Genomic DNA, 72,089 nt, shown 5'->3' on the forward strand with positions numbered 1-72,089 from the left:
AAAAAAACTTGCGGGGAGAGGTTCTTGTGTATAGAATCATCATGCTTCTCAACAGTAACATGGTATATTCTTTCATCATGTGTGGACATTTTGTGGAGAGAAAATATGTGGGAGAAAACTTATTCTGATATGTTAAACTAGTTCTTGATATATATATATATTCTAACTGGTGCCATAATAATATGATTGAAGGGATTAATAAACAGATTTTTTTTTTCATTCAAAGTAATTCATGTTGAACAAACAAGGAAGAAAAATTACAAAAATATACCCGTTATAGCCGTTATGGATCATAGAACTGGCTATGGGACAGGAATAAGCAGTCAGAATGGTACGGGAGTGTTTTAGCTCGCTTGTACATTGTGGCTCCCTGGTCCAAGACTGTACAATATTGATAGTACCCTCTTTGATCATTGTCCTCCCAAAACAGCCAGGCCCTTTTTCCAAAAATAACTGAGCTGTACCCAGGTCTTTTTTTCTATGTGGATGCCTTTGCTGATAAACTTTGTGTGGTTTCCTGTGACTGTCAGCTTAGCTATGTGATGTGTTCTTGGGTAGTCTTAGTTCTGGCAAGAGGAGTTCCTTTTTTTGTAACTGTTTCTTTTGACAGTCAGCAAATGTTAGGCGTGTGTTCTGTTGGCTCTTCAGTCATTTAGCACTCGCTGCTATCACTGTTCGGGGTCAATGGCACACCGGAGAGACGTCTGCTTTTGTTCTCTTCTCTGTACTGAGATAATTATTGTTGTGCTGCAGTATCTAGTGGATGATAATGCTTTTGAAAGCTCTTTTTTACCCTTTCTTTTTCAGCCCATCGTCAGCTCCAGTGCTGAGCGGCCCTCGCTTGCTGTACTCACAAAAAAATAGGCTGATTTGTGAAATGTAAATATCAACCAATCGTTTAAATTTATACTTTGTTCATGAATGCCAGTATAGAGCCCGATGTTTCATCAGAGCTTTTTCAAGTGCCTAAAGAGCATACAGGTAACACGGCGCATTTAAACGGTCATAGCTAGGTATGCAATGTTCTAAATCATGTGACTGCAGTCATTCACACAATGAAGTATTTGATGTAATCATTGTAAAAATATTACGACAAATATAGAGAACATCATAAGATGAGCTTGAGTCTCTTGAGATGGTGGATAGTACCCATATCATAATTAATTGCTGAACAGAGTGGACAAGCTAGTGATACAGGAGCCAAGATTGACAATCAAAGGTCAAGTAATAAAATGCCATTGGAGGGCATAGCCTACACTTGTACATGTGTTACAGAGGACTCTAATGTGAGTGTTTAAAATAAGATGTATAGACGCTAAAATGGATTTAACTGGAGGAGAATCTTCCAGATTACAATATGTAAAATAATCCCTTTCCTTCCAACACAGACTGGTCACATGCAAATTTGTCTGACAATTCCGCAACAGTTCTGTGTTTTAATAAATAAATCAAATATCTTTTATACATTATTGCTATTACATCATAACACTGTTGCCTTGTAGGCTCTTGTCTTTACAATCACACACCAACATTGAAAAGAAAGGGAGAAGGGAATATCTCAGCAACATACAGCTCTCCAGACTCCACTTTTCAAGAAGACAAGCCAAAACAACCAACTCATGCAAACAAGGCTAGGAGCAGACTGTGAGAATTATTCAGACTCATACATTTTGACCCATAATGTGAGTTTACTTTCCTTAAATATATGCATTTAATTAGTATGTTTTTTTCTCTACAAATTTATACTGACCCATTGACCATACAGTATTTCCTGGAAATAATGGACAGCCAGTTTGCTTAATACACACTAAAATGTGTTATTTGAACCCTGGTTACTAGCATTCATCCAGGGCTGTGATAATTTAAATCACAGGAGTAGGAGAGAATGAGAGTATTATGGGCCCTGAGCATAGAGTCTGCTATTTATCAGATAATAGTAATATAGTATAAACTGTATTTAATATGTTGTGAACTTGGGATTTAAGTGCACATATATTTTTCTTCAAATTTTCTTTCAGTATTGAAGCAGTAATGCCTCCTAGCTCAGCCACTTCTGACAGCGTGAGCTCTGACATATTCTGTCTTTGACCTCTGAATTGTTGAGGAGTCAGCTGCTCCAAACAGTGACACCACTGTGGTTGCTATTATTTCCAACAGTACCATAGTAACAGAATACTAAAATCATATGTAAAGCATGCATTGGAATGTGACCCTTATCTAGGTCAGATCCTTGATTTTGGACGTGCAACCTCCTGGAACTAGATGGTTCAGTTCAGTTTCATATTTCCCAGATCATTCATTGGCATGCTACACCTTTGTATTCTTGTATGCAAGTTTCAGCATAACTGATTAACCCCAAAACACATCGGTTTTTATGTCTAATAAAAACTATGTATTCCTCTTATTACACCAAGTGTGACTGGAATTTTTATTTTTGTTTCTGCTTCTATTTTTCTATGCACCTCAGTATCAAAGTAAAGTAGCGCCACAGCACCCCATTACTACATGGTGACTCAACGCCCAAATTTTCACTTTCTAAGGCCATAATACATATCTGAGACACTTGGATTCAGGTGAGCCAAACACAATTCCCAAACACAGTCAGCCCGAATTATCTCAATCATTACTCATTTTAATATATGTGCATTGGCATATCACAGTTTATGATAATACTCATAGCTTATTCTCATGAAACATTCACAGGTTCAAATGCATAGCTAATTTCTGAATTGGACCAATGAACCCATGGGTTGGATAAAAACTATCATGCACAGTTCTGCAGTAATTCAGTTTGATAGCCTGAAATGGGCGCCATTTTTCTGTAACCTTTTAGCATGCGCTGTTTTTCACCAGGATGAGATCATTTTGAAACCATTCAGGGTGGTGCCATTGTTTCCAAATTTCTTGAAGGTGTAGTCTAGCACCTTTGGGAGGAGAAGTCTGTAGCTTAGCATGCAGACATGCAAATGGGTCTTTGCCTGCATGTGACACCAATTTGTGACATGTGATGCATACATTCTTGGAATGTAAAATGAAAATACAGAATCAGGGCACATTCAACAATAATGTGTCCATCATATTGCATCATTCATTTGTGATCCACTTCAGTTCAGAATGGTGCACAGCTTCTGCAAACCTTTGAGTAGAATGGAATGTTTAATCAGGTAATTTTTCACTACCCTTGTCAATTTAGTGGTAATGAGCTCACACTGTCTGTCTGCCTGTTCAGTGAATTCAAACATTTGCACTTGGGTGCATTCACAAAACATTTGCTAAAAGCTCTTAATATAACACACCATTTATCGTTTTTGTATTGTTAAAATAGTAGCCTTGTATTTAAGAACTCCCCTTGGGTTCAGCAGGGTGATTAGGTAGATACAATGTTACAGCCCAACATTACATTTTGCCTTTGTGACATACTTCTTCCCTGTCTTACAGTGACAGGTCATTAGTCAATGGGAGTTAAAGCTACATCTCCAAATAACAAAAGCATAACTGCAAACAGGTGTAAATACTTCTAATCAGGCAGACGTTGCGTTGAGACTAAAATAAGGACTTAGGCAATAGCTGACAACAGATATAGTTCTTGCCAGATGTTTCTGAATTTAATCCTCCTCAGGTATGTCTCAAACAGAGGAATGTCTGTACTGCTCTGACAAGGCTTGACCAAGTGAGCTGTTTGTTCAGCAGCACTTCCCGACCTGCGCGCTCATTCTTACCATGCCCTCGCTTGATCGATAGCTTTTCCTTGAGCAAGTGCAGACAACTGTGAATTCTGCACGTGTAAGCCTGACCCCATGCCATTCCATGAGCCGGGTGAAAAAGGCAGGAAGCAATGCACACACTAGAGTTACATCTGCTAAAGCTGAACTGGTTCTAAGGGTCCCCGATCCCCTCTAACCATTGTGTACTTTGTCCTTAAGTTTAAATAATGATTTTTCTAAAAATCATTATATTCATTAATGACAATACTTGGCAAAGTCATTGTAGTTGAACTTTTAACTCACTCAAAACTGGTTCCACTGAAACAATACCCCATTATGCATATTTATTGTTATTAAAATTATAATGTGCATATTTCTGTTTTACCATGAGTTCAAAGTCTGTTCTTCTGAAGTTCTGAAAAGCATTATGGAAAGTTTGAAGATGGATGATCTGTCCCCTCACCACACAATCAACAAAACTACACCAAAAAATGATTATATTCCTATGAGAATAATGATATCATGGATTGATGTATTGATGCTGGAGGAAGGATAATCAAAAGTGGATAAATTCTTCTAGATTTCTCTAGTTACACTCCAGGTTCTGAGTTATGCATGAGAAATTCAGGCTCGGTGAGCACAGAATGTAAAGAAACCACTGAGAAGCATTCTCAGTAATTACGTACACAGTAGTCTCAGGCTAGATGGAAGACGCACGGACATTACAACTCCCTAGGACTGACTATCAACGTGACTGCTGAGCATGAGCAGTTCTTTAAGTGACCATCTGAGTGTGACCCTGAAAACCCACTTCCCAAAGCTGTTTCAGACAGGATGTATTGCAGATTTGGCCCACCACACAAAAGGTACCACAAAGCATACACCCAGCTGAAGTGCAGTATATGGTTTCAGATCTTTGTTTTTATTCCCTTTAATTTTTTTCCCCTCTCGAACTGGCTTATTTTCCACTTCAGACTCCAGCAACTATGGGTTTTTCTTTAATCTGGGGACGATGGATTAGAAGGCCAATGCCTTGCCAGTGTACTTACTCGAAGCGTGCAGCAATGGCCATGTTTGAAAACTATTATGAAGTCTTCTGAGGGAAAGGAAACTCAGGCATCATATAAGTTCTGAAAACAAATAAGCTAGAAACAGAGACTGGGATGTTGTTTAGTGGCCTCTCGCCAAAATTGGCCACCACTGCCATTTGTCATTGTCACAGAGCTTGAGGAAACTGAAATCCCTCATTTCACCAACCAAGTGTTGTGATTAGAGGGAAGAAGTTTCTGGAGACTAGTTTTGCCTACTCCATTATTTTCACAATTCCGGGCTTGGGAATTCTGAAGTGTTGACTGGGCAGAATGCTGAATCAATTACATGTCTGTTAAAATTGTTTAACTGCTGATCTTTTTTTTTTGCCAGAAAAAAATGGACGCTTTATTTGTGATTTCAGTATGCGGACTTGTATGACTGGCTTGTTATGTTTACAATAGGAAGTGCCTTCCTGCACTGTATAAACTGTCATGTGAAAAGAAAGTTATGCTATGGTTTTCTCATGTTCATTTTTCACACTTGGACAATTCCCTATGGAGCCCTATAAAGTCTAAATGCCAAAGTCAGAGCCATGCCCTTTTCCAGGTGAACATTGTTGAGCACATGGGGAGTAAAAAGAATCTTATTTTAGTTTAGTTAGCATTTGTCAGACTAAAACGTTGGGCTGACGAAATTGATAATTCACCAGGCTTTTAAAATTTATTACCTTAACCTGGTGGAACTGATTACATTGCGTTGCCTGTTATTTGAACAGCTTTCTAAAGTGCTGTAATGCATTTAGGGAAAATGCAATGGTAACAGTAAGAAAGAACAGTTTTCATCCACACCCGTTTCAAGACATTTGTAATAGGCTTGGGGATAAAAGGTTATTAAGTAAGTCCGCCCTGTATGGGCCTACAGTAAAATTAAAGAATCTCTTTTATCAAAAAAAGTGAGTGTTTATTAAATGCTTAGCATTACCATTGTTGTAGATTTGATTTGTTGACTGACTAAATTATCAAATGTTTCTTTAAACAATCAGTTGACTGATATATTTTGGTTTTATCGATTTATTTCACAAAGCATTATAGGCTAACATTCATCATTTGATTTTAACTGTTTTATGATTATTATTTTTTTTTCACTGTACAGGATAAAAGTTTGGCAAGTTAATTTTAGCAACTGCTGATCTCGCCAAAATGTGCTTGTATAGGAAAAACAAACACTTGCAATTAGCCCGAAAACAAAGCCATGGGCAAATGTTTATTGTGTCCAGGTCATAATGTTCAATTCAAGTGGTAAATAAATTGGAGAATTTCATATTCAATTAAAATGCAACCCCCTAATTGTAATAACTAGATAAATCCCAATCATTTGCTGTCAGCTATCAGAGGTCAGGCAAGCGTCAGGTCTTGGTTTTATCAACAGATGAAAGCACACTGAAATTGGCTCAACATGCCTTTGGCATTAAGAGGTGACTTCAGAATGTAGAGGGAGGCTAGTGTCTCTGTTGTTCAGGAACAGACTGAAGATGTGCGTCTTCAGAAAGTTCTGGATTGATTCAACAGCATTACTCTATTGTAGTACTACAGCTGATGAGCACAAGGAACAAGCTTACCTGCAGAGGGAGAGAAGAAATGAGAGGCTGACCGTAAGGAAGTGTTATAAAGGACGAGAGATGAACATAGCAGTACCAGGATATTGCAAAAAATATAGGAGATGGATGGTCATTGAAAGAAGATTAGGAGAGGTGTGGCCAGGGAGTAGGTGGACACATACAATGCCAATTACCTGGCCCGTCCACCAGTTGTTTTATAGACAGCCAGACCCAGCAATTAACTTTCATCCCTTGTAGGGGACACGAGTCTCTGGTCTTAGTCTTAAGATCCATATATTGTACTAGGCTGAAACCTACACTACAAGGGGCATTCAATAAAAAATTAAATAAATGATATTTAAAATGTGTGTTTTCACTCACTGCAACATGCCGTTGTCTACCAAGTAGTATGTAAAAAAGTTAAAATAGTTCAGTTTTCTCAGGAGTTTATAGTTCACCAAGACAAACATAAAGAAAAAATCAATACAAAACATATTTCAGCAGATTTTGTTCTTCCAGATTGATTGTAAATGTATTAAAACATAATTAAGATCTTACATATGCTGCATAAAAGCTAACAGAATTTGCCTTTGAGTTTCACTTATTGCACCAGTCCACTAATAATGAGAAACCTTAAGATGTGAGGTTGCCTGTAGGTGTGCATTTCGCTCATTTTTCATGCAGACAGGTGTCAAAAAGGCATCACCACTGGGAATAGTGTAGACTAGGAAATGAGATGGCCCATGTCTGCTTGGGCACTCCTGAATCACCCAGGAAGGCCATTGCTGGGACAGATCAAAGTGGCATCCATGCCCCACAGAAAGAGATAAATACACGCTTCCTCTCCACTTTCTTAGTTTCCAACACCTCCTGTACCATTGATGTTCGCTGCTGCTGGCCAGCTCACAGGAAATGGCAGAGCACTTCAGGAGGATTACTGTTGCTTTGACACCAGTGGTTTTCCCTAACTCTGATATAAGGTGAGGGTGAAGACTCGTATTTAGCGCAAGGGTGTGCCATACACAGCGCGCGCGCATGTGTGTACGCACGTGTGTGTACACACATGGGTGTACATGCACATTTTAGCAATTATGTGTATATGTGTGTATGCGTGCTTGTGGTGGGGAAATTTTCTCTTTCATTTGCACACTGTATAAACCATGATTAATTCAACTATTTTTTTGTTCATTTAAAGCCCACCTAGAGTTGAAAAAAGATCTGTGGTTCACCACATTTGCAGTTTTTTGTAAATTGTTTAGACACATTTCCTGAAACAATATCTCCTCAAAACTATAGCAAAAATAATCACATGTTTGGCTAAACATCACACATATCTTGCAAACTGAAATCTTACATTCAAAACAGTTATTATCAAAATCTAATTTGGATCAAAATAGTGCACACAATTCCATGAATTGCAATTCTATTTCACAGTAGTATGATGAATAAAAAAATATGTCTATGGAAATGCTCATGTGTTTCCAATATGGTCATGTGGCTTCACAGATTCACAGATGAACTGTTATGTACTCAAATGCAAAAATACAAAATGAATACACAAATGCAACCAGCATATCAATCAAATAATTACTTTATTCAAATATTTATGCATTTTATTCAGACATGAAAAGCCACACACAGTACAATTTTTCTCAATTGTTTACACGCAGCTCTTGTGTTGGTGGCTTTTCACTAAGTAGAAATGACAGTTGGCTAAACTTGAGATTGATGTTAATTAAATGTTTATTAAATTTGAACTGTTACCACATGTAACTTTACCATATCTTTAGCAATCATACTGCTATCCTCTTTGTATTTACCTCTGAATGCTAAGGTCTGTTCAGAGGGGCAGTCCCTTGCCTATGCCTGTCTTATTGTACTCAAGTGACTCTTTTGGATGACTGGGCATCTACAATATTTTAGAAACAATCTGCCACAACTCATCTCAGCTGGTCATTTGTGGCTTTGGAAGACAGCTTATGCTTTCATGAGTTCTCCAGAATTGTGAGAGTATGTTTAAAATGACAAGGCAGATTTAAGTACAAATGGTGTTCCAAACAAAAAAATAGGAAATCAAGATTAGAACTACTGTAAAGACAGTAATCCTACAATATATTCTTTAAATGTCTACAATGAATTTTACATGCACAATGTGATATCTAATTCTAAATTTCATACGAATAACTCACATTGCCAACTACTGCAGTTTCCCACAAGCATACTGTGTAACTGGAACTACTGCCATTATACTGCAATATTCCTTACTCTGCCACGATCATGTGACCTTGGTAAACACATGACTCAAAAAGAAACTTAAAACATTCTATATTTCTCTCAAACAAATTCCATTTCACAGTACAACAGAAAAAGCAATTCAAAGGCCTATGCAGCCATGACCAGCAGATGCAGTTCTATCAGATGATTGTTAGGATATGAACGTGGGTAAATTTAACAAAATGCTATGTTGTGTTAACTGTGCTTACATAGGTAGACGATAGGCTGTGTATGCAGTTTAATAGTATGCATTGACTGCGTAGTTGATGTGGACTATGGGGTGAAAAGAGATAGTTGCTCTCTTTGGTTTATAAATGTTGTGCCGAAACATGGGGTACTGAGTTTCAACTCTGTAGTTTTTAACAGCTCAATAAGAAAACACAAACATGAAAGCAAAATTTGAAAGATGAACTCAAGGAAAGAAAGTCTCCCACTACACGTTTCCCTGACAGTACTTTACACTGATGAATGCCCTTGATGGCCATTTATACCTTCATTCATCAGGCAGAAGGTCCTGCAGGTGTGTCTTGTCAGTTTCAGAATCCCATATAAGGCTCACAGGTGTAGCCAGTGTGCCCCAGATTTATCGTCCACCGATGACCAGCCCCGGACCACCTCCAGCCGTCTGTCACAACATTTAGTACATTTAAACACTTTATCTGAGTCTTTTTTTTTCTCACAGAGGTTCCCTAGACTTCCCAATTTGTTTCATTGCTGCACAACCCCCTGCCCCTGAGGCCCCATCCCCCTATGTAGCCTAAACAGAAATGAGCACACAGTATGAACCGATAAACAGTGGCAAACTAGGAACACAGTAATAATGTATAAATTTGGCAAACAAAACAAGGAAAGGGAAATTTAACCATATATACTTCCAGATTTCATGTTTGTTTTGTTTTTTTGGCATGAACTTGAAATACTTTAGACTTGAATGAAAACAGTCAAAAGTGTATCGATGCCTGTGATTCTTTGCCTCTGCCAGTGTAAGTTTGTCTTGTAAGATTAATTGTTTTGCCAGTTCACCAGCTTTGTTATAATATATCCAATTTATTGTTTTAGATATGTTCAAATATGCCATGTGTGCATGTTGTCCCTGTTCTAATTATCTCCACACACAGATAATTAGTATATTGTTACAAGTTAGACAAATCTGTTACAGTCCAGAAGTAGAGCAGTAACTCTAGTGAACCCCACACACAGCTTGCTCCTTTGTTAAAACTGTACCAGTCTACCCCTGATAGCCTCTTAAGTCAAACTTTCTGTTCAGATTTTTGCATAGATTACCTTCCAGTCTTATGAATGGCTACTATGCTGATGGTGAACTGAGGAGTTGCTGTAGACTTCTGTTCAGGTACTTTATTATTTTTACTGACAAGAAGCTAAGTCAATCAAAGGTCACAGATGTGCAATTAAAAAACGATATCAAACAAATCATAACGATTGGTTTAAAAAAAATAAAAATATTACACATTGTGTACATAAGAATTTACATTTATGTAGCATACAACAGTGCACATGGAAATTAATTATATTAAGAGTGAGGTTGTATTTGTCAGCTTATGTCAAATAACATAAAACTCATACTTTTATTGGTAAATGTTATGACAGTAACATCTGTCATAATATTTCTGATCAAATTGATGACAGTTTTATGTCATTTGACACAAACTGACATCCTCTGTTAAGCCATCATGTGACAGCTGTTATGTTATGTGTATGACAGTGTTATGTCAGCCTTAGGTCAAAGGGTTCAAGTTAAGTGTTACCTCAGGTTTTTATATCCACCATTCCTGAATGTGAATAGCCTACTGTGAGTAGTGGAAGTGGTGTGGTTTGTGTGTTTGGGGGAGCTGGCCGATAGATCTCTCCGGACCACTGCGAGAGGGAAGGCGCTATGAACTGTGTCATGATCCCAGTGAGCAGCAGTCACCCATAGCGACAAAGGCTAGGCCTATTTTATATCACTCATCGGCTCCACGGGACTTTCGCCTCAGGAAGCCTTCACTTTCCTCAGCGCGATAGCTCACCGGCATTCAGACCGGCTACGCTGCCTTCAGCCTGAAAAGGGCGGAAAAAAGGCACGTCGATTTGACAAACATAAGGTGTAAATCACCGGGCCTCCTTGGCTGTCCCCTCTGCTACGAGCTAGCCGAGACACAGGCGCTGCACAAACCTTGGCTGCTGGGAAGAACCCTTCTAGGGTGATTAATTAGACCGGGGAGGAGGGCTGAGCAGGGGCTACGTATTCTCGAAAACTCCGGTTGTGTCTTTTGGGCAATGTAAGGCCACCAAAACAATAATAAATTAAAGAATAAAACAGCTGCTGTTTGGTTGCTCCTCTGCGTGCCTGCAGCCCTCCGGAGTTCTGCCGCCTTTCAGCCCCCTTCAAAAGACTCCACAAGAGTGAGTGCGTTTCCCTGACCTTTTGTCTCAAACGTTCCGGTCCCGCTGAAATATCACGAGTGAGTCGCTTAATGAGCTGGGCGTTGTGGCCGAGCACCATTAGCGCAGGACGGAGACGATGAATCATTCCACAGATGCATCGCCGCTTACGCCTAATTTTGAACTGTAATTCCTGTTTGCATATGAAAATCTAATCACTGGGAAGAATTCTGAGTGTGAAAACACAGGAAAAAACATGTGAGTAACTGTATGAAACTGAGGGGAACTACAGAAACCTGACAAGTGAAGTCTCTGGAATGAAAGTGGTGTGGAGAAGGTGTGCAAAATCTAGGATATGCACACATAATGATCATGTAAAATACACAAAAAAAGCATAACTGCAGAACTGAAATTAGAGCAAAAATGGATTATACAGGATAGGAATACATTTTAATCCTTTACAAGATCCACAATTATATCCTGAATCTTACAATTTTCCTTTTTGAAAATAGGGACCTGAGTTTGAACCTGTCTTTCCATTCATATTGCACTATTTTAATTGAATTATTAATTAATTTGCAGGACCCATGATTATTATATTTTTCAGTCATATCAACAAGCAGTAAGCTCACTGAAAATATTGGCTGAAGTCGCAGAGCAGTCACAGCAAAGGTGCACTACTTTTTAAGGAACCATTAGAGGTCAAAGCTTCAGAATAAGTTTATTATATTTTGCTTGGTACTCTCAGTACAGGTAGCTCATTGCTTGTCTTTGTCCCAATTCCCTCTCCACTCCAGGGTGCATTAATATATAGTATATCCCTGGAAAAAGGTGACATCATGCCTGCAAGAGTAGTGAGCCACTAAGCTCAGAGCGACATCATGGATTGGGCGAGCAGGAAAACCCAGGAACACTTCACACCAGGGGCTGTAAATAAATTGCGCAGTTAGAACCAAATCATTCTGGGTGGTATAACAGTACAGGTCCGAGGGCCAGTGAGATTTCACAATTAAAAAAGTTACACTGGAGCCAAGCATTTTGGCAGCAGGCTGGGGGCTTTCACGTAGACCGTTTCTGCTGGAAACCTCTGTTCTCTTCCTTATTGTAGGCCTGTCTTTTCATAGCAATGTCATCCATCAATACAGTGGATCGCAGACCTGCACACTCGTTTGAAGAAGGTTTAGGAAGAATACAATTAATTTCAACAGAGTCACTCCTGTAAAATGAAATGAGAATGGTCCTGCTTATTTAAACCCTCCCTCCTTTGGGTGATGCTATTGCCAGTTATAATCTGCTATGTCCCCACAAACTCCCTCAGGATTTCATCCAAGATCACAGGGAACATCCACACACTCAGACCCGGTGTCTTAGCAGGACCTAAAAGTTTCAAAAGCAGAATACATGCAAGATATTTTAACAGACCGTTGGAGATCCAACCTGTGGTCAAAGAGGTCTGTGAAAGACATGCCAAAATGTTTTATGGACTGGTAAAGAATGACACGAGGTTAACAGGACAGTGCACTGACATCTCCTGTAGTGCTCTGAAAAGCACTGCTCTCCCCAACACTAGCCTGAACCTCTGTGCACACTTCCGATTTTCCTCAAGGACCATTGGTTGGAATCACTATTATGCAGCCCAGAACAATTTGGATTCTCTGTCTAAAGACAAGGATCCACCTGTTCCAAGGAACTTTTTCTATGCCTTTCTTCAGTGAAAAACACTGGCTATACTTCATAGCCTAATATTACACCTCTGTGGGATCTGGCTTAAGTGGACGGAAATTTAATTTAAAAGAGAGTTAACTTTGTCTGCTCCATCCTGGTGTGGTGCCAGAAGGAAACCACAAACGGTATACAACTCTCACAACATTGCTCCAAGTAATGTTCAACCCACTGACCTCCCTCTGTCCCCAGGGGCCAGAAGGACCCCACAGGGGAGTTTTCTAGGGCAGACCTGAGCCAGCAGTGTAAATCTTTGTTACTGAGGTCAAGCTCACATACAATTAATTGGATTGTCAATGGAAAAAGGACATGTGGAATGATTGCGAAACCACAATATGTTTCATAATTTCAGCTGGATTCTGACCGTAACAAAAATGTTCTGAGCACAGAACAGAGAGCCTACAGGGGATTGAAGAGCCCTTGGGACATTTACCAAATATAACCAAGGGTGTTTTCTTTTTTTTCCGCTCCCTCCCCCCATTGTCTTGAGGGAACAAAAGGTTCCGTTTGCGCAATGCAGAGCTTCTTCCTGGCGTGCGGCGAAGCTGGAGTCAGCCGCAGTCTCCCAAAAGGTATTCCTGTGCGTCTGCAAAAATAAAATAATGCTCCCGTCAAAGGAAATGGCTCTGACCTGGGCCATTTCTTAGGCCTGTCTAGTTAAACACGCACATAAAAGTAATACATTTTATATTTATATATTTTATATATTTATTTATTTATTTATTTTGGAGGGAGGGGGGGTATTTTAATGACCTAAAGCGGATGCTTATTGGAATGCTGACCTGGATTGAACATATCTGCAGGTGTAATAATACCTTGTTTCACTTTTTTTTGTGATTTGTCTCACAAAAACAAACTGGGAGATTAACTGAATACATGTGACCGTGCCATTTATTTGGACAAAGTAATGGTGACTGAGTTCCCACACCACGATTCATTTTCAATTAGTGTTCAGCTGTTTGGATTTATTTGTGATCCAGTTACTTGGCTGGGTAAACTATGAAATTTTAAACTCAAAATGCTGTATTTGGCTTATTTTGACACTTTGTGGTCCATAATGTGGAGGCCAAACTCTGTTGCATTACACACATCGGGTCATTTGTTAGTCTTTCATACATAGTCTTGATAAATAAATAAATGTCATAAAAAAGAACAAAGCACTTGTGTGAGTGGATTATTTCTGGTTTCAGCCAAGTAATGATGCAGTTAATTTTAATATGATTGTAACTTTACAATACGTGTCAATAGACAGACAGACAGACAGACAGACAGACAGACAGACAGACAGACAGACAGACAGACAGACAGACAGACAGACAGACAGACAGACAGACAGACAGATAGATAGATAGATAGATAGATAGATAGACAGACAGACAGATAGATAGATAGATAGATAGATAGATAGATAGCTGCTCTGTAAGTACTTTTCAATTGTATTGTTATAATCTAAACATGATCATTGGCATGCTTTTTATCAGTCCAATGTAACTGTTGTAGTGCAATTGGTTTTCTCCCTCCTATAGAGCAAATCACAAAGCACTAAAAACATGATTAAATTGTATATTTACTTTTTATTCAATGCATTGATGATCATGTACTGTTTAGTGTTGCCACTGTACAAATACCTGTCTTGTAGCCCATAGCAGACTCTCAAGAACAGATTTCAGAATGTATTCCTTAAATTTATTTCTTTTAAATGAGTGCCACAAAAACAATATCGCCAAAAAATGAAAGAAGAGGCAAAAATGCAGAGGGCTGAGCGTATTTCTGTGCCATGTCATCTGTGGCTGATTCTTCCAAAGTAACTTTAACCAAAATTGTTTCTTCCTTCCAGCCTGAAACCTTCTGTTCACAGCCTTCCATTCTAAGGAAAACAACAGAATACCAGAACATCGTTTAATTTTCCATTTATCATCCTTTCCTACTCAACCTACTCCAAAGCCATATGAAAATTCCCCATCTTTCAGGTATTTCTATGAGCCCCCCAAAAAAGCCCCTTTGTTTTGGGTGTGGGCAGGGGATGAATAGCAGTCCGGAGTAATCGGTTAAATCATAAATTATAGCACGCAGTCCAGCATGATTAACAACTTTGCAATCCACTATCTCCAGGCAGCCAAATCATTAACTTCTTGCTTACTTTCACCACATCAACAAATACATGAGATTTGGAATGTTGTCTATTGCGAAACTCACTGATGCAACTTGCTCAGAGGACTTGCTTATGTGTACTATAAACATGCCCGTGTACACAAATAAGTGTAGCACAGGGGACGGGGGACATATTTGTTTGTGTTGTTTATGTGACAATATGTGAGTAACGGTTTATTGGGCCTTACAGATTTCAGGTCATCTTATATATATCCTGCCTTGTAACTCACCCAGCAGATGGAAGGAAGGCAAAGGGTCCATGTATTCTCCTTTGTATCAAATTTTATGATGGGTGGAGTGTGCAATTGCAATGTGAGGCCATTTTTATCAATGTTACTGAAGGTTTTGTCTGACATGAAGCTTTGACCTCAAGTTAACACAGTAATAAGGCCTCCCAGCATTTTGACAAAAACTTCCATTTAGGCAGAACTATTGAACAGGGGACGAGTCGCATGACACCGCTTTTAAATCCATTCGGTGGTATTTATTACCAGTGGCAATATCTATTTATCTGTTGTTCTTCAGATATGCTAAGAATGTGGAATGAAGTCCAAATAAGACCCTCAACCAGTGGCAGTTGGTGAGCTGAAAATTGGTGGGGCCAGAAATGTCTTAAACTGATTATTGACCTCAACCTTTTTTTCATTTAATTTTCCTTTATTATCAATACAGTGATTAATTCACAAAATACTCAATACCATCAGATACTGCCAGCTCTCCTCAATTAGGTCATTTAGCGAGTAATAACATTATTTTTTTATTTGCATTGCAAAATTGTGCACATTTCATCAACACTTTTTGTAGCACTCTTCCTTCTCCACATTCACACTCAGTTTTAATGATTAAAACTGATTTCTTTTTTTACAAAATTTAATTTATCATTTAATTTCCCCAATGTGATGTGAAGAATCTGTGTTTTACTTGCCAATCGATTAGTCAGATCATTGGCATGCTTTTTAATCAAGGACAATTAATGAATGCAGGTTGAGACCAATGATCAGTTTATAGGAAAGTTTTCAGCTTCACCAACTTCCAGCTCACCAACCACCATTGCCAAATCTACTAGGAGGTGGAAATTCAAGCCCATCTGTCAGGAAGCCCAGAGAAGTGATGTCTGGGTCAGCTGGTTAGGAAGCAGACCTATTTGATATGCACACAATCCAGTGGGTTGTGGAATAAATCAGACATACGAATCCTTCATGGTTCTTGCATTCCCATAGTTCTTCATACTTCTGAATGACAGACTCATTATGAAGCCAGACCTGGAGGAGTTAGGGGACAGGGGAAGCCAATGGCAATCTTGCTTTTCCCACAATAAAAAAAAAATGGACTGGATGTCTGCCGGGGGAAAAAATGAAATGACTAAACATTCTCTGCCGTTCCTAGCCAGTGTGTTGGTTTCAGGGAATTGTCGCCTCCAGTAAAGGGGAAATGGAAGGACATGGTGGACCTGGCCGAAAAGCCGCTTCAGGAAAACACAGGACGTTTGCGATTAGGCCTGACACGGAGCGGTTGAGGCATTTGCATAGAGACAATTAGTCCCTCTCCCCCTTCCCGGCTCCAGACTGGGAGAAGCAACCCATGATGACGTCATCTCACAGCTCCTTCCAGTTCCTCTACACCTCATTGTGACGGGCCCACCCGATCGTTAGCACCTCTTCAGGAATTCCTGCCAGGGCCCTTAACGCAAGAGGCTGAAACATCATGGCTCCTTCGCTCTGCTCCACGTTCTCAAATATGCACTCATAGGAATGGCTTCAGCTTATCCATCAAAATATATACTTTCATATATTCCTATGCATGCATATAGGCTATGGAATATTTAAAAAATATATAGCATGTTCTTGATTATATTGTGCATGAGAAAAGGACAGAGATGCTACAAAGTATTCGAATTTCTCATAAATGTAGATTAAGAGCTTATATGTATGTAGTTGGAAAACACAGCCTGATATGTATTAAGTATCTTAATTAATCTTCAAGTTCCAATAAAAGAACATAATTTGTCTTGATCACAGAAAACAATTACACACAAAAAAGACATTGTCATTACTTCTAAGAATATTAAGGAGTGAGAAATGGTTAGAGAAACAATATTAGCATAAATAATTAATTTTGCATTGTAGCAGTAATGTAATTGTCAGAGGACATGAAATTATTATTGTTAAGCAGGCCAAGAAAGCATCAGAAACTCCATTAGAGTGTTTTTATTTCTGCTTTGTTTTTGCAAATGTAATGTAATGTAAACAATAATAAGAGAAAAAACTTTCTCAGTTCAGTGACTAAATGTAGACTGTAGCTGTTTCAAGTTAGCTCCTTATTAATTCACATTTCTGACATGATGATACATTGCTTGGATTCACTTGAAAGTGCCAGTGGTCCAGGGTAAATTCAGTACGGTAGCCATTTGTTAAATAAATCATAACGAATTGAAGAACACATGCATATTATCATATAAAGAGCAAAGTTCTGATTGAATAAATCACTCCCAAAGCAATACCCTTAATATGCTATTGATTCGGCCTTAGTGTCTTTGTTTATAACTGTCATACTCTATATGTTTCACATATGCAGTATCTGGCATAGAACAGACATAGGCACTGAGTTTTTGTGCAAGGCACTGAGGAGAATAGCGTCACCACTGTAAAGGATATGAAATACCTCATAAATGATATAAAGGTTCTATTCCTCGACACATAACAAAAAGGACAAATAAATATATGATTTAAAAACAATGTATGTACACATGATCGCAAGTAAGCACAGCATCATTTCAACCATTCATTTCAACCAGTTGAGTAGATTTCATTTTCATTCAGTTCATTTTACTATTCTATGATATTTTAATGGAAACAAAACAAGGCCCAGGGACAAATCTGATAAATTAGGACAATTAGAGAACATGTTTAACTAAGAGATGAGAATGAACACCAGAGCTCTATCCAGCTAAAGAGAAACAGGTGCCTGGCCAGCTATGAATGAATTTCAAGGACAAGGTGCAACCAGTGACTGCCAATGGCTAAGAGAGTTAATAACTGGCATTAGTTTTGTTCTGATTCAGGGAAGGGAAAGAGCATTTAAAACAGCAGCAAGCAATAGGACCTAGACCTGAGTGGGAAGATGGCAGATAGTCAGACACTGGATTTAGGCAATGGAAGTAAACCATGGCAGGTTTTAAAAAAATTGTAAATACTGTAATCCAGGGCATTGTAAAAAGATGTGTTAAAAGATGCCCTTTATGTGTAAAAAAACAAAGATGACTATCACGCAGAACCAATAACCATCCATCTATCTATTATCTATCCTGCTTATTCCTGGTCAGGGTGACGGGGGGTGCTGGAGCCTATCCCAGCATGCTTCGGGGAGAGAGGCAGGAGTACACCCTGGCCAGGTTGGCAGTCCATCACAGAGGACCAGTAACATAAGACACAATTTGACCCACAAGTACAGACAGCGCTGAGAAATATTTTTGTATTTTGTGACAAGTGGCCTCCATCCTGTACAGACATACAAATAAAAATACAAACACACGTGCACACACACACACACACACACGCAGGTACATATATATATATATATATATATATAATGCTTCTACTGCCAGGGCATTCCAGCAGGGGTATCGCTAAAAGCTAGCAGAATGCCGCATCTTAACCCAAAATCACCATGTTTATTTTGGTGTTTTCATTTCCTTTGTGGATCCTTTAAAGGGCTTGGCAGGAGAAGATTCCACCTGGCAATGCCCACCAAAACCCACCTCCCATGCCCCCGTACACCCCTTATCCGTCCATCCACCCCCCCCCCCTCCCCACTGCTACCCCATGGCCCCCCCCTTGCTGTCTGTAATTACCGCACTGGCTGGGCCCAGCTCTCTCCAGAAGCCACTGCAGGTCTGATTTGTTTTGGCTCGGAGGCTCACTGACATGCCTGGGAAGGGCACGGAAAGGAAATGGGTGGAGCAGCTGCTCTCTGCTCCTCCAGAGCGGGCCGGGGAGCAGCCAGCGAGCGTTTTTTTTTTTTGACTCCGCGGAGCTCGCAAGGGAGTAGGGTCCAGCTGTTTTTAATAAGCCGTCCGTGCGTCTTGCTCAAAAAAAAAAAAATCTGTTGTCTGGCCTGCTCAGGGATACTGAACCGCAGTCTAGGGAGATGGAGGTGGAAGCCGTACACACTTCGGATTTATGGCCCCTGGATGTTTTGCACCCTCCCAGCAACAACATTCATGTGGAATATATCTTGCTCTGAAGGAGGGCCCCTGATGACGCAGTGTGGTATGCTCTCCATAGAAGGCCTGTGTACCCCCCCCCTCCCCCCCCCCCAACCAACTGGCTTTCTTTTCAGGGTAGTGTTACCTGGAAACGAGGGCTGAGGACGCTTTGCTGGAGGTCTTCTGACAAGCGCTGACCCCAGTTCACTGTGGAATCAGGCACTGCGGTGGGTAGGCATAGATACGCATCACTCAGCAAATCCCAAGTCACTTAAGAGGTCTTTATCTTGAAGACCATCTCTGGTGACATGGTTTAGGATCAGAAACACTGAGTTATGGCCCTAAATGTGAGAGACCAAAGCGCAAGGCAAAAAAAAACAAACTAGAAAAAATATAATAGTTCACAATACATTACAATCACTTGGCAGACATTCTTATCCACAGGAGCTTACAAAAGTGGAGAACACAAGTGGTTTGTCTCAGGAATACAAAAGCGCAATAACGAATAGCACAATTACTAAACGATACTTATACTCAATGGCATACAAAATAATAGGCGCTAAGACTCAATAGGCATTAGCTCGAGGTAAGACCGATTTGCTCGAGTCGGTTCAAACCGCTGGCATGCGAAGTTCCTAGCAAGAACTAACCTACCTACTGCTCTGGAATGATAGACAAATGTAGCGCTTGGTAAACGCTAAAATCAGTCTACAATTAAGGTTCTCTATTTGATATGTGTCAATATCAGTAGCCAGTGCAGTGAGATGAGAGGGAGGCAGTGAGACCTGTGAGGAGGGAATTGGATTAGTCCAGGCAGAAAATCACCAGCGCCTGGTCTAGGAGTTTCCAGGAGCTGGATTGAGTAGGTGGTGAGGAAGGTGCAATCTCCGGATTTTCTACCGGAAGAATCTGTACACCAGGCACACCACTGTGATGCTCTCAGAAAGGGACAGTTTATTATCCGGTAGCACTTTGTGATTCATAGCAGATGAAGAGGTTGGCACTGTGGTGTCCATCTAGCTGAGAGAAAGGTCAATCAGGGGTACCTGGTGGGAGAGCACGGCATCTCAGTTTTAGCGAAGTTCAGCTTTAGGTGATAGTTCGCCATCCGGGTCAAAGGGGTCTTGTAGGCAAGCTGTGATGGATGCTGAGACCAGTGTTTCAGAAGGAAAGAAGGAGAGGAAAATTGTCTATCAGCATAGCAGTGAGGAGACTGGTCATGGAAGGAGATGACAGAACCAAAAGTGACTTTCAGAGAGGAAGAGAGGATCAATACATTACATAATTCTTCAGAAACTGGGCTTGGGACTGAATGGTCATAGGTTTGATTCCTGGGTAGGCCACTACCGTTATACCCTTGAGCAAGGTACTTAACCTGCATTGCTTCAGTATATATCCAGCTGTATAAATGGATACAATGTAAAAAATGCTATGTAAATGTTGTGTAAGTCGCTCTGGATAAGAGTGTCTGCTAAATGCCAGTAATGTAATGTAATGTAATGCTTTCATATAGGGAGCAGGTAAAATGGATGGTGGGACAGAAGATGTTGAAAGGTCACCATCAATAATAAAAGTGATGGCAGAGAGAGAGAGAAGGGGCAATGAGTGGGGAAAAGGGGAGGGTTGTCTGGGGAAAGAATTAAGTCAGTTGACTGAGGACTTTCAGGAGTAAGTACAAGAGGGGTACATGTCAATTCCGCAGAGAAGATTACAGAAGGGGAGAGCAAGGTCAAATGTATATGTCATGCTAACTTGGTGGGATTGGTAGCCAGGCAAAAGTGCAGACACCCTTCCTGTGGGGTTAAACGTAACGGGGTGCTTCGTTCATGCAAACAATCAAAAATGATCTGTATTTGTTTGCAGAAAATTAGAAATAGAAAGAGAACCACTGACAGAGGTTTTAAAAAATTCTAATTAAGTCTGTTGTCAGAAGAGTATTGATTAACCAATCGACTGGATTTGTATGACTCAGACCTGATCTTCATCACTATATTTAACTCAACTTTAACTTTAGGCTACGTGGTGACATATGACATACGGCGCGACAAGTTTTAATTAACTCACGATACTTTCCATCAGATTGCTAGTGAATGGTCCCATAAATTTCATTATGGAGTGTAATCATAGCCAAGGGAAGTAAGCTGTTTGTATTAAAAATTATTAATCTAATACAAATACAATGGGATGAACTCCACAAATTTACTTGCTTTATACCAAAGTGAAATATCGCTTTAAGTTTAATTCATATATCATGTTCTTTGACCTTTTTAATGCACCCTGGTAGAAGTGAAATCAGAACAGAATATGACTTTAAATACGTGACACACTCTCCTCTTACTCCATATTCTGATCCGAGTAAACAATGCCCCACCCTGGCACAGCCGGCTCCTTCACTGTATGTTATTCCTGCCAAACCTGGGGTTTGGACGGGAGGGGGGCATGGAGAGCCTGCTGTTTACTTTCTCCTGTGGTCACAGGTCCCACTGAGCTACTTTGTGCCGCTCTCTGCTCAGTGGCTTGGGGGCTGTGCCCACTTCTGCCAATCGCCGTGCCAGGACCTGCCGAAATCCCGCCGATCCAAATCTCAGGGAGCCGCCACGGAACGTCATCTGCTGCAGAAACAGTTGCCATCGTTACTGTGCACATTTCTTTGAATTTGCCTATAGCTGATTGGGTCGTGTGAGGCTTAGATCTGTTCATACCTCAGCCTTACATTTGCTTTAATAATTACTGCTAATTGGTATCCATTAGGAAACAATATAAATGCAGAGCAGATGAGCAGACATACAAATAATTTTAGAGTGAAAACTACTACTGACATTGACACTAAATGTATCCCAAAGATATCGATGTATTATTTGCTCCATCCGTCTTCTGTATTATTATTATTATTATTATTATTATGATAATAATAAGCCTCATGGGTCTGAATTGAACAATGTTCCCCTTTCATGAATCATTTGGTAATATATAATGCATTACATATTAATAAACTGAGAATCCCATTGCAAGTTATTACATATTTATTTGTCCTAAATGCAATCCCTACAAAAATGCTCACCGTGTACATATACAGTCTGATATACAGTAGATACAACAATGTCCCATTTGAGGCAAGCTTTCATGGTAAACAGCTACTGCATTGTAGCCTGTGGTTGACGGTGGATAATTGTGTCAAACATTTACCATTTTATTGAGGTGAGTGGGTGGCATGTTTGGGGGGGTCCTCACCCTTAGGGTGATGAATTTAGCACCAAGGCCAGGCAGCTGAGGTCACTCTGCCCTGCGGGTAATGTCTTCCTGCCTGTGCCTTATTTACAGCCTGCTCGACCCTGCTGCCCCCCCACCCCCCCTCCCTCTGTGAGGTCAGGCACCGTCCACTAAGAAGTCTGGGTGGCATCACCCTGGAAGACAAACTGAAGCATCTTTCTGCACATTTCTCACCTGCAGCTCCTAAATCTTGTCTTACCCCCTCCGTCCTCCTCATATGTTTATACTCTCATTTATTCAATGAGTTTCTGTTCTGTTTGCCTGATAAGTGTATGAGATCACTGGATATAGAAACAGTGCTACAGTATTTTATGTCTATGGATATGGGCATGCAACAGGCAACTTGGTTTCGTGACTGCAGAACTCTTATTTATCATTGATGTAAGACTAGTAAAAGGCTTTTACGTCCCTGCTGGCTTATATTATCCTGGGTCAATACGTGTCTTTAAAACAACTATGTATTTGACCCTTATGTGTATATATATATATATATATATATATACATACCACATATACAATCAGATTTTTATCATTGATTGTTACTTGTTCTGCCAATATGGAAAACTGCTGAGATGCACAGTCACAGTGTTAAAGAATTATACTTAAAGCTCAGAAGACACGGGATATCTACATTATGCACACTACCTCACTTACCCCCATGAAGCCCTCCCTTCCCCCCGCACTAAAGACATTGAAGGTACCAAATATACTAAAAATACATTGTGGTATGAACAAGAACTGGATACAGCGCTGTTGTGTGCTATTACAGACCCCAATGAGGATCGCCAGGCCATAACGAATGATGGAAAAGTGGTAGCTCCGAGGTCAGACTGTAATACTCAGTAATGTCAAATCTATGCCCACAGGGCTGCCAACTCCTCAATGAGACACTTCACTATAGATTGGGGATCTACATCATTGAGACTGAAGTTTAAACCACAGTCCTCTTTACCAGCTATTTACAGCCACATCTGACTTCAGTTTGACTTCCCACAAGGACTGTTTCCAAAAAGCATCTCCTGGGCAGTGAGCAGCGAAGTCATGTGCCCTTTCTGCGCATTATAGTGATATGACATTATTAACGGTACATTATCCCACAGGTATTATCCTAAAATCAAAATGTGGAATAATAGGATTGGGGGCAGGGGCGGGATAGCAGACCACACGTGGGATAAGCTTGCATTGTGCATATTTAATCTGATTAAGGCCTTTAATGTGATTATGGGAAGAGAATGACACAAACTTCACTGGAATGTTGACATCCGCAGGGTCCAGGGCTCTGTTTGTGTTCTTTCCTGAGCAAGCAGACCCAGTTATTCTCCACTAATTATTTCACGGTCTGCATATTCACTAGAATTTATGTGCATCTCCTTTGTATGGCAACGCAAGTGTCTTTGACATAATCCATAAGAGCTGCTGCAACTTCTTAGATGAAGAACATGCAAAGAATCTGGGGCATATCTCAATACTGTTGAATGAAGATACGATGAAAGTTTAGAAAAGAAAAAGTGAAAATTCAGCTTAGTATGCCTTTAAATCAGGGCATAAGCAGAATTGGACATTCGTGCTCTTGGAGCAGGATGACTCTGCAATGCAGACATGCTACCTCAACTGTGCGTTCAAGCCCCTGATCACACTAGTATCCTAGTGAGATGATAAACCAGAGCTAATAAGACAGCCTAATCTTTATTTTAACCTTTTCAAAAAGGAGTCACCGGACCGCGGTGTTTGAAGCTCGCCACAGTTTCCGACAATCATGCCTTTTTTTGGTGTTCATCAGTATGACCATAGCTTCTTGTCTCTGCTGCTTCCCAGGATGTTTTCCTGGAAGTGGGTGGCGATGGTGGCGTCCACCCAGGAAGTAGGGCCCAGGCTAAAGGTGCTGTATCATAAGAAAACAGGCCACGGGCAAACTGGGAGTGGCCGTCACTGGGAGGGAGACCCACCCACGTTCCCATGGATAAGGCAGTGGGGTCAGGACATGGTGCTTTCACCCACGCTCCTCCATTGTGCCTGCTCTGTTTGAAGTGACATCACAGATCATTGCCATTCCAAGCCAAAAGATGGTGCTGAAAATAGTGGAGTTCCCATTGTGCAACCTGAGGCCCCATTCAACCTACCACCAAACCGTTAGATGTGAAGGCAACATACTCATTATAATATATAAGAACCACAATTGCTGTTTGCACAATATAGGAGATTTACAGCGTAAATTAACATTATACAAAGTGTCATTTTCTTGAGAAATGTAACAGTATTTATGTTATTTATGCTTTTATGCATTTATGCTTCAAGTCAATTATTCAGAACAATAGAATCTAATGTATGTGTATGCTCTTATTGCACGCATAAATAATGAAACATACAAAACAGAAACATAGAAGTCTAAACAAATCAAACATAGTATATGAATGTAGTGTTGTTGCGTTATTAAATTCAGCAAGGCATTACATAACATTTCATTCATTTTGAGGATGCTCTTATCCAGATCCAAAATATAGGAGTTCATAAACGATTTATATAATCAATAGTGTCAGACCAGTGATGTAATATCACTAAAGAAATATTGCACATTAACATGGCAGCATCAGTAATTGTTTTAAGTTAAATATGACACATTTCATATTTCCATTTTAACATTTTAAATGTATTTTGCTTGTGTGCAATACAACATTACATGACAGACTAACTTGACAAGGAAGTAAAATAGAATCCAGCACTCTGCAAACAGCGGCACTTCAAGACAACCACACGTTCTCCATGGCGTCTGTGTCAAGAACATTAAGCCTCAGCTGGTAGCATTTGCCACCCCCTCAACCCCCCTATGTGCTCCTGGAAGTTTTATGAGTCCCTCCCTCCCTCCTTCCCTCCCTGTGTTTGAGGGGGCTGAGGAAACTCTCTCTGGGTGGGAGTGCAGTGCCAGGCTGTGGTAAATCATGAACATCATCACAGCGGACCATCCTGCACAAACATTATTTAAACAAACACGCACCGAGAGAACCCGACTTCATCCCGCCAGTTAGATTTAGGGCAGACCACCTTTCAGCCCTGCTGCGATGGCAGAACTCCTTCTCACCCCGCCGTCCCGCCAAGTGAAAAGAAGCAGCTTTGCGAAAAGGACTGAGGGCGGGTTCCCTGCATCGTGTAAAAACCGAGCTGTAGAACGTGCACACCACCTAAGACTAAGCATATATTTTCCCTTGGTTTGTATGTCACTCCACTGGCCTGGGGCGTCTGGGAGCCTGTTATTTTACTGTAAGAAGGTGCAGTCTGCGAGCGGCCTTGATTTATGCATCGAGGCTGAACGTAGAAGCTAAAGCAGATGATCTGTTGCCTCCAGAAGCTGCCCTTTCATTCCGTCTTCATCTCGGGTCCATCAAACAATAAGAACACCAGGAACCTTTTCTGTTTCCCATTACACTGGTTGTGTAGCTTTTCAAAAGTTCTTTTTCTAAGTTCTTCAGTTATCAAACATTGGACAATAAACACCAAACAAATTGTGGATTACTATGTTATTACTAATTATCTTTTTTTTTCGTTTTCCAGGCTATTTGAATAATACTGTGCTAGTTTAAGGAGAACATCGCCCAATTTGATCAATAGTAACAGATTTTCTCAGGTAGGCTCAGGTAAGACTTTTGTAACAATAAAGACATACTTACATTTCTGGCCAAAAGTGACTCTTGTAGAATAGCCAGGTAGCACCAGAACATTATTTGTTTCCCAGATAGCTTGTACCCATGCTAATTTTTAAATGATAAATCATAATGGCTGGCCAGGATACTTCTGTTGAGCGCATTCCTTATCATGCCTATTAATCAGAGTGAAAGGCTCGCAGGGCTGGGCTGGAGATCAGTCACGCTGGCTACATGATGAGGAGCCCTACCGCTGCCACGGGGCCTGAGAGGGGCAGAGGCGTGACCATGAGAGATTATCTGTATTTAGTTTTTAGGAAACTGGGACCCTCCCGAGCCAAAATGATATGCCGTTCAGCCATTGAAGTGGACACATCCCTGTTAAGGGGATAAGCCTCTTTGTGTGCACGGATAGCGATGCACGTGTCTCATTAGAGCGCATCAGTCACCGGACGACTCAGAGGACATGAGACAAATCCATCGAGGCCTGCCGCCGTTTCATGATTGGTCAGTCGATCAGTTCCCATGCAGACAGCAGCAACTGGGCCCCCCAGCAGGATGTGTTTTGGTTGGAGACCTTCAGGTTGAAGCTACTAGCTGTGAGACTCATGATTTGTTTAGAAATACTGGAAAACAAGAACCATTTACTGGCAAGTGAGTTCAGTCATTTTTGAGGTCAATACCTCATATTTTTGCAAACTGAATCTGCAGCATGTTATATCAACCATCACTGTCTGGCACATTTGTCATATTGTAAACATTTACTGCTTTAGAAAATGTCTTTTTTGCCGATTCAGCTAAATTAGCGTGCGGCCACAATATTTCCTTCATTTACTTCGCTCTTAGTTCAGCATTTTTCCAATTATGTTCTTTTTTTAAACTTTTTTTCTTCCCACCCACATTCAAACAACGAGTACGGCAGCTGATCTGAATTCACTCCTGTGGTGAACTTACCAGTTAGCCAGTGATTATTTTCCCTTCTCGAAGACACAGGATTATTACAGGAGTGTTCATGCTGACTAAAAGAGTGACAAATGACAAAACCCCACCATCTTTCAGTTTTGTAGAGCCCAGCCTTTTTACACTTTTTATTTGTTAGCATTGAATTTGGAAATATTTATTTCCATTGAAATAAAATAAAAAACAGTTTGAGCACACTGCATCTGAAGACCAGAAACAGAACCACAGTGTTTATAAGTTCAAAATTTGGATTTGTTATTCAATTTTTCAGCTGCTTGTGAAGACACATATCCTTCACTATCAAATCCAAAATCTGATCCCAAATCTCAGTGGCCCTATGGAGAACACAGGGAGACTGTCGGCGCTGCAGGGTGGTATTAAGATAAAACATGTCCAGGATATGAGTGATTTTTCATTTTAAGAAAAGAGCTCCTTTCAAGCCTTTTGCTATGAATTATCCAATACTCAAGGCCATGTGATATTCATGAGCACAACTTTATGATCAGGGAAAAAAACCGCTACAATCCTTTCGTATATAATCGTGCCTGACTTTCACTGTGAAAAGGTAGGTCTTTTCCTGCTCTCTGCTGAAATGTGAAAATCTTAAAGTAAGCTCCATAATGTTTGGGACAAAGACTTTTTTTTCTTGATTTGGCTCTGTACTTCACAATTTTCGATTTGTAATCAAACAATTTGCTTGTTAAATTGCACAAGCATATACAGTTCTTACAATATCCTCATCCTATCATGCTGAGTCACAGAAATACACACCCACACATGCAGTCTTTCAAAAGTGGAAAGGTTGACAGCATTTTAAGAATTTTTAGTCTGGTCTACATGATCCTGCTGTTGTCTTTGGCAAACCATTGTTGTCTCACCAGTAAGCTACAAACCTATAAATATGATTAAAGGAGAGATTTACTGTTTTTACTTTATACCGAAGTTATTCTGTTGTTTTCTTTACAAAAATGTAGTGTTTCTTTCAACCTCCACACACATGTGCACACACAGTTCAATTATTGTGTGGATAAATTCCTGAATATAAAGAAGATACTTTTAGTTGCATTTTTAGTAGTGTAATGACGTGGTCTGTGTGTGGAATAAATACAAACAAAACACTTGTGTGAGGCAGAGAAGACACGCTGCATGTGCAGTTAGCTCTCTTCAGTTATTTTTCTTCCGTTATTTCAAGTGCCCTAGCCAACCCTGTGCTGTGCAGTGCATCACTATGAGCTACACATTAGTGTCACTGCAGCATGACTCAGTCAGACATGGCTCACTTTCTAGCGTCTTCCTTCAACAGATTAACAGACCAGTAGGAGGAGAGAAGAGGGAGGAATTACGAGTGTGAAGGTTTACTTACATAAGGCAGGCTAACCTGTGCGGCCTGCCATAGGGTTGACATTCTGGTGACATTACAGACAAGGCCATAGCAGCCAGCATGCGCCTCTCAGAGGATATGGGAGTGTGTACAGAGAGACCCGGTGACCAGAACTCATTGTTTTTTGTTCGTTGGCTTGGACGTTTTCTGTTGTTCTTGGAGGGGCTTATATCCCTGATAGAGAAAGGTGTTTTATAGGCCTTTGACTCTGCAATGATGAATTATTTCCCGTGGCACACACCATGCTTCAGTTGCAACATCTGAGAGATTCAGTTGCAACATCTGACCAAACTTTCTGAACCCCATTCTCACAATTTTTTTTTTTCTCATCAGTTTCATTTACTAAACTCAATATGTTTTATACCAGAAGCACTGAATGAATGGAGTTATTGCATGAACATACTCATAGTCACTGATGAAGTATATTAGAGTTAGACTAAATATGGGCCAGAGGGCAACATGGAAATGGGAACACCTGGCACAGAGCTGAACTCAGAAGAGCTGTGGGAATGGCGTATTCCAAAGTCATCTTTAGCTTCAAAGGCTAGTTTCCATTCCCAATGGCTTAAAAGTCCAAGACTAAAAGATATCCTCGAAAGAAAAAGAAAAAAACCAAAGGCCACGTGTCAGTATTCGAATTCTCTTAAAGATAGGGCAAATGCACAGAAGGGCCAGAACTATCTCAGAGTGGAAATATCTGTTGGAGCTTGACATTTGTAACCACTATTTGTGGGGCAGCTTCAAAGCCATTCTCTAACCTCAAACATCTGTAAAATATGTCTTTGATATTGACTAAGTAAAATCATATTCTTTTGCAACCTTTTTTCAGAATTGCTACTTTTCTATTCTAAGAAAATTCTCTTTGATCCTGGCAAGAACAGAGTGGATGCATATCATCCCTTCGGGGGAGGTAAAACCTAAATATTTGTGAACTTTGCCCTAAAGTAGGAGAGGCCCTTCTCCAAAGAGACGGCCTCTTAATCAACATTTGTACAACGTGTCTTGTGTATAGGAACGAACAGATACAATAAATATTGGTATCCCTTGTCAGATTAAAAGAGAATATAATCTCCTGTAACAAATTAATGAGCTATTCTAACATGCATTTTAGTGGAAGATCTGTTTCATTGTATTCAGAGATTTTGTGAAATTAATCATGGCAGATGAAAAAGAAAAAGAATAGAGACAGTGGAAGGCAGTCTGCTGTCCTCTCTTGGACATAATTGACAAAATTAGTGTTTGAAACAGCGCTGGTGTAGTGCATTGGGGAATTATGAATTATGCTGACAGGGCAGATGAATGGAACTGCTCCATAAATATATCATAGACTTGGCAGAGATGTGCTCTGTACGGTACATTAAATGTAAAGTGCCGCATGTGCACGTTTATAAACGCATACTTTGTATGACAGGCTGTTTTCCATCATTCCGGTGTATTTTGTAGCTGATTTACTTGTTGAGTAAAGGAACGCGGTCAACAGTGCAAACAGTCAGCACGTGGAGGGATCCTAGCTTTGGACAGCCCCCACAGACTGTCAGGATTTTCTGGAGATCAAGGCCTCCAGCAATGCAGACATTGTTTATTGAAATCCAACTGCTGCTTTCTATCAGACAGAGGAAAACAGTAAAGCTCCATCAACAACTGGACTAGATAGTCTAATGGTTAATATTAGAAAGTTTTAATAAATAAAGAACAAAAGAAAATTTGAGCATTGCTTTTTACTTTGTGAGAGGATATGAAAACATATTGGACAATCGCTTGTTGTGACTTTATGAATGGCTCTTACTGGATTTCATTCAGACGAATGCATGTGAAAATTGTGATTAGACATGCATATTAAATAATAACAGCAAGGATATCTGCTGTTGAAATGAATAAATAAAAACTCTTCATGTAACATATTTATCAGAATAAGTTTTATGTCATCAGTAGAAAGTCATCTGTAGAAAAATGACTGCGATATAAGTCTTTTAACACAATTTCCATCCAAGCTTCTATTCCTTCATTTGAAAATATGGAATACAGCAAGTCTGGTAGAGAAACTGTGTCAGAATAAGAATACATTAAGGAATACGCAGGAATTTTCCAAAGGGACTCATAACAAGTATAGACCTCTAGAAATTGATGCGCCAGGCCTTTGAGATTAAAACGTTTTTGCATATTTGCAGCTTCTGGTTTAATTGAAGGAAGTGACATCATAACTCACTGAACTGCATCTAGGGAGGCAACTTAAGGCCATGCCTAATGCAGCTATGTCATTACATAATGTTGAGTATGGGATCATTAAGGTGAGTGTGGCCCTCCTGAAGTAGACTATATGTTACGGAAAATCCTTTTTGAGATTGTAATTACACTAAAATAAATCAGGTGGCTGTGTGCTACAAAATTGGCAACCAGTGTTTTGAATGGAAGATATAATTACACAGCTATATGCCACTGGAAAACCATGACAGCTAGTTACCAGGAAAATTTAACAGTATACACTAGGCCTTATTCAATCCTCTTTCCCTCTCATTAATCAATTGTACTGCTTTATGAGAAGGTCAGTTGTGGCAAAAGTATCATAGAATCTATCATACTGTTTATCACTGATTCATGCTGCCCCGAAGGTGAAGCCTTCATCAGAAAAACCAACAGGAAAAAACTGAAATTAAATACGTATAAAACAAATAAATAATGACTGGCATATCTTTGTTTAAAAGACAAAACAAGACATTGTACAGTAATGGATCGGCCTGGAAGACATTTTACAGTTAGCTGTGACATTTTGTCATATTGTGAAAGCATTACAAATGTTCCATAAGCCTAAACATCCATGAGTATCTAAAGCTTCTCTCATGGGATGTTTTTATCAACCCTTTATAATATTCATAAAGCCTTTCATATCTAAACCCACAGTTTGCCTGCACAAGATCAATTTACATTTCAGAGTGCCGTGTATTGCGGTGTATGGTGGGTGGGATAATTTGTGGAGGAAGACTATCATTATTTAAGCTATCTGGGGAAATATGTGTGCACGGTATTCAGATAAAACTTCAAAAGACACCAGAACGTTCTGGAATGACCAGGGGTCCTGCCTATCTCTTTGGGCTGGGAGGGAGTGAGAAACTGACCAGTGTTTAGAGGAGAGACCCCGCCCCCCCTCCGCCTGATAAGATTTCTTTGTGATAACAACTAAACACGGACACAGATGTTTGTTGTTATTTGCAGCTCGAGAGGAAGTCATGGAAACAGTGAGCCTTGCATAATCACCGTGGCAGCATAAATATTTATCATGGTAAATTTGCGGACTCATTTCTTAGATTATCCAGCCTTTTTCCCAGGCCTTCCCGAATTTTCAAATGCACAATGGTGTGTTTTAATTACGATCCCCCAGGGCTTTTCAGATCTTCCCATAGTTTAAAACCCAGGCTCTGTGAGCCATTGCAATTGCCATTACTAATATGATAACATGCAAAAGTTTTTTTTTTTTTTTTTAATATGAAAAAAGAGAATTAGATTCAAAAATTACAGGATTTTCCCCATGGAAAATGTCCTTATACAGAAGCAATATTACTGACATTGTGGCTTTGATACAGAATGTGATTGTAAACTAAGACAGATAGAGGGAAAAACTGTACCTGGACTCTGTTTTAGTGCTGTCAATTGTCTATGAATGAACATACAATATTTAAAAGTTGTACTGCATTGGGTTGCAGCTTCTTTATATTGAAATATACAAATGTGTGGGTGTGGGACAGTTTGCATGTTTTTTTTCTTCTGCATTGTGTTGAAGGACCACTGTCACATTTTCTGTCTTTATAGAGTGTGTAGGCTTTGAACAAATAGCAAGAAATGATTGGTATGGGACAAGGCCAGCTGTCTATCGATATAACACATTTAAATGTGAAGGGGAAAAAAGCCTGCACATAGACGGTGATGATGATGATGATGATGATGATGAAGATTGTAGTGGTGGCTGTGGTGATGTTGCTGCTGTTTGCTGGAAATGGGGTTGGGCTGCTTGTCAGCATAAGAAGAACCAAAGTCATCTTTGCAACAGGTAGAACGTAGAGTGTGTCTTCCCAAGCCCTCCCACCCAAAAAAGTGAAGATGGTTCTTTAATATCTTTCAAGAGATTTAACATTGCATGAATGACATGTTTAGCAGTGGAATAGACTGAAAGTCTGCCCAATTCCCATCCCTCCCCCACTAGTTGTAGCAGGCCACACTCAGGTGGAGGGTGGAGAGAGGTTGCGGTATGTCAGAGCGACACCAAGCCAGCTCTTACCTCCTTGCCTTTCCAGAAGGCCTGAGGGGAACTCTCAGCCCCCGCTGTGATTCAGCCAGGGTAGGAAAAGAATTATGGCTCACATATTGAGTTCAGAGTGACTGCGGCTAGTGTTGAAGCGAGGTGGACCAGACGTTCAGGGAACCGAAAACTGACTGGGGAGGAGCGCAAAAGAATTGAATAAGCCTAAACACTTCAAAACCTATTAAGGAAGCATCAAGGTCTGGTGTCTGTGATTTTTCTGAAATATGTCAAATGTCACAGCCCCCTTTCACCACTGATCACATCAAAGATATCTATAACAAGAGCACGATGCCACACTCTGAAGTCGTACTGTAATTCACATAGAAGGCTTCCAATTTAAAGTCTATGGTAATTTAACAAACTGGGTTTACGCATATTCCCTAAACAAATTATCATACTGATACAGCTTTATTTTGGGCTATAAAAACCAACAGGCTGTGAAAACCCCGGCCTGGCTTACTTGGACCCAAAGTGAAGTAAGCAAGGCAATATTGTGCAAAGCAACGACTCATTTTTCCTCAGTTACAAATTGCTAATGGAGAAAAAAATGAAATGGTAACCACTCTACCCTCTAAAAACTCACGTCACCCCGTCACTGTTTGTGGTTTTTGGGTAGTGCGTTCACACTTGTTTGTGTTTTGTCTGGCCCTCCCCCCTTTGGCCTTAAAGAGTAAGGATTCTTACCACCTACCTGACCATCCTGCACCGAGTGACTGCTTCTGTTCAGAAGCAGGCGAAGAAGACGAACAGCATGGGCAAAAATCAGTTATGGCTATGACATTCATCAAAGAAAAATTCAGCAAAAATGTTATTTTTTCCTATTGTAAAAGTATGATCAATTTCCACAGAAGTAAATAATATTTAGGGAAGTCATGGGATGATATAGCATTTATGGCATTGTAGTATTTTGAATTTTAAAGTCCGCAAAGCCCAATGGCGTCGCTCTGGCCTATCTAGTGTTAAGGGGAACTCTCACTCACTGTCTGTCTCTGCCGGTGTGTGTGTTTGAGACTAATTGAGAATCTAGAAATGTTCGAAAAGTGGAAAAAGATTTTACAATTAAATGAAAAAATTCATGCTGGTTTATTCATGAATTGACTCATATTTTAGTTATTATTAATCGGGTTCCAATATCAGGATCTCTACTGGTAGGATGGAAATATTTACAGTGAGAGAGATTGAATTGCAGCCTAACCTGTGCCATGGTAGGTACAAGTGTAAACAAGTACATTGAGGAAAACTTTTTCATGCTCAAAGTCTGGCAGTTCAATTTTCCACTGCACAAAAACCGAGGGAAGGCCAGATAGCAAGATGTAATTCTAAGGTTCAAAAAATGTGCAATTACCATGTGACCTGCCCATATTTTCATTCACTTGAAAACAAGTCACATCGAGCCAAAATAATAGGTTTTGCACTTGATGAATGGGAAAAGATGAGTAATGATAGACCCTATTGTAATAATAGTAGCTGCTTGCTTCATTGCCTGGGAGACATGTGAGACTAATTAACATTTGGGCCATATGATTGCCATTAACTTCACTTACATCCTTCCCCAAAAGGGTGTGGTCTCTAGTAGATGAAGGATAAATACAGACATATTTGTCTCACTTCTTGAACAAAAGGAACATTTCTGACACTTTATGCACATTTAAAAGGGTATCCAGTTTTACTGGGTCATGTCCTTGGAAAACTGATGTGTCCTGTAGGCGTTGTGGTTGACCTGCTTGGCATGCAAGTGATCTCAATGTCAGTCCCAGAGGAAGTGGTATGTCTTAAGATTTATTTTAATATAAATTCATGTAATTAAAAAACATTAAATATTTTAGGTTGACATTTACCAAACATTTCCTTGAGAAAGCGTTTAACAGTAAATGTCCTTTGTACCACCAGAACATTAGCCATTGCAAAATTGTACATGTTGACCCACGTGTTGTAGACAAGTGTTTGTTTATAAAGAATCAGATTTTTCACACATGTAAATCTGAATATCTGACTAAGACCAATAACAATGTGAATATACTGTAACAATATGTTTAAGCATTGATTAGGAAAGAGCCAAACTTTATTATTTATGTTCACCTGGGCTCGTCTTTTGACTGTCCAAGACACCACTAAGCCTCAGACAAAGGGGGAGGGTGGGAATTACCCAAAATGTTCCCCTCCCTGGACCAAAACCAGTACCTTGTCAGGCTGAATATGAAGACATAAGCAAGGAGAACAGTGACATTGATAGATAAATAAATGAATGCCTGTGACGGACGGCAGGCTTCACATAAGCCCAGTGCTCGTGTTTTTCTTGCATCTTTCTTCAATCTGGCCTGAGTCATTTGTGCGTTCTGCCACCTCTCACACTGTAATGTTTATTGCCTTCCAGTTGGAAAGGCCTCTGCATTATATATCTCGCCCACCCACCCCTCCACCCTATACCCCCAGTAAAATTCTGAACCTCCACTGTGTGTAAGTTGACATACAGTCACCAACAGACAACATCACAGCAACAACAAACTTCATCCATGGAAGAGGGTGTGAATGATTTATTTCCCACTCTGCTGCCTGGGCATGAGCTGGCAGGGATATCGGAGAAAAACGTTTAGCTGACAGAACAGGAGCCGTCCTCACATCTCCCGGGAGGACTCCTGTGTCATCGCTCACCAATCGTCGGTTTTTCAGTTACTACGTGTAATGGAATATGGAAAATTGAATATTCTGGAAGCTTCTCCATGGTGGCCACTCATGCCAAACAGTACTGTGGCACAGGCCACAATCTACATCTCTGTTCCTGCTCCCTTCCCGTTGTCCAATGACTGCAGAAGGTACCCTTATTTTCAGACAGAAGATGTTTGTAAACTGGGTGGGTTCCTTCTCTTCCTTCAGTCCTGGATTCATTGCACTTGGCTCCTCTGCGCAAGTGAGTAAGAAGGTTGCGCCCTGTAGAAGTGTCAGGTGAGTCATTTTGTGTGGCGGTTCAGGTTGCGGTCAGTGTAGCCTGCCAGGTCTGTCTTTCAGCCTCACAGGGACTACGGGGCGGACCAGAGGCAAGGAGAGGAAAAAATTGTGTAGACTTAATTTGTCTTCATGTCGTGACAACAGGGTCTTATTTAATACAGAAGTCCTGCAGGACCGAGCAAGGCCCAGTCTCCGTTGACAGCGCCAAATTGTCGTCACTTTGACCGACAGTTTTTATTTCTCCATTTTGTTTTTTGTTTTATTTACATTTCTTTCTCGTCCAGCCAAAAACCGTCAATATTATTTTTGGAGCAAACATGGCGAATACCTCGCAAGTATCTGCTTGGCGCTGTGACCAAAACTTCGGCCCCAGAGCTGGGATCTTCCATCATGCCCCTCTTCAAAAAGACATTAAAATAAATCTGCTAAATAAAACATCACAAATCTACATAATCCTATAGGTGGCTGGCTGGGAAATGAAGAGCTCAGAGGCAGCGGGAGAGAAGTGCAGCCAGAGGCAAAGGCAGAACATCAGAGGCCTGTTTCTCCAGATGGATGAATCTGGGTGATGCCCAGCCACTACATCCATCACTTGGTAAACCAACAACATGGGACAAACCCCTTCTTCAGGCGATGAGTACTGAGTACTGAAAAACCTCATAGGTTTTATGAGTGTTCTTATGCTGTGTGTCTATATATATGTGCTCCATAATGTTTTGGACAGACATATTTTTTCTTGATTTGACTCTGTACTTCACACAATTTCTAGATTTGTAATAAAACAATTCATATGTGGTTAAAGTGCACAATCTCAGCATCTATTTAGGGGTATTTTTAATCATTTTTATTTTACATTTTGGATTCACCATGGAGAAATTACAGCACTTTTTTATAAATAACCCCCCCCATTTTGAGGCATCATAATGTTCGGGTCAAATGCCATTCGAGGTGTTTCTGATTAGTCAGGTGTGTTCAATCGCTTCCTTAGTGCAGGTATAAGAAAGCATTCAGTATATAGTTTTGATTCTAGCCTTTTGATTGCCCTTGTCATTGGTGTTTGTCAGGACCAGAGTTGTGACAATGAAAGTCCAGGAAGTCATTATGAGGCTGAGAAATATGAAGGAAAAAAAACAGTCAGAGACATAGGCCAAAACGTAGGCTAATCAAAATCAACTCTTCGGAACGTCATTAAGAAGAAAGAGAACCCTGGTAAGCTCAGAAATCACAAATAGGAATAAGGAAGACATCTACAGTGAATGCAATGAATTTGGAGGCATTTGGTTGAACTTGAACAGACAAGATTCTTCTGTTACACTTCAGAATTCCTTCTTCTGCTGTTATCAGCACTTACATCATCAATGAAGAGAAATTAGCCAGTATCTGTGGCAGCCATACATGCCCAAACGATAACACCCCCACCATCATGTTTCACAGAAGGGGGGGGAGGGGGATAGGTGTGCATTGGATCTTGCGCAGTTCCCATTGGCCTCCAAACATTGCTCTCGCCATCAATCTGAAACAAGTAAATATTCATCTCATTTAGCCTCAAGACCTTTTTTCCAGAACTCTGCAGGCTCTTTTAGGTGCATCTAGAGAGCAAACTGTAACCTGGCCATCCTTTTTCATGGCAAACTAGTAGTTCTGTTTGTGAAGTCTTCTGTGGACAGTAGACACTGACACATCCACGCATGCCTCGTGAAGAGTGTGGATGTGTATTTTTTCATTTTATGGTGTGAATTCTTTGGTCATCAACTGTAGAGATCCTTGACTTACCAGGCTCTTTGTGATTTCTAAACTGACCAGTGCACTCTTTTTTCTTAATGAGGTTCCAAAGAATTGATTTTGGTTAGCCTAAGGTTTTGCCCGTGTCTCAGACAGTATTTTTTTATTTTCTTTCTGAGCCTCATATTGGTTTCCTTGACTTTCATTGGCACACCTCTGGTCCTTATGCTGGCAACCGCCAATAATCCTCTCCAATCAAAAGCCTAGAATCTAGACTACATACTGAAAATGTATTATTTCATTTTTTTCCCATTGCATTTGTATCATCTAAACACCCATTTGTGGGTCACTCACAAATGTCTTTTTACTGTATTTTTTTCAAAAGCGTAAAATTATTTGACAGTACTCCTTTCAATGTATTTCTTAAGGGAAAATTGCAATGCGATAATTTTTCAAAGAACATGACTATGTTCAGGTCAAGTAATTGTTTCCATTAAGTATTCATTGGTTTCCTCTAGTGACATTGGGTGGGGAAACCAATCATGAGGAATCTGTGATACTTTCTTACTCAGGAATGTACTTTTGAAGTATTGCAGGCATGAGCTAAGTCCTTAGCTGAAGCTATGTCTTTCTCACTCGCCTCTCTGTTCCTTTCCTTACTCTTCAGCAGTAGTCATCAGGGTTTTAACTAATTATTCCGACATCCCACATTTGTGTGGATGCGTGCAATTCCTGAGGGGAAAAAAACCCAAATTATGCCTGCTTTGATTCCTTTGCACAGCAGAACTCGGTGGAGAGGGAGGAGAGACTGACATGTCTTTTCATGTGAACATGTTCTTTGTCCTCAAAGCCTTGGAGACTGGAGAAGAACCAGGCTGCTGTCCACAAAAGAGTTGTTTTGAAGTTTATTGTCAATGGAGTTTCTTTGCTAAGCTTGAAAATATCTAGCTGGAGGTCAAAGTCTTCACAGTGAGCTGTGCAGCAAGTTTATAACAATGTCATCATAGAAACTGTGCACTCAGTACAGTCTAGTCTAGTTCCTTGGAAAGACCTGCATTGGAATCCAACTTTTCGATTGTAGATGGTCATGTCCTGTGAAGTGCTGTATGATCAAAACGAAAAAAAAAAAAAACGAACCATGTACAACTCAAATAAGCAGCTTTTATGTATTGTCAGATATGTGTGTTTCAACATTGTTTGACCCAGCATGGCAACCCCAGAAGGAATTTTAATTTCCTGAAAGCAGCAGGGAACTTATTTTTATACCATACTTAAAGGTCCATTCTCCAGATGCCATACACACTGGTGCATTTCGAAGTGAATATCTGACAGTTATACTCTCTGCTATAGTACTATGCACTACTTTACCATTACTTTACATATAGATATAACCATGGGATCTCTGACTATCACTGGCATGTGGTGTAATGGTCTTGAGAGTGTGGTTAATGGTCCAAACAAATTTTCTTCTGCTGGCTTGTTAATTTGTCTTTTTTTTTATAGCACTTTGGCCCCATCATGCAGAAACATTCATATTCTGCAGCATTGTTTTTGTTGGGAGTTGATAGGGGTATCCCCGAGAAGTAGTCTTTGTATGCGTATGTATGTGTTCTCTGTGCTTGATCTGAGTTCTTCCATTAAGGAATGGCCCTAGAAAGACAAAAAAGAAAAAGACAATGTCAAAGTGTGCTCCAAGTCATCCACTGACAGACTGACACAAAATTGAAACACTTTCTTTTTTTCCTATTTTTCAGACTGTGAGTCAGATTTTCTCATAGCTGTCAGACATGTAATGTTCACAAATGGATGGTGGATCCAATTAGAAGTGAACCTGCATGTAAAGTAGACTATTAACTGCAAAAAAAAAAACTGAAGAGAAGAGGAGAGAACGACAAAGTACTGGGAGGGGTAAGGGTGCGAGAGGGAATTTCCAGCCAGATGTTTTTGTTTTAAAAGAAATTTATAATACTCTTTGTTTTAGAATCCAGGGATTGACCTATGGTAAATCACCCCTCCCCCCTCTACTTTTCCTCCTCCTATCCAATCTCATCTAAGCCTTTAATCAAAAGCACATCTGGATTGAATTGGAGATTTGCCGAAAGAGAGGCCTGATTGCTCTTTAGTGGACCACGCGATGATGTCACTTCTCATTAATAACAAGGCAGGCCGCTGCAGCCACGGCTATCTCCCTCCCTGGCGACGCGGGGCCACGAGCCGCGGGCGAGGCAGTGAGCGGGGCCCATTCATCGGCCCGAGCGTGCACCGTGCGGGACGGCGGTCTCGTGCAACGGCACAGCCTCAGGAGGAACTCGAAACTGATAAGAAAATTACAGGGCTGATGCTTAGCGGTCGGACAGGAACTGTGAGTCAGTCCGCGGCCATGGCGGAATATGCACTTTACGGTTTCATTGGTTTTCTTCAAGTTCCTCCCCTGCCCAAATTGATCACAGCATGTCAGTGCCCTGCGCCGACTGAACATTTTCCATGTCTGTGATGCACGTCCATGATATCTGTTATGAGTTTATTGAGAGCACTCAGATGTGAAAAAAAACAGCGAGGTATTCCGGCGGATTAAAACACAGAGGGATGCATTTCATAAATGCGTGTAGAACTGTGGGAAAGCATGTCAGTGCGGTTGCTTCTCTCAAATGCCAGCGGTCATGGTCCAGCTGCCCTTACAGTGCCGACTTGGGGCAGTTATACGGTACGTCCCAGTCATTCATCATTCAGACCTAGCTGGAAATAGCAAGCTTGTGTGTGTTAACCTTGTGCAAGTTAGCACTTTAATCAAACTTGTGTGCATGAACAAAAGATGCCCAAAACTTTAGCAAAATAACACGTGAAGAATAAACTTGTCATGAGGCTACAGTAGTCACATATGAAACATAGGATCATTGAGCTAAATGGTTTGGGACATCTTTTGAGAGCATGTATTCATAACTCTTTTCTTCGTTTATGTTGCGAGCCTTTATATATTCTATGCTGTGTAAAATAGGGTTGATACAATACAGTGGGTAACCAGCACTGATCTTCAATCACCCTGTGGTAGGATATGATACTATTTTATTATAATACATCTTCAGAAACTTTATATGCGCAGGTGATCTCATTGCCTTTATATTCCATGCAATTAACTTCTAAATCGAAACTCTTGGAAGAAAATTGGTTTTGGAAAAGCCCCTTCCTTGTGTTCCACAGCTTTTATCATTACCTGTCATTTCTCAGCACACAATACATGCTGTTCATTTATGTGGCAAACAATAATTTGAACCCGGCCAGAAGTCTGGGTCACATGCAAGTCTTTACAAAATGAGGACACGACAATTATTTCTTTTTTATTCTCTGCGATAAATCAAATGTCATCCATCAATCCATTGTCTGCTGGTGATGGCATCATTAACCAGCGATACGATATTGCTATTGAATAAGCAATTCCATTCATCATCAGACAAACAGATTGTAACAAATACTCCTCCTGCCTATATTTAATTACAGGCTCCAGTTCTGATGACCTCACTTTAAAATAGATTAAAAATAATCACATCATGTGCCCCAGGTCATGCAATTGTTACTAAACACAATTAGCTTATTAACCCTTCTATACACCCACATACTGATTCAAAATGTCCTGGGATGAACCTGCGTGAAAGCGCAGGTGTCAGACAGACAGAGCACTTCAAAAGTCTGGTAATCTTTGAAAGTGACAGTCTGGCTGCCAGTGGGTTTATGACTAGGCGAGTGAGGTTTCACGAACCTCATAATGAACTGTCAATTGTTGACAGCAATTGTTGGAAACAGACAAAAGACAGCCAGTTTGTATAACTATGGCTGTATAACCAACCAATAAAACACATGACAACTTTTGAAGGGGACAATATTAATTTTGACCAATACCACTATGATTGACATGAGAAAGGTGGGTCCTATATAGGTTGGCCAATTTCATGGCATTGGCATTGATTAAATTGGGGAGAGGGGATTGTGATCACAAACTTGGGGTGAGGAGGCAGGGAGAATTACGATCACAGATGAGGATGGGAACAGGAACGAGGGGGTTGGGCAACTAGCAACACAGCCAATAACTTGGCTAACAGCTGAGATTTTAATTTTCTTTTACACCAATCAAGTGCAAATTTTTTTTTTTTAACAAATAAGAATATCGCACATTGGGGTTTTATTTCTATTTTATACATTACTTTAATGAATGCTGGACCAATATACATCCAGCCAAAGGCAGCTGGACCGAAACTGGACTGTCTGGCTCAATGATGGATGTCTGGCCACCCATGAACCCATGAACGTAGTACATAAAACCTGTCCAGCACTTCTTGGTGGTAAAGATATATTCCTGGCTGATTATGTGGCTTTTTGCATTGTAGTGTAGGCCCTACCCATGAGAACAGTCATGTACAGATGAGACATCGTCCTGAAAAGTACACTCCATTTTCTTGTCATGAGCAGTTTTTTTGTTAATATTTGGCGCCCAACATGGGGCAGTACATATACAATTCCCACCCTAATTTGAAATGTGCAATTATCTGCAACCATAGCTATGTTCATGTGGGAATCCCACCACCAATTTGTGAGAGTGTAGACATCCACAGTTCTCCAAAATATGTGGTGTCACCAGCTGCTTTTTTAACGCTGCAGACAACAGCTAAGATCACATAATGTGGAGTCGGATAAAGTGCTTTCTTATGCAACTTTCACATGCGGTCCACAGGTGCCCAATCGGCCAGCATGTCACTAGATAGCGCTGAAATGTGAACCCCTAAACAGCTGAACCCTCCAATACCCTGGGCAACACAACTGCCAATTGTGCATTGCCCTATGAAGCTACTGGACATGGACACTGGCATGGTCCAGATCTGAGACCCTGGGGCTCATCCGTGCACCCTGCTGCTGTCATGAGCAGCTTTCACATGTTTGCAGTGAGGACCTCAATGTATTCATGTAGTTTAAAAAGATGAAATTGTAAAGTAAAACCTCAGTTTATACCAGACAGTGCCAGTATTTTGCAATCCCTTTTAAAATCTTTAAATACTTTTTTTTTTTTTTTTTGTGAATATCACTGAGTGTGGTACCGATCTTGGACAACTGAACTGCTATTCAGAATGATTACATCTGACATGGATATCACCACCACGAGCCATATATATGTGGGAGAACTAACTAGCCTGCCATCATCATATTTGTGTCAACTACAAGATCCAAAATATACCATGCTGGCATAGGTAGAGGTTTTTGGCTCCAAGAGGGTATTTCAGAACTGTACCCTAATTTGCCCTGGTCTGTGTCCAAATTTAGGTACTGTATATATCAGCTAACTCTGCTTTTACTGATGTTTCTATCATGAAGCTATTTTAACATGAAACTGTTGACAGTTACTCAGCCTCACGAGGCTGCGTTCACATGCCACAACTAATGAGAACCACCAATACCCATATGCTTAGCTTATCCATTCATGTTTCTCATTTGTGCACTTAAAACATCTTTCCTGGACAATACCCAGAAAGAGCAGCTTTGCGCTTTTGGTTATTCTTGATTAGAAACTGATACTTCCCCAGAAAATAAATATGAAATATATTCAAATCAAATTACTTGCACATTTAACAGGAAAGACAGTGATTGAGTTCTACTGAACATCGGCATCACTGATAACCCCCCCATCCCAACCCTGATGGCCCCCTGTATTACTTCTAAATATTTCTCATTGTGCTATGCTAACAGTCTGTCTGATCTCCTCTGTCCCTTTGCCATCGGCTGTCTCTGGAATGAATTTCACTTGGAAGACCTGCAGGTTTATGCCATATGTCTCAGAACACAGCTTCACAAGGGAAAGATTTTCCAATAGCGTGTCTAGTAGTCATTGCTCTGTGGAGTGTCTGTAGTCATTGAGCAATGAAAAGTAAGGGAGAAAAGAAAAACTATGGAATAAAAAGCTCTTGAGAAACCATAAGAAAGAAAATATTTCACAGTGACATGTTTGTTTATGGCATTGTCATGTACAGATGTTTGTGCTTATATTTTAATTTGGTTAAAGAAAAGTAGCTAATCAGAAGTGAGTGATTTTAATGCTATTTTCAGTCTAAATCACTCACTTCTGACCTGCTATTTTCATTACAGAATGTAATCACTGATTTGTTCTAAAATAACAGTTAGATACCAGTGCACTAAGCCTAGCAGCATATCCATCACTGTTCAGGTAAAACCACAAGAAGTTACAGACAGACAGACAGACAGACAGACAGATAGATAGATAGAAAACAGTAAAGTGGCAGAGGTATGGCCGAGTGGGTTTTCATGAATGAATTTATAATCCTTGCTAAATGCCTGCTGCCATGTGCAACCTAAATCGACAGCCAGGGTGGTCAGGCATCTCATTGTGTTGTTCTTGGGGGTCCATGTTGAAGTACACACTGGCAGAGGGCCCCCAAGGGCCTAGTGACTTGAAGGTCTCAAGGATTTTTTATTTTTTAAAAAGGCCTTACACTAAACCATGCATAGCAGTCCAACACAACACAATTGTATGCCAGAATGGCTAGAAAGACTTGTCAAGTATAAATACCTTAAATTCCATTGAGTAAATGTATCCTCCATGCTACTAAGCAGCCATCAGGCTTCACACAGTGCTGTACAAAGGCTTTCACTCCACCCTTTTCAAGCATGCTGAGGGGAACCTTTTGAAAAGTTGCGCAAAAGGATTTCTACGGAAGTTAACTTGAAAATGAAGTATACAGTAGATTGCCTTTCATGCCCAAAGCCTCTTGGAGATTGGTGGCCAACAGCATTTTACAAAAGACAACTTAGCAGGATTAAGACCACACAGCTGTACTTTGATAGGAAAGTTGTAACAGTGGCACATTTTATGCCTTCCTTTAATACACAGGAGGCCTGAACAATTATACCGCACTGTGGTCTGGGAACATTGGAGAGGGCGATGGAAGGAGAATGCTCCTGGAGCACAAATGACGTGAAGTTTACCACGCAAAGATATGATCAAAGGATGCAGCTGCAGCAATATATGAAAACTCTATTCAAGTCAATGTGCACTGAATTTTCAAAGGTTCAAAGAATGACAAACAATGGACATAGAAATCATATCACACAGAATACATTGAAATATCTCTATCACAGCTGTCCTGACAAAAGAAAGGCTTTTCCTTGCTATACAAACCTATTCAGTTACTATTTCATCCTATTTCCGTTTCATTTTTTTTTTTTTTAACCATGCAAAATGCAGAAGTGGAGAGTATGATTTGGACATTTCTTTTTTTTAATGGGAAGTCATACCCATATGTTTTGTTCAGTGGATCACTGTTTACAGAGGAAAATTAACATATCAGACCAAAACATTAAAATACCCTGACAGCAGTTTAGAGGGCCTATTATCTGACTGCCATTACTCAAGTCATTAGCAAGAGCACCCAGGAAATGCAGCAATGCCAAGGAGCCTGTTTGAAATAGTGATTTTTTTCAGTGCACTGATGTCCTTAGTCTGATCGAAAGTCCCAGTGCCTCAAGTATTTGTCTCATGCCTGAACTGATTGATGATTGTACCACTATCTATCCAGATATTTAGAATAATTTATAACTTTATTTACTGAAAAGGAAAATTGTGAACATTGCTATATTCCCCATGCTTCAACCTCACACAGAAAATATGCAGTTTTATTTGACACAATGAGAAGTCTCCACCAGTTTTTGCAGCCCTGTTACCCTGTTGCCAGAACTACCCCCAACCCTACTCTGCCACTATTCCCCCTCCGCCTGCCCCCCTGCCCCGATGTATTTTACTCTTCTCATCTGGTCACCCTAAACTATCTGTAGGAACATTTTGTAACACTAGGCTTTTTTGTAAGCCCTGTGTGGTTTGAATCAGTGATGGTTTATGTAGTTATGTTGAAATGTAATTTTGAATATAAAGTTACTGTGCATTTATGCATTTCTATGATGGGAAGTAGTGGTAAACCTGTATATCTCCCCAAAATGTAATCTGTAAAAATAAATAAAATAATTCAATTGCTTAAAAGATAGATATTTTCAGTGTAGTGATCAGTAAATATTTTAATATATAGTGAACCTGAAAATGTAATCATTTTGCCACCTGCGTTTTTAAGAACCTGTATGTTGCCCCTGCAGGCACATGCACGTACAAGGAGAATTTGGACCGCAAATGGATTTACTTAGATTAGATTTCAAATTACTGGCTGAGGTAATATCTGGTGTTTTGGCCCTGACCTTGGTCAGTTGTAGTGTGCTTGGTTCTCTCTGTGAACACTCACTGCAGACTAAATGAGTCTACCACACAGACACTCTCTACTCTCAACAAGTCCAAAAAAAAAATGCAAATTTTCTCTATGTTATACATATGCGAAACATGATCCCATCACATTTCCATTTCACTGAAAGCATCCAGCCTCCAAAACTACTGCAGTAACTCAAGATTCACATTCTTTTCCTTTGCATGTTTTGCTTTTGTTAGAAAAAAAATTGGCATGCAATTTTTACTCATATGTAGTTATTACCAACTCTTGTGTGCTTTGTAACTGAACGTTTATCTATGTATGTGAACAAGCGTTTTATCATCTCAGGGGAAGTAAAGATAGAATCAATCTGTGACAAAATGTGAATGATGCGCATAAGAAATTATATTCCAAATTTGTAACCAAATTGTGTGTCCAACAAACAAAATTTGAAGAATATTTGCATACATACATTGAGTATTGGCTTCTGGAGTTCTTAGGCAAGGGAGAGAGGTTACTACCCTGTTCCTAGTCGAAAGCATTTTTAATAATTTGCATGTATAAATAAAGCATTGTTTCTAAGATTTTTGGCTCAGTCAAAACATGACACAGGACATCTTTGGCAATTCTTCCAGGCAGAATCTTTAAAAATTAAGTCATTTTCATTCAGATTCAGGGATAGAGATTGCCATTGAAAAATGCTCATTTTTGTGGGCAGATTTTTGTGGATTGACCGGGGAAGATCCTTTTGCAGCTGAGTTTGAGCTTCCTCATGGAGGGATACCAGGTTTTAGCCACAATGTCTTTGTATTTGCCAGAGGTCACGATTCCACTGACCTTAACAAGAATCTGTGTTCCAGAAGGTGAAAAAAAGCCTATAACATTAAGGAACCGGCACCATATTTTATTAAAGATATGATGTCCTTTTCAAAATAATCGTCCTTCTCCCAAACCCACTGCTGCCCAACTGCAGTCCCAACTGAAGATTTAATGCTTGAAAACCTATAACATATAAAATGTCTCCTTCATTTTGGGTGATTTCTTCAGATTCTAGAAATTATGCCACCTGGTCTGAAAGCATTATTCACATCATGCACAGGACACTGTATACTTGACCTAGTGCACACATAACATTGCTTAATCATTTGTTATCATTTACAGTGTTTTAAATAAATCCCTCGCTTAATGATGTGAAAGATGAATTAACACTAGTCATTAATCCTGGCAGCCCTTGGTTTATGTATGTCAGTAAAGCACTGATTGATAGCTTGGCCAGGGTCATTTTCACAATGAGGTATGCCGGAGAATGGCATCCATCATTCGCCCTGCTCGTTAACATTGGTGGCATGCCAGGTTTCTAAGGTGTTTATGTGTTTCGAGACTTTGTAAAAGGTTCCTTTTTGCTGCCGGGGTTTTCCTTATAGGCAATCCAGTGACCTCAAAGATGATGACATTCTGAACCCTGTTTGGCTATTTTGGTTTCACTCAGTCAGTATAGTTCAGTAGACAATGCGCTTCACCCTCCAAGGGTCAGTGTCAGTTTAGAGGGCCTCATCCCATTATTAGCATAACGGCTGGTGTAATAAGTAGGGCCTGTAATTCCATTCCTTTCCTGAAGCTGAAACAAGGCACGCTTGCAAAGTCAGAAACTTCCGCTGAATTTAAAGGTGTTTCTCATCCAAGTTCTCAGTCATCTCGTAACCTGTGGTGATCAAACAGCTGTGCTGACCGCCATTTGTGGTAAGTGTGATTAATTAATAATGAGTAATGAGTAATGAAATGATTCTATTGCCCTTGCCAGTCAAACAAGAGGCAAGCTATTTTTCTATGGAAAAAATGTGCCTTTTTTCTAAAGGTTTTTAGCTTCTGACCTGGCTTGCCTTTGCAGTGAACTTATCAAGACAGGTCACAGCTGTCATTGAAGGGAGGTGGGTAGAGTTTAAATTACTGCACCTGGTCAACTGCATGTTCTATGAGTTGTGCTCATATTGGTATACATTATAGAACCTCAAAGCTTGTTTATGGAGTGTTTGTTATGGGATATTCAGGCTTTGGGTGCTCATGCTGTCATTTCTAAATTTGTAACAGTCAACTTTTCTGTTGAGTGACATCTCTAAAGGGGAGTGAGGTCAGAGTGGCTTATGAGCCACATGTTTGAGTCATAGTGCTCCCTTTTTATTAAGTTTAACCAGGAAACGAATGACCCTTCTCCCACAGGAGCCGTGCTTGGGAGACTGTACCTTAGACGTCTCTTCCTGCCCAGCCTCAGCAAATCACTTTGCAATGTATTTTGAACTCTCACAAAAGCTTCTTGTTAGTTTTTTTTGGCAATTAAAATCCAACATAATGTACCAAAAACAAGCAATGAATGCTGTTCACATTATCTCACTGGTTGTGTTGTGAGCCTAATTTTGACATGGCATCACACAGCAAGGCCCCTCTTTGCTCACTGGTGACTCCTCTGGTTAATTGAACACTGTTCCAGCAGCACAGTAGCTTCTCATTGCTCAGCTAACTAACTCTATAGTGAAAAAAATCCAAAAATGATCCATCAGGTACCAGCAGGCAGGCTTCAGTCTGGACATAGCTGGGTGTAACTGGACATAGCTAATAACGGATACCAAAGTATAAGCTTTGCCTCTAAACCTCATGAAGTGACACTTCTACTTCAGGATCACCAAAGTAATTAAACCTAAATAATTAAATCTTTTATAGTAGGCCATCATGTATGTTAGTGAATCTGACATAAACAAAATAAATATGACACATTTTGTCCACAAATAGTATATGTTATATAGAAGAAAAAATAATCTAAATGCAATGAAAATATTATTGAATATGTTTGCATTTTATTTTGATTCATGCTTTGGCACAATATTTTGGTATTACAGTGGAAAGGGGTGGAAAGATTAACTTAAAATGTAAAGGTCCAGGAAACACATCTTTTAATTCTTTGCTGATGTTTTGTTTAAATCACAAACAAAAAATATTTTTAAACGATACTTACAAAAAAAAAAGTATAAAAGTCTGTGCCAAAATTGGTTTGGTTTCTTCCTTGGCTAAAGGCCAAATTTTCAGTGCAGGGGTTAACTGGATGTTAGTTACGTAACAAAAACCCGACTGTAAGTCCGGTGAAATCTTTTGTACATGTAATACATAAATGGCACTCTTGCCACGTTTGCGCAAGAAAGGCAAAAAATGTAGCCTTCTCTGGATGTTGAGATCAGAAAGAGTATGATCACAATAGCTAATACACAGGTGATGGAAAAAATAGCGTTTTCCAAAATGGTCTTTTCAGGACCAGAACGGATCCTTAAAAGCATGAACAATCCTTCAGATTCAGAACGCTTACAGCACTGTCCTTACAGCAGAAAGGCATTACAGCACTGTCCTGTGCTTCGTATTGCCTAGAGTGACCCCTGCTACTAGAATGGAGGTCCTGTGGTTTTTTTTTCCCCTGAGAGAGAGGGGGGGGGGGGGGATTGCCCAATGAAATCTGGCTAGCACAAGGACAAGAACTCCTGTAACAGATGGTCAGTTCGCTGAATTGAAACTAGGGGAAAACTTCACCTTTGGAGAATCTTTTGGTGTGGAACCCAAACAAGTGAAGAATTTACTAACTCCGGCTCAGATGTAGTCCAGCTTTGAATAGCACCAGATTAAATACAACCATCTGTGCCTTTTTTCTCTCTTATGCTGGATGACTTTATATTAAAAACAGCAGGAAAGCTTATTCAGGCCTCTTTGTGATTTTGACACTATGTGATGATTTACTTGAGCGAGTAAAAATATCCTTATCCTCACTAAATTAAATGTACAAGGAATGTGAGTTTAATAAAGCTTGCATTTGCTGTATTCATTAACATGAAACACCATGAGAAAACTTTGGTTTGGGCTGGGTTTTTAAAGAAAGGAATTCAGAGAATTGACAGCTATGCTGGAGGCTGTGGATTCATATTTAGTTTTTTTTTAATTGAAGTCTGCAGCCATTTGACCCCAGTGTTGAAAGATCAGACAAGATGTCCTACTGATGTTGGCAATGTCACACAGTATTATGCTCAAAGGGTAACCTGTAACTTTATCAAAATGTTTACTTTTCTGAAGCATTCTACAAATGATTACTGCTTTGGCTCAAAATACTGTGGAAAGAGTCAAGTACATGCACAACTGCATTGTACATCAGCACTCTCAATCAAGTCTCTTTTGACTACTGGGACTCCATTACATGTTGGAGCTCATTATTAACAAGGACGAATTCTGACATTGCAATTAAATTCACATGGTTTTCATTTATGCAAATGCTTACATTTACTCAAAATTGATGTGAAAAATGAAGGAATAGATGATTATGTTCCCATTTAAGACAGAATTTCAATGAAAATACATTTATAATGGTGCAGATAGGAGTTGGTACTTTTTTTGGTACTGAGAAACGTTCCATGAACATCTGCTTTTGATTACTTGTCTCTGCGGTGATGCAGAGACCGCAAAATCTTCCTCGGTTTATCATGTCTACTGGAAGACATTTTCGCACATCCCTCATCCAATATGTATCAGATGGTATGCAAGATGGCCTCTTTAGTCTTTCGTGGTGTCAACAAGCAATCAGTCACATGAATGTAACCATGTGATGTAGCGTTTTCAACATCCTGAATTAACGAGCTGAACAGCTATGTCAGACCACAATGTAAGGGTTATAAATGCGCTTCAAAGGTTGCACAAAAATGATTTTTGTAGGGAAGCCAGAGCTCAAGAGGCATGAGGAAAGGTTTGTGTAGTTATGTAACTAAATACAAGATGTCCAGTATTTTGTAAATACTTTTGTTTTTGCATATAATATTGCACAGTTGTATTTGTGTAATACATGTTTTGGTAGTCGGGTAGCATCACAACAAGTTGTTTATGAGAACTGAAAGGGGTGTCTGGCTGTTTGTAGTTTGTCAGCGTACTGCAAAAGGTCAGGGTCACATTCTTTTCAGGCTGTTCAAGAATTTGGAGCAGAAAAAACATGAAGCAGCAAGACACAGAGCTCCATACTCTTAACTGGCTCCCCTTACTCCAAGGTAAAATTTCACTGTTTATCTTTACCCCATGGTCACTTAACCTTTTCAGCACTTTTTCCAAAATGTTCACTGTTATCTTTACAGATAATGAATATGTCATCAAGATAACACACTGCTCCATCTAATCCCTGTTGCATTTGATTCATGGTCTGCTGATAGCTGGCACACCAGTATGCTAATCTGTAGTGAACGTGCAACTCTCTGTGTGCATCAATAGTGAAAATGCCGACTTTATGGGACAAACACGTATCTTTGCTTTCAATTCATAATGTGCCCTGACTCTGAAGCAAACACCAACTTGTGGTCAAAACATAATTTTGCAATGGTTTGCTGATCCTGTCAAGACTAATTAATCACATGAATATGGTTTGGACACAATTGTTGCTTTCCACATCTGAGATATCTACATTGACAACTACATGTCAGTTTTACTCAGTAATTGTACCTGCTCCTCTACATTTTTGAATTACATTACAGGGCAGTAGCACACTGTTGCATTCCAAAGGACACAGACTCTCCTAAATCACTGATATAGCAGCAACTATGCCTACTTATATGTGGATTTCAGCACCATTGCATCTCAGCATTTTATGGTTTAGTTTCACATATTCAAATGAATCATTCTTCAAACCTACATCAACCCCACATCAACCCAATATGTTGCTGCACCTATCTGCAGGAATGACATCACTTCCTGGGCAGTCTCCAATAAGCAGGTTTGAGGTCCATTCAATTCCAATGCAGGAATTCCATTAAAAATGAAATCTCTGTATTGAAAAACTGAATTCCAATAAAATGGAATTGACCCTAACCGTACCAATTAACGGAGTTCCTTTCTGAAATGCAATGCACTCTCTAGCTTTGGGAAACCCTCCCCCACCCGCACCAATTTAAGACAATGTACCATCACAGAGTGTGAGGGAGGGGAAGTGTGAAGACCAGACGCGACCAAACAGGGGATCTATAAGTTACCAAAGGGGCACTCCAGTAACCACTGAGTCTCGTGAGAGACGAAATGAGAAGGGGGTGCTATACTCCTAAGGGACGTATCCCAAAAAATGAATAAACCCCTAAACGGGTAACTGAGGAAGAAGGAGTATATAAAGAAAATAAAGGAACAGGGAAAAGAAAAGAAGAAAAAACGACTTCGACCCGAAGCAGAGAAAAAGAAAATGTCTTTTCAAAAAACAAACAAAAGACGATCTGAGGCCCACTAAAACCAGGGGGGAAACTAGTTAGTAAGGGGCAGAAAGGTTTGTGCCCCAACGGTGACACAATAACCCCTTAAAACCGCCAGCCTCAGAATCTGGACCTATACCGTCCTAATACCTTTTTCTCAAAAGAAAAAACAAACAAACTGAAGTCAGAACTCTTTTTAAATTTCTTTGTTCTTATATTCCTTACACCTTGCTCAGAAATACGACAGGGAACTGGCTAGAGCAAAACACGTTACACTCAAGCACCGTTCCACTGCCTACTGACGCTTTAAATACCCAGCCACAGGTGTGGCTGGTAATCAGCGGAAGATGTGAGCAACCCACAGGTGAAACCGATCAGAGGTAACCCTGCAGGAATGCATGGAATGTTCAAGCAGGAACAATCCTCCCACAGGAACCAAAAATAACGATTAGCCGAGTGGCTAATCTGCAAGCTCGAACTAATCGTCCCCACACCCCAAAATAACGATTAGCCGAGTGGCTAATCGGAATGCTAACCACTGAGCCGGTGCAGGCACAGAAAAATGATCTACCTGCACAGAAACCGTGACACAGAGAGCCTTTATGGGAAGAAAGGGACAGAGGGATGAATCCCTAAGCATGCATTACATAACATTATCAGTCTCCAGCAATCAGTCATTCAATATCCAGCAGGCAAATCCTTCTTTCTTCAGCGATTTTGTAAGCCAATCAAAAGTTCCCCTGACTCCCATCCACCATAGTTTCAATCTCCCTTCTCTGGCAAATATTTACATATAGTTGCCCAAATTGCAAGGCATTACGGTCTAAGGGTACCTTTGATGTTACCAGGACAGACTGATGAAGGTAAATTGCTTTCATCTCAAGAAACCTAAACTTATATCACCGAGTGGCTGGTTTTAAGCAATGCCTTTTGGTGCATTCTGCACACCAAGCTTCTTATCCAGTTGAAGAGTGGGAAGTTTCAGAAGAGGAAGCCATTTATCTATGCAGGGACAGTGGCCTGGTCTGGAAGTCTTCACTGCTTTTCTGTTATCACCAAAACCTCGAAGAGAATCACTGCACAATGGCATTCATCTGATCTCATTGGGCCAGTAGACTGTCTACTGTCAACCATTGACCCTTTTGACTTAACATGGCCATTCACCCAAATGTATTCTTTTGATGCAAGCTCTGCCACTCTAAATACAAGCTAAATGAGATAAATGATACCTTGCAAATAGCTCAAAAATAGACTGGTGCTGTTCTCTGAACTGCATAGACAGCTGCAAAATGAAAGGAAGATGTCACAGACACAGGATAAGAATAAGAAGGTTTATCCACTGTGGTTATGGTATTTGGATTTTATGTCTCCAGCCATTTGCTGCTATGTACATTACAATGATGGTGATTATGCAGTATGAACACCGTGTATGTTTGCAATATCCATAACTAAATGTTCCTAATGATGATATAACTATGTTATCAAGCGTGTAACTGATAAGATAGACACAATGGTTGACACAGAAATTTTTTTGTGTATATAAGTCATGAAAAAGTGATAGAAAATAATATGAAAATATGTATGCACTTTTTTTGCATTGCCTTTATTGTTTTGAAAGAACTCGGACGAACAGAAGTCCTGCATCATTTAAAAATACTGCTTGACATTAAATTGGATGAATGTACTCTTTTCTCAGGGTCTTATTCACCTCAGAGTGGGTGACTTGGAATCACTCTGATAGGGGTAACTCTTGAAAATGTTAGTTGTCAGCTTTTTCAAGATTAGCATCAGTGGTTGACACCCAGAAACTTCCCAGCTAACAAAAACATGTTCTTACAATGTTACTGGAATGTTTCCTCAATTTTACAACATTGCCACTACATATACTGTATACTGTAAAATCCAGGTAACCACTAATTTCACTGTAAAATGCTGATTACAATATTTTACTGGGAAATATTATTATTAAATGTTGTAAAAGTCAAGTATTTTTTCACATTGCAGGACAGACACTCAAGAGGTTAGCAGCAACAGAATTTGCAATAAATCTGAATGATTAGCGTGTAAATATCAATAATTAGCATGCATTTGCATCAAAAACCATTGCATTAATGTCCCATGCAAACTTTATGTCACTTACTAGTTGAGGCCTTAGCTATGATCATGAGCAGGCAGCATTGCAATACAGAAAGCATTATTGAAAAAGTGCTTCAGAAATAAGATAAAAGGCCCAGCTGCAGGCGAACAGAGGCCTTGGACCGAGTCTGAAATCTGAGAGCAATCCCTGTGCGTGATCTCTGGTTCATCGTTTGAGCACCTGGAGGAACAGAGCGTGACCAGAAACAGATGCGACCTGCAAGTGATTTCTGACTATGGGGTTGACCCCAGGAGAGCCTGTTTCTATTCTTCTCCCCGTCCCTCAGAAGAACAGAGGAGCGCCATCACTCATGCCTGGGAAGCGCGGAAGTGGTCGGGACCCTTAACGCATCAGGGGCACCACAGGACCCAAGATGTGCTAAGGGTCCACTCGGCCGTGACCCTGGACGCCTGCAGTGATAAAACCACCTGACTCAATGGATCATTGTCTTTGATTCCCTACTCAGTTCTGAGGAGTGTCACTGGTTTAAAGGGTGATTTCAAGCAGGAAAACCTATTGATGATGGCCCTCCTAGACTGGAATTGAGCATATTCTGCAGTATGCAGTGTCTACTCTTTCTCTCTGAACAATGTCTGTTAGAGCATACGTAAAACCAAGTTCTAAAGCCTGGTCTAAAGCCAAGTTCCTACCGAAGCCTGTGATAGAGCCTGTATGCTGTATCTCAAGTGATGACCAATTGATTTTAGCATTAGAGGAGATGTGATTACCTCTACAGTCTCATTAGGTAACTGATATCTGGATGCACACAAATAACAGAATAAAAAGCAGCTGAACCCATTCCCCCCGTTACAACTGTAGTGAAAGTTAGCCACACAATTACACTGAAATGTAAAAGGTCTAATAAGGTAATGTACTTGGATTTCAAAAGTCTGTATTTTAATGCAAGAAGGAAGGATCAGGTTCTCTTTTCCATCCAGATGTCATCCAGCAAATAAGTGGCTGAGAATTTTTGACAGAGTCCCATGTCCAGGCTTTTCAAGGCAGAAGAAAACTGACTCTCTCTCCATGTTGGACAATACGATTAAATCTGCTGGCCATATAGCATGGATGTGTAAATTCTGAAATTCTTTCTGAAAAGTAATCAAGAGACAGATAATTTTCTTTTAAAAGAAGAAAAAATCTTTGAAGCAATGCTTTAAAACATAGTTCATTAATCACACCTTGCTACCTCCCTTTCCAGCATCTTCAAAACACTAACCCTTTTAAAAACCCTACATTACAATTAACTTTAAGTTGTTTTCTTTGCTTGCTTTAACACAGAGATAATGGGACTGGGGAGCAGGAATCTTACCATAACTTTTGATACTTCAACTAAATGGACATAATTTGGGTGTAAATTTGGACAGGTGGGAGCATCTGCATTCCAGGATTTATTGCACTGACTTGCATAAATAAAGTAAAGTTAGCCAATAAAAGTAGCTTTTATTAGAATTCCAAAAAAAAGTTTAATTCAAAATTTCAGCTCTTTAGTTAATTTAAAATCTGAAAATGTGAGGTGGTGGCACCTCTCTCTCTGATTTCTGCGGGTTAATTGACCCTGACGAGGGGCAGGTGTATGAGTACTATGGTGAGGTGATAGCACCTCACAGGTATTTGTCTGAGCTAATTGTCCCTGATGAGGGTCAGGTGTAGGAGGCCTATATGTAGCCCCTGATTTCTGGGGTTCAGCGCAGACTCATTGTTTGTCAGACTCTTAGTGTGTAGGGGTGTGAGAATCGGCAGAAGTTACCGTGTTGATCCTATCTGTCTGATTTGATCACCGTTTAGTTTCTTCTCGAGTTGGTTATCTCTCTGCGCTGTGGAGGACATTTTGCCCTCGTCTCTTAGTTTTCTTTTTGTTTTCTACCCGCCGGGCTGCGAATATCCTTTTTCTTTTGTAAGTGACCCCACTCTGTTTTTCTAGTGGGGGTTTTCTTTTTGGGCAGCTACGCTGCGGCGGTGTTTAATTTTCTTTTAGTTTTCTGAGCCCGCTGACAGAAGTTTCAGTGAGTGGAGAGAGCGATTACTTCGCTCTTTATTTGGTTTTTCCCCTTCCCCTTCTATCGCTCAGCGATTTGGTGGTTATCCCTCAGGGTTAACTTTTAGATCCCCCTCGGTCCGCAATTGCGTCCCACCCTCCTCAACCGTGACAAAATACTTCAAAAGACTTTTTCCAAGTTTCAAGTAATTTCAGTAAATTTAATTTTATTACAAAACAACATTTATCTGTTTCACACTGCTTAAATGTTTTTTAATCAGCTATTGAATGAAAATAAGGGTCCCTTTCACCAGATTTTCACATGATTCCATGACTAGAATGTATTCAGTGGCTTGTAAATCTTATGATACGCAGTCTTGAGATTTGGGTTTTTAGTGTTCTGAGTTTCAGGAAATACAAGAGGTCCTTGGTGATAAAAATCTGTCTCATTTGACCAGAAAATGAAGAATGATCCATAGTTGACATTATTCCCTCAGTCATCTTACACTGTGCCAGGATTTAGGAGAGGCGATACAAAAATAAACAATCCCCAGACAGAGACTGCACTGGGCTGACCTCAGATCTGCTGATGATTCCATTGACCATAAAAAATCAATTCTTCTTGGCCACGTTGGATAACCACGCTAATGAGGGTCGAGTCACTTATTAATTATGGTCATTTTCAGCAGAAAACTTATGCGGTCGTCAGGAGGACACTTGCCGGGTCATTGGTGGTAAGTGGCATTAAGAGGTAATGGTAATGTTCAACAGCATATAGTGTTGCAGGACATGGATTTTAAATAATTAGTGTTTTTTAATTGAATTCCTTATGTGTGCCAGCTGAAATGCAATAGTTATGTTATTTTTATGAAGCCAAACCAAATTTTTCACTTTACTGTCAACAGAAGTTGACTTCTTACTGCTGAACATATGCAAGACTTTTTCTACTGTCCAACACCTCCATCTACTAAATGTAGTTTTGGGAACATGGGCATGATCTGTGGGTAAATGTCCCATATTATTTTGATAACACCAAATATCAATCTGCATATTTTTTTTAGCCATAAATCAAAAAATAGGCCATGCTCAACTTCTCGGGAGATTGCTCATAAGAAAAAAGCTCAGTCTTGACAGCACATGAAATGGTAATATGCTTTGTACATGTATGGCTTTCATTCAAAGTTGGTTTGAGTTCTCCTGGCAAGCCCATGTGTTTGGCCACTGTTTCGGTGTTATGAACAACAGTTTTCACAGGAAGAGTCCAAGAAAATGATAGATGATGTTTTCCATTTTATCCTCTAATGAGAATTGAGCTGAGGTTGTTTTGAAGATGTTAGAGAATACTGACATCACACATTTGTTCAAACACATGATTGTTGAATTGTGGTAAAATATGCGGTCAAAGGTGCCACCAGGTGCATGTACCGAGTTGTAGCATCACACCTCTTCTGCATGTACATAATTTCTTTGGTTGCAAGTGTGAAATTAGAAACTATGGGAGAAACCATAATGGAGATTTTCCATGTACTGTATCTTTTAAATTTGGGTACAGCTATTCATGGAGAGCAATATACTATGGAGATTCTTGAAAAACAACATTGACAGAGGACACACAAAAGGAGATGCAGGAGCTCAAAGAAGGAAATACAAGCAGAACCTTGAATTACATTGCACTGTAGCCTCTCCCCTATTACATGGAGATATCCAGACTAAAGCATGAATTCACTATGGAGAGGTAACATAGTGAGGTAAATTTTTCTTCATGCAAATTAGCTGCCATATTATTTGAATAATGTTTTCTATGACAATATAAGTAGGACTAGGTACAAGCTGAAAAATTGTGTAGTACATTGGGCAATATTCAATGTAATATGTTCTGACATACATATACTACACAAGATAATATTGTACATTAGATCCAAATATATGATGAGAAAATAAAATTCAGCGCATAAGGATTTTAAGATGTATTTCTAGCAATACTGTGTGTACTACAAAATATATAAATAATTTTGATATACTGTATTTTGACATATCTTTGGCATTTCTTTCTTGGATATAGGTCATGCATCTTAATATACATTTCTTTTCAGGAAGGATAAACCACAAATACACAGAATAGGACTTAGTAATTACACTTGCCTTTTTTATTCTTTCAAACTAATTTTCAAAGTCAAGTAAAATCAAGGATAAGTAAATCTACATATGCCAACATCAGTTCCAGGAATTACCTCAAACACACAAAAAGGAAAGTGACATGACTGTTATGGAAATGGACATGCTTGGTCAATAATGACCTCAGTCGTGGTATCACAAACTCTTATAGGAGGGTGTGTTAGGGTGTGAAAGATGAATGATAGCGTAATTTAAAAAAAAACAAAAACGCCTGGGAGAGATAACAAGCTAGAAGCTTTGTAAAACAAAACTGTTCATGAATCACAGCCTCTGTGCTACGATCTTATATACATTTGGAACACTGCTGGAGACCTTAAAACTGTTGTTGAAACCCAAAAAAGATGATTGACATAAATGCATTCAGACTATCATTACATTACATTTCCTTACAAATATTTGGCAGATGGCAGCTTTTATCCAAAGTGACGTACAATAAATGCATACCGAAGGTCATTGGAACAACTACAAAACAGAGGTCTGATAAGGTACAATACTCATTATGTAACAGCATAGGCTAGGTAAGAGAGTAATGTTAAGTCAAACTAGGAGGCATGACAAGCTACAATATCAAGACAATGATGTAAGTGCTGGATAGAGGAAAGCGGAGTTCGTTCCACCACTGGGGAGCTAGGATGGAGAAGCCCCATGGTAGGGACGATCGAGAACCATTCACCCGGATGGCAGGGGGTGCAAGTCATCCTGCTGCGGCAGAGCAGAGTGGTCGTTCTGGTGTGTAGGATGGAATCATGTCCCGTAAGGAGGTGGGGGCTGTCCTGTTGGCTGCAGTGTAGGCAAGGGTCAGGACTTTGAACCTGATCCTGGCAGCAACCGGTGGCCAGTGGAGTGACCTCAGCAGAGGAGTGACGTGAGAGAACTTAGGAAAGATCATGTTTTGAATCTGTCTCATGTTTCTTCTGCCAATATTGTTTAACTGTTCCTCATATCTGCACATATTATAAAATAGTATAATGAGCACTAGAAAAAAGTCCATGCAGGGAAGTGCAAGGAGATATAAGCAGAGTCTTGAATTCTTTGTTTCCAGAAATTTCCAACCAATATATCCACGTATTAAAAGGCTTGTTTAATTTTAATGTTTGTTTTAAATGTATTTGCAAAATTTAGAGGAAGCAGGTGACTACATGAGGATCACACTGCAGAGGATCATCATGTGCTTCTATGTGCAACTATGTGCTTCCATAAAACTACACAAATCTTTCTGGCAGTTTTAAGACCACTTTAAGCAACATTGTACCTCTCAGTATCTATACACCATGCTACTTTGTACTTCTCCATTGTGCCTCATTCAGTGAACTTGAATTACTTGCCATATGTCATCCCATATTAATTTTACTATTTAATTCATTTTCATATTTTATTTATGATTAAAAATAATTTATTGTAATCGAAACCAGAGCCACCTGATGAAAGCCTCCCTAGATAAAGGAATACAGTTGGAAATCTGATGTGTGAACAGTGAATCGAACAGAATAGCTCAAATGATCTGTTCACCAAGAGGTCACAGTTTTCTTATTTGCCTTCCCAGCATTATTGCTCCTCCATGAGAGTCTCCTGGGGACTGACACCACACTTCCAAGCACACTTTCCGACCAGGAAGCAGGCAAAGTCAGTGTGGCTCCATTTGGGCTCATGTCACCATGGCTACGAGTTCCATCTGCCACCACCTCTCCCACTGCCCCTCACTGCCACTCCCCTTCTGTGACTTTTCCCCACACCCAAACTCCCTTATCTCTGTGTAGCCCTTTCCTGGCAGGCTAGCTGGCTGGCAAAGGGGAAGCATTTAGTAAGTGGTTTCTAATGGGCCACAGAGTAGGAAACAGCAGATCCTCGTTTGAATGTGTGGTGGCGAAAGATCCCAGAACAGTTCACCCATATGTGAAGCTCCAGTCCTTTGAGGCCTGTCCAAAAAACACAGGTTTCCTCTCATTTCATTAGACATTAAAGGCTGTGGCAGTTTGGGTCATATATTGTTTTAAAATGATGCAAGTGGGGAAGAGGATCCCCTGATTCCAAAAGAAGGAAAAGCGGAACTTCATTGTTTCGAGAACAAATGAGGCTGGTCTCCACAGTGATTTCTTTTGATTTCAGTCTTGTTGCTGCAGCTGTTTTAATGTGTGTTTTCCAGGGTTGCTTAGAAACTGAATTTAATTTCAAGATATTTTTTAAAGCGTTAATTACCTAGTAGATATACTACATGTCAAAAAGTATGTGGACACCCCTCCTAATTAGTGGTTTCGGCTATTTCAGCCATACTCATTGCAAACAGGTGCATAAAATACAGCCATGCAATCTCCACTGACAAGCATCGGCAGTAGAATGGGTCGTACTGAAGAGCTCAGTGACATTCAACGTGTCATTGTCATAAGATTCCACCTTTCCAACAAGTCAGCTCAACAGATACGTCAGACAAATGTATAGGAGCTGCAACAGCTCAGCCACAGAGCAGTAGGCCAAACTACAGAGTTCCAAACTACCTCCGGAAACAATGCCACACATGATCTGTTTGTCAAGAACTTCATGAAATTGGTTTCCATGGCCTAGCAGCCGTACACAAGCTGGGGAATGCGGACCATGGTGCGAATACAGAAGCACATTATCAGGGTAGACCAGTGCTTCACCTACGTACAGTGAAGCAAAAAGACAAGTCGGAAACTAGGGTCAGCCTTGGAATTGTTTTTGCTTTGTGGCATCACCAAGGGGATGAAAAGTGACACAGAATTGGTATGTGTGGTGTGGGGATGGCTGGTTTAAGCAGCCACACCTGCCCTGGGTCAAGCTAATTAGACCTGGCCAGTTGGATAATTGGTGAAGAATTAGATAATTGGCCAGGCTATTGGACAGGAACAGGAGTGGCTGCACCTGTGCGTAGTGAGTAATCATGCGCACAGGTTAAATCTGCCATCCACCCAACACCAGTGCAGCTTCGGTCATGACTGTTTTAACATCTGCCCCATTTGGCTATACCATCTTGCCAAACCCTCGTGGAATAAATGTGGACTGTTTTAACATCTTCTCCCTGTGTCTCTGTGCTGGAGGGCCCCAAAGAAAGCCACTTCGGTGGCCTGTGGCAGGCGTGTTTGCCACAGTATGTTTTCTGTTGGACCTGTAAGTAACGTTTTACGTAGGTTGTTTGGTTAGGCAGCTAGATGCCGAGGTTGAGTAGCGTTTGTATCAAATTCTGTTCTCCTATCAAGCATCAACATGATAAAAACAACCTTGCTCCTCTAAGGTTTTCCCTTATGTCATATTCCCCAAACCACCATTATGCATGGCAAAACATTCCTTCATGTCCAATTTCTAGATACTTATGTCAGCCACTTAAAAGAGAAATCATTTGTCGTATTTCATATTTTGTAATATTTAATGGTAATATTTTCATGGTATTATTTGTTCATCCACCAAGTGTTTTACAGCAAGATCTCTTGCATTGATTCTTTTCCATTTTGGCTCGGTTGAATTTACTTTGCAGAGTAATTTTCCATTTGCTGTACTCCTAAGAGAGGGTACAAGAAACAATATTGGCTATCTTAGCACACACAAATTAACACAAGCTCTATTCCAAAGCATTGCTACCCAATATTTCCTAAATTATTTCAAGTAACTTGGCCCTGTGTTTTTTCATCTTACCATCTGAAGATAATGTGATCATTCAAGTTTATGTGGAGGAAGGCATTTAAATGAATGTTTCAAACAGCGGATGGAAACGTACACTCAAGTAACAATATGTTTTACTTGGTTCTCAAGTTAATTTTACAAAATGTACAAATGTACAAAAGATCATGCATATTTGAAATGGTCCCCACCTTACAATCTCCTGAAATAGAGTGTCAGTATCCCTGGTGTCTGCATATATTTTATTAGATTTACTTAATTGGCTGCTGATTGAAAGAAAATCACAAAAAAACTACAGATGCTCCAGCCCCCTGGGAATTTAGTTTTTCACTCCTAATTTAAGTGATGTAGTTTGCCATTTCTGCTAAGTCCCTTCCATTAAAGCAAAACTGATGTAATTAAAAACTACACTAACTGATTTGTTGTCAACAAAAAGTACAGCATTGCATGAGTAAATTGGCCCTTGAGTCTGAAGAGGTCATTTCTGTTTGAAATAAATCTGGTTACTGCTTTCAAAGGACTGCTGAGAAAATTGCTGATGACTCTACATGCATTTGCTTATATTCCTACCTTTCTTCGGAAAACTTTATCTCTGGGACCACCCACGGTTGCTCTTTCATGTGTGGGAGCGGTCTCCCATCTCCCGTCTACAGAGCGCTGCATTTTACCAGTGAGAAAAGAGCTCAGCAGACAGTTCCAAAGACCCGTGTGTCGTTGTGCCTCATTCTACAGACAGCACTGCAGAGCATGTTTGTGTGACTTGCAGTTTATTGCCCCCTCTCTTACCACAAATGTCTACAATGCCTGTGCCAAGATTGCGGCCACAATCTTAAACCCTTCTAGTTTTGTTAGTTTCTCGTTTTTCTCAGTTGCACATTTTTCTTGCTGATGATACTGAATTCCATTTCAGCTGGATGTTCCGAGGAATGTTTCACACAGAGTTACACGCAGAGCTGAAAATGGCTGCGAGGTACACACTAGCATGAGGTAGTGAACTTTTCAGCACCCGCAGTCCCGGACCAGGCTGAGAGGAAAATTAAGAGCGACTAGCGCTGAGGGCAGCTCATCCCACTTCCTCCAGAGCGGCCCCCGCGTGCTGAACCGGTTTTATCGGAACATCTGGAGGGAGAATACATGCCGCTTGCGACAGCTCCGCCGTCCGTCAAAAGCACGACCCTCTCCCCATGTGGTGGCCAGGAATGTCTCCGCACCTCTGAAGTGGAGCCAATCAGAGAGCTGGACGGTGCTTTGCGTGTCTCTATCGGTAAACACAGCACGTTTCTGACCTCATTAAAAAAGAGAACATCACAGAGATTTGGAGCCATGTTGGCTGCTGTACACTAGCGTCGCGCGCAAGCTTGAGTAGGAAGGACTGCTGGTGCATCTCAAAGTAAAGTGATGTGGTTGACTCGTTGGGGGAGGGGGGGAGCTGTCAGAACAAAGAAAACAGACCTGGGTCCATGATCTTGTACCACTTTAACAGAGCTTCATCTCGACTTAGGAAATAAATCCAGGCACTGCAGGCGGTGCTATAATAACAACCATTTGCTGACATCCCCATCTGTTTTGGCTACACTTTGAAACGTCTGAAACTGCCACACGGACAATATATGGTCTAAGGATCACAAAAGTAAGAGTGCTGGTATAGAAAATGTAAAAGCAGAGTTATTGTTAGCATAGTATTACTTCTGACGTGTCATTGTGAAAATGAGTTCACGTCAAAAAGGATAAATTCATGAACAAAACTAAAAACCAAGTGCAATGCATTGCATATGTAAAATACTTAAATACTAAATTGCTGGTCATACTAGGAGCGATGAGGATGGTGGTGGTAGATTGAGATACAAATCTGAGAGCTTTTATCCTTTTTATCCATTTGTCAACAGCCGCCTGGAAACTGTAACTATACAGCATATTGTGTTCATTAAAACAACCCCCCTGCTTCTTTCCCATGACCCAGTTGTGTGGACTGATTCATCATTTATCTAATATAACATCACTGTTATAAAAACCAAGAAAGATGATTCCTCAAGTTTCACACTGCTACAGTATGTTGAACACTATGAAGCAAAATTTGAACAATGTTGTTTTGAAAGGGTATAGGTCTGTTTTTTCTCATATGTACTGTCTTCTGTTTTTATGAATAAATTCTGAAGGGTTGAGAATTCATAGGGCTCCAAACATAGGTCAGACAAATAGCAGTAAATCAGCTCAAATCCAAACACGGAGAAACTACATACAGTATGTGTGGCATTACAAACTACTGAGAAAAGTCATCCTTAATGCCCTTTCTTGATACTGTGTAATGCCACAAATGCTGTATGTTGCTCATTCCCATTGACAAAGGACCCATGTGAACCAGTAGGATAGGATATATAGCTTTACTTTTATCACTCACCTGGATTCTTTAAACCATTTGGTTAAAATTTTTTAACTGTGGTCTACAATGCAAATTGAATTCATGGAGTGCAGCACTGCTTGTTGCAATAATCCAATTTACCCCGCGGCTGTTGAATAACAGAACGAGTCCTGTCGAGCCGCATAAAATTCCGCCTTTGATAACTGCCAGATATATCTCCTTTGTTTTCTGCCTCCCCTGTCAAGTTGACAGCATTCACCTGGTAGAGCTGCACTTGTTTCTATTGTGTTTCTGCTTGTTCCTCCCGACCCTGAGTCATGCAACAGCAGAGCTCCTTGAGGGAGGCTTCCCAAGTGTTTCATAAAATGATAATCAGATTTTTTTAAAGCATCTGTAGTTCTTGGAATTTTACGCAAGAAAGAACCGTTTTCACTGTTTTAACTGTCAGTTGAATAAGTCAAGATGGCAGTGGTGGTCCGTTTTGGTTGAGAAGCCCATGACTAAAGAAACGATCCTGGATTCAGTATAAAATATGTTAATGTGAAAGATGTGCAGGGCCAACTAAAACAATACCAGTAGTAAGAAGGTTCAAAGAAGGCCACTATAATTGCTCTGTGACAAGGAATGTATTTGTTCAGAATGTCCTGTCCTGCATATATATTAGCTCATTGTTTTAATTAACTTATGAGCTCAGCGTCTCCACCTCAAGTTTTCTTAAAGTTATCAGAACATCTGCACTTTAGTCAAAGCAGAAGCAGTTTACAAGTGAAAAGGCTTCATTGCTCAAAGGTGCTCTTTGATCAACGAGCTGTAAGCACATTTGATGGGATGGGTGATAATGTTAAAACCGCTCTCTTTATAATTATATTTTTTCTCTTACATAGTACAATATACCAGTGATGTTATGAAGATGGAAATACCACCATCATTTGGACGGAATTTCTCATGACACTGATTAACAGTGTAGTACTGGTAGCCCCAACATCCTAGCCAACTGCCTGTCCTCTCCCAATGACTTGATTACCCGCCTTATAGTTGAAAGATAATACATTATTCCACACTTGACGATGGCTTTTGACATGGAACCCTTTACTTTCAACAGGACATTCACAGCACATCAAAATGTATGATACAAAAGAGTTTTGTAATGTTGACTTCATTAGTTCTATTGGGATTGCAAAATATGCCCTGTGCCTTTAATGTAATACACATTTAACTGTCTGTATGTTCAATGTCATTATCAGAAATGCCATCATCAGTATATAAAATAGGAGAAGGAAAATCCTGCATTTATATACAAAAAACAATGTTTTAAGCATTAAAAAGCTTACTTACATGCACAAGACTGTAATATACTGTAATGCTACCCATGTTTTCCTACAGTTTTCCTACTCGTTACTTGGCCTCAAAAAAACTGAAAGTTTTTTTTTGTGTGTGTGGCTGTGTGAAGTAGTATTTGAATTCTGTGTTTTTTTTTGTCATGAGGTCAGAGGGTACACAGGTTACTATTTGCATAGAGTGAAAGTCTGTCGGTGCTGCATAGGTATGGGGCATGCCCCGCCAAGTTTTAACTTGGCAGATTGCCTACCTGCTATCCTATTATTGCAAGTGATCTACTGATAGAAGCATATTACACAATTAAATATTATCTGTTGAATTTGCTTAAAATCAGGGGCCATCGTGCAGGGGAAAAAAAACATAACAGACACCACGGCTCTGTAGTCTAGCATCTGCATCTGTCAGAGCTCTTTCCATCGTTGAGTACAAGGACATGGACACATACCAAATAATGACCAGAACCAAGATCTGGGATCTGGTGTGTAACTACATATTCATGTAAAAATCTGTCTAGGGTCATTTTTATTGATGTCTACCCTCTGTTCACGTTATGCACTAAGACCATCCAATTCAAACACACAGGGAAAAAAATGACAAGATCAAAAACGTCCACTTAACATGCAAGTCTGCAGACTTCATGTGCGATAAATACTGTTCATAGTTGGGTGCACCTCTGTTTGGGTCCGCCATTGACTTGCAAAAAATCCCTATTGACAGAGACAGAGAAATAGAGGTCCTAATGCACTGAGTACCCTTTAAAAGTATATACTGTCAGTGCCTCAGCCAACTAACATGGACTTGCAGAAGTGTTAAGGCTTAAGGAAAAAGCACCCTGCCCCTTCCAACTTCTGCAGCAACTATGCGGGGGGTTATAGAATATGATTGTATTCTTAGTTTCAGAGGTTATGGTATTTGTTTGCCGGTCTTTACATGTGTCTTGCTTCAAGCTATGGTCCCTATTGCTTGTCACACATTGAATCTGAGCTCCAGACCGGAGCCATCCTTCCTGGCAGCATCACCCAGGCTTTAGTGTGTGTTTTAATATGGGCATTGAGGCCTTTCTCAAAACAAAGTGCAGCCCCAAAGATTTGCATCAGGAGGCCTCTCACTCATGCACTGCACGTTTGCTGATCCACGAGTTGTCTTTGGCATGGAGGCCGGACGCATAAACGACCTTGGCAGGCGACAAGTGCGGTCCAGTGATTCATTCTCCCGAGTAACCTGGTAGGTAAGGCTGAGCCAACCCTGCCAATTTACACTCTGTCCATCCAGGGCATTCCTGCCAAAAGGTCCCAGTTTATATTTTATTAGCACGGCAATTAGGTGTTATGAATTACGGGGACCACTCAAAAAGACGTACGCTAACTGTTAACTGATGGTGTCAGTTCTTTAAAATTTAGTGCTGTGAAATTTGTCGACATCTATATCTGTCCTTAGAGGTCCCTGCTATTTCCTTTACCCTTCTGCATCTGGTCTCTGTTCTCATGGAAAAGTGTGGCTCCTGATTGAGTAATGCTGAATCTGAAATAAGGATTTTTATGAACCGTGGATATTGCGTTTTTCAGTAATGACTGTAACAAGGGGAACATTTTAGCCTGCTAGCTTAATGTGGTAATTAATCCTATTACAATTTCTGTATGGTGTCTGCAGAGACATATTGCTGATTCCTGTCTTCATCTTTGAGCATAGCCACTTCTGAGGTATGGTGGAGGTGGACAGAAGTACATTGGAGGCGCACACTGACTGGCTGCTCCCTGTCAATGAGGAAGCGAGTTGTGGCGGCTGCTCGTTAAAAGTACAGTGCACCTCCAGGATGGCGTAACCCTTCGTGCGAGAGTATGAAAAGTCAGAGAAGGACGCTCTTACTATGCTTTGAGTGGTATTGTTTGCTGTTACAATCTGGTCTAGGGTCAGACCCTAATAGGAAATAGGACAAGGGAAGTGAGAGGGGTATAGGTAATGAAAATGAAACTGCAGACCAACAAGCAACTCCGGTCCCTATTTGCCTAACAAAACTAATGTGGCTGGTCTTCAAAGACTTTGAAGGCTTACCGACAATTAATCTGCAGGTCAAGAGTCTGAATATCATTCCCCCCACAAAGGTTTAAAATTACCTGTAAAAATAATCCAATCCGATAGTGAAATCCAATCGCTGAACAGAAGGGCTAAACAAGAGTTGGAATCGGACAAAATAAGGTCATGCAAAGTCAAATGAAGTATCACAATCCACAAGTTCTGAGCACAAAATTCAAAGAGTTAGTCTCCACTGGTACATGGCAGGTGGCAGCTTTTTCAATATGTCCACAGTGCTGAGGTTGGAAAAGGCAGTGGGCCATATCACAGTAAATACCAGGCGGTGAGGCCTGCCTCCTCTGCTTCTTAAATACAGACATCAACCAGGTGTTAATTACACTCTTGAGAAGCATACCACCACAGAATGCAGGCACTGAATTCCCTCTGAACCCAACAGCCTGGCACTAGATGCCCAAATTCAGGCTTGACAGGGATCGGTGTGATGGAAACCCAGTGGTCGAGGCTAAACGAGCAACAACCTCATGCCAAGACCTCAGGAATTTGTCCCTGTTGCTGGTCCTAAAAGAAGAGAGGGAGGGGATGCTCAGGGAGAAATAATTAGCGTCCCATCAGCGGAGGGATCTTCACTTGTCTGCCACACTTCTTGACTTTCCCACAGCTTTTCGTCAGCACACTGGGACATGCTGCAGATTTTATCAACCATAAAATGTTTACACAGAGCAGCAAGGACCAATACGAAGAAGGAAAACAACAGCAGATGAAATAATGTCGGTCACATATGCTAGCAGCTATAGCATGCAGGAACAGAGGTGACAGATGAGGCTCAGATGGTATCACCCACATTTACGTACTTAACTTCTTTTTTCTAGCCAAGAAATTGCCTAGACCAGTTGGAAGACACGTTCATTCAATCAACTGGACATGCATTTATGCATTTATTTTAATTGAACTGATAAAAGATGGTCCAAACACTGACCCACCCATAATTGAAAATGATGGGAGTGGCTTGTCTTGTTTTTTTGTAATGTAGGGACTCTTATCAAGTTTAACCGTTAAGTGCTGGGGATATGATTAACAATTAAGAAGTTATTGATATTAGGTAAATGACGATATTAGCCAATAACAGAGCTACCTACTCTTCTGAGAATCTAATGCCTGCACAGGATGGGTGGAGGCAAATGTCCTTCCGAGTTTTTTGGTGAAAGAAGGTTGGTTGTGGTTTATGCCTTTTCATAAGCAGAAGCCTCCGCATTGTATGATCACCTCTTATACTGCCACTTGTGCTGCCAGGTGAAAATGTAGTAAGACCTGAAATGGCTTTCCTCTAATTCTCTCTGTAGTAGTGTGCTTACTTTGGACTAGCCTTTAAACAATATTTGTTTTACGCATGTGTACCTACACACACACACACAGCTGTGCAAAAACTCCAATATTTGAGATTTATTATAGCTTAAAGCAGGTCTTACACTTAAAGTTTTCATTTGACTTAATGTTTTCATTTTGTCATATATTTTGAGTAAAAGCAAGTTTTCTGCAGGGAAAAAGTTTTCTTCAATGACCAAGTTATTGAAACGTTAAACAATAATTTCAAACAAATCAATTCTCAGGGACCTGTTTTCGAGCGTGTGGCAGGTTGAAATTATGTGTTGTGGTTCTTTGGCCATGCTGGCTTTGGGAAGCAGCCTGCGACTGAAAAAAAGGTTTGAGGGTGACCCAGGGCCGGAGGCAGGGCTGAGGCAATAAAAATGCCTGGGTTTTTCCGCAGAAAAAACAAACTTCTCACAGGCCATTGGGAATTGGACAGCGGGGCTTTGGTCAGACGTTTTGCGGAGAAGAAGCTGGACGCCCTGGAAAGGAGGTGAGGAAGTGAAGTCGGGAACGCAGATAAGTGCCGGGGATGCGTTTCCCAGATCCCCTCGTTGACATTGGCGCCATGCTCAGGGTGTCCCGCCCCTGCTGTCACGCTGAGAAACTCCCACTACACACAATTCGGGCTTCTCCGGTCTGGAATCTTCCAGCTGTATAATTTGAACAGAAAAATGTGGAAAAAAACAAAGGCGATCTCATCAAAACTCGCCGCCGGTTTTCCTGCCCCCGAATTTCAACCATGCTTTCCTCTGAACAGATTGGATTACCAAGATTTTCTCAAAGGGCCTTTGCGTGGTAAACCATTTGGTTCTCGCCTCCTTTTGAACCATGCTTTCGCTCCATGTCATATAGAAAGGAGGGATGTTTTCCCTCTTTTTTTGGAGTGGCATGGGAACCCAAATTCAGAGCTTGCGGTTGGGACAGTGAGTCTGGCCCAAAACTCATCTCACAAAGCTTTCCGTCCAGAATTTTGGCCCGTGGTTATGAAGTTCCAAAGGATTTCCCAGGCTGCATTAGCCTCAAGCAAATACAAGATAACCCAATAATAAGTCTGTAATAGCCCAATAATATTCTGCAATAAGAGGTATCATGTCGGGTCAGGAGAAAGGACAATGGATGTTCAAGATTCACCTTGTTGATATTGTGAATTACATGGTCTTATCAAGTTTTTTTAACATAGATAAAATGTTCCAGAGCATTTCTTAAATTATGTGTGGCAGCCAGAACTAAAAAGGTAATGTATCCAACACAGACAAATGCAGGCACAATACAATCAGGAACAGCAATGGTTAATACTCCAGTTGGTCTAAAGAATCACCTAGTTGTCAGTTTGTAAAATGAAATGAAATTAGAGCAAATAATGAAGTACAGAAATGTGGAATATGGAATATGATAGCAGAATTATTCAGTACTAAAAAAAAGTACTGTCAGCAAATAAAAACTAAAAGAAATGTACAGAAAATACAGGTTGAAGTGCAGCTGAATAAATACCTTTGTCTTAAATAGGTGAACATGTGTGTAGGGCAAGTATGGAAATAAGTATAGTGAAATTGGCATAACTTATTCATTAGTCCTATTTTTCTAAATGCATTTGCATTTTATCACTAAAGGGTTATCTAGGCTAACTCTAATCTAGGGGACTGAAATGCCCTAAATGGAAGAAAGATATCATGGAACTACATCAAGGGAAAGCGGAATTCTACATTTAAAACTGCATAATTATTTATCACAAATTTGGAATGTTCATGAGCTCAGAGCGCCATAGATATTTATGATATTTTGTTAAACATTATTTTTAATAGGTGCAGTGGGTAGTACTGTTGCCTCACAGCAAGAAGATCCTGTGTTCGTATCCCAGCTTGGGTCTTTCTGTGTGGAGTTTGCATGTTCTCCCCGTGTCCGCGTGGGTTTCCTCCATGTACTCTTGTTTCCTCCCACAGTCCAAAGACATGCAGGTAGGTTAATTGGAGGATCTAAATTGCCCATAGGTATGAGTGTGTGAGTGAATGATGAGTGAATGGTGTGTGTGCCCTGGATAGATTGGCAAGCTTTCCGGGATGTGTTCCTGCCTCTCATCCAATTTAAGCTCCAGCACCCCCAGCGACCCTGACCAGGATAAGCAGATTGAGATAATGGATGGATGGATTATATTTAAGGACAAATAATTTATTCTTTTTAAAAATTTCACTCATTAATTACTGTGGTCTGATCATTTGTGAATGGACGCATACATAAATGACAATACCTTTGTAACTTGAATGACCTCTGATTACTTTTGTTGAAGATAGCCTTCAACAGAAACAAAGCATGCAGTGCAGTGCATTTTTCTGTTATGTTTTGTCTTGCATTTACTATATAGAGATCGGGTTTATATCAATATTGTTTTCAGAGTGATGACAGTATGATTTAGATGGTATTAACCCTTCTTCATCATGAATAATTTGTATTTTTTGTTGGTTTTCAATGTGGTTCCTATTAAAAGGCAGAGCTTTGGAGCATTTAGCAATTTTTTAACAAGTGCATATTTTCCTTGAGTTTCCAGCACATCCTGAACTGTGTTTTCCGGTATAGATTTCACGTTTGCATGGAAAAATCATTCTGGTGAGACTGATGTATTTGGATTTCCATTGTAAAGAGCACATAAAGGGTTTTGGGAGGGGATGTGGGAGCAGGGCGTGTGCAGTATGCCTTAAAATGTGTGTTTGGGTGTCTGCTCCGCAGTGCTGGTTGTTGGCGGATGTCAGAGGATACACACAAACCCAATGGCCTGTCCCTTCCTCACTCCCCTTTTCTTTCTTCCATTCTTTTTTTTTTTTGCCAAAGGAAACCATCAGAGAGACGCCACTGCAGATATCCCCTGCTCTCCACTCACGGAACCGTGGCCTTCCTCCAACACACACAATGTCCAATCACCACTTTAAACATGGGGCATTTTTGACAAATTAGAAAAAAGACCTTTGTGGTTGCAGTGAGAAGGGCTTTTCACAAGGCTGTCGAGTGGCAACACCCCATACACCCCTCCTCCCCCCCCCTTAACCCTCACCATGTTTAAAGTTATAAGTTAAAAAGTCATTCCCCCTTCAATCCAGATTTGTGTCTAAGATTTCCAGATATTGAAGTTCTATTGGGTCTTTTAATATAAGCATCCACATTTATAGACATAGTCAACATAGTAATTCCTCCATTGCTTCTTTATAACATCCCTCCCCCATACATATTTAGAAGTAGGTCTAGGCTGTGCTAAATATGTGTCAAAACAGTTTTCTATCACATAAGAGGAATTAAGCTATCTGTGGGAGAAAGGAGTT

Source organism: Anguilla rostrata, chromosome 8 (genome assembly GCF_018555375.3).
Source record: "Anguilla rostrata isolate EN2019 chromosome 8, ASM1855537v3, whole genome shotgun sequence".
Taxonomy (NCBI): Eukaryota; Metazoa; Chordata; class Actinopteri; order Anguilliformes; family Anguillidae; genus Anguilla; species Anguilla rostrata.